We start from the raw sequence: 71,687 nt of genomic DNA on the forward strand, positions 1-71,687 counted from the left end.
GCTGGGGGTTCTTTTCTTGCGTGTCACTCCGTGGCTCACTTTGCTGGCTCTTTGTCTGGCGTGGGTGGGGGCCCACCCTGCGCTGTGGTCAGCTGTGCAGCCTAGAGCCTACCTGTGACCCTGGGTCTATCCTCAGGGCCCCTTCCAGAGCTGGAGCAACTGGGAGGTAACTGCTGAGCTCAGCTTGTGTGACCTCACTGGGGAGACAGTGCAGTGGCAGCGGGCCCAGAGAGGGCTCTTCAGCTCCCAGTCACACAGCCAGGCCGGGAGAGGTACACACTGGTCCCTGATACCCCCATCGGCACTGGATGGGCTGGGGAGCGGGGTGGGGGAGGAAGGAACTGGATACAGGGGAGAGTCAGGGACCATAGGGCATCATGGAGATGAAGGGGCAGGTGAGCCCAGGAGGGCACATACCATGGCACAGCAAGTAGACAGACACAGACATACATGCCCATACATCAGCATGCTCACACTCTCACACATGCTCACGTGGGCAGCACTCTCACAAACAGGCACATATAGGCAGCACTCACACACAGGCACACGTAGGTAGCATGCTCACACACAGGCATACATGGGCAGCATGCTCACGCACACACGAGCAGCATATTCACACGTGCATACCTGGGAAGCATGCTTACACCCATGTGGGCAGCACACACATGCACACCTGGACAGCATACTCACAGCACACACACACGAGGCAGCATGCTCACAGATACATGTACACACACTGACAGAACAAGTCATGGGGCCTGCAGTGGGGGCACCGGGCAGGCAAAGCGGCTGCTGCAGAAATAATTCATCTCTGGTAGACAGACCTAGCTCACCTTCTCCATAGCCAAGGGTGACTGCAAGCCCCCAGCTCAGGGGAAGGGCTCCGAGGCCCCACGCCCACCTTGCAGTGGTTCCTGGGACCTGCAGGGAGCATCCCAAGCATGGGCTGTGGGGTACCGGGCTCTGCCATGTGATCCCTGAGGCAGGGCGTGGCCAGGTGTGCCTAGGCCCTTATAAACCCCGCATGTCCCTAGGTCCCCCAGCACAGCAGCAGTGCGGGGAGTGGAGACATGAAAATGGGGAAGAAGGAGGCTGGAGGTGCAGGGCTGCCGTGTGTTCTTGGTGGAGTGGGGGTAGGAACACTCCAGGTCTGGTTGGGGCCCTGTGAGTGTGTCGGGGACCCCGGGCCAGGCCTGGGTCGGATCCATCACTCCCTGGAGGAGGCATCTGAGTCCAGGAATGCCAGACGGGCTGGTCTCAGGCATATGGGCATCCACAGCTGTCTGGGGCCAGGCCCAGGCTGAGGGGCAGCTAGTAGGGTGCAAGAACTCCTGGACCCTCAGCTTGCAGTGCAGAAAAGAGTAACCGCTCTGCTGTTAAAGCAATTTAGTTGGCTCTTCAGAAAGCTAAGATCTGTGTACAGTCAGTGTGTGGAAGCTGCCCCCCAGGTGATAGATTCTGCCCATCCAGCCCTCCTTTGCCTTCCGGCAAGGAGGGGTCATCCCAGGCTTTGGGTCAGGATGGGCAGAGCAGACCACTGGGGCCAGGCCATGATGTTCCTGGCCACTCCACATCTGCTCGCCTGCTGTCCTGTGTGCTGCCCTGGGACAGTGCAAGGAAGGGTGGCCCCTGAGGCTGATACGAGGGGGCATGGTGATGCGAGGGGGTCAGGAAGGAGGACCACTGTGGGAGGCATGGGTTGCAGTGGGAAGGTCAGGGAGGCCTTCCAAGAAGGTTGGCAGGGAGCGCTGCCCAGGGCCTGGAAAGCATGCATAGCAGGGGACAGGGTGGGGACAGCCAGCAAGGGCAAAGCGCAGTGGGTGTGGCGATGCCCTGGGGGATGGGCCCCAATGCCCCTAAAGTGGTCCAGCTCTCTAGACCAGACTGGTGTGCAATGTGGAGGCTGAGTAACATTCCCCCTCAACTGTATACATATACAGTAGGCACTCAACAGACTCTTGCTGGGTCCGACAATAACCCTGGATGGAGGACCAGGGCCTGGGCTGGGCACACTCTGGGCTCCTGTGAGCCCCTGGCAGCCCTGAGGTGGTTTCTGAGTGCAGAGTGAGGGGCTGTCAAGGGTGGAATCCAGGCATGCAAAGGCCTGGAGACCAGTGCAGGGGCAGGACACCTGCTGCCTCAAGACACCACTGAGGTTCAAAGCCACTTGCTGATTCCCAGCTGCCTGGCATGGGACTCTTTCAGGAGGGGTGGCCAGATGGGACAGCTCCTTGGGTCCCTGGAACGTGTACCCTCAGAGGCCCAGGATCCCTGGGGGAGGTTCCGGGGCTGGGGAGCTGGCCCCTGGGGCAGGGCAGGGACAGATAGGCTGATTCTGTCCAGGATGGGGGGCACACAAAGACTTCCTGAGGGGCGCTTCAAGGCCACAGCAATCTAGGTGGGACAGGGACATCAGTCAGAGGCACCCTGGGGAGATCCCCAGGTCCAGCTTCTCGTACTGTGTCTGAGAAGACAGCTGTTCCCTCACAGGCCGCCAAGGCACCTCACAGTCCTGGCCTGAGTGATTGTGGGGTCTTGCGGGAGGAGGATCCTTTGGGAGGACACTGAGCCTGGACTTTGGGGTGAGAGACCCAGAGCCCTTGGATGCTTGGGCCTCGGATGTTTGGCCCAACTTTCAGCCAAACAAAAGCTGGGAGCACAGGCGGGGATCCCCCTCTGGGGAGGATGCAGAAGCTGAGCCAGGTTTGACCGAAGCTCCTTACCTGATCTGGTATCCTCGAGGCTGTGCAATGGCACGAGAGCCTCACGGCACAGCTGGTCTCTGTGACACCCCCCGAGATACCCGAGGAATGTTTCCTATGACCACTGCTGCGCCACTGCCCGACCACATCATGGATGCCCCTGCCAGGACTCAGGCAAAACCCAGCTGGCCCTGGTGTGGCCACCCAACAGCCCTGCAGGGCCCAGTGCTGGACCAGAGCCTTGTCTGCAGCTTCTCCCCCATGGGGCTTCTGCGCCTTTGGGGACTCTCGGGGGACCTTGCTGCACCTTCCCACCCACTCATCTCTGGACTCGGCCCCAGTGTGAACGCTCAACCCAGGCTGAGCCAGCCTCTTCAGCCACGTTCTGCAGCTCAAGGAAGTAACTGCCTTTTGCAGCTGGGATCTGCCTAAGCTTCAGCAGCAGCCTTCAATTATGATGCTAAGCGGCTGGCGAACACAGCACGCAGCACCCAAGAGCCCGGGTGAGTCCTGAGTGGGGCTGGGCTATGGGATCTCTGGCTTCAGGACCCTTCTCAGAATGGACCCTCCAGGCCACTCTCCCCCACACCCCTGGTTGCCTGGCTGCATGAGTCCACAGCCAGGTCAGCTGCTGCCCAGGGAGAAGGCCAGGACTGCAGACCCTGCCCAAGCCTGGGGGCAGCATTCCTGGGAGCAGCACCATTTGCTGCTCGGGATCAGCCAGGCCAGCTCCCTGCAGATGGGAGGGCTGTGAGGTGAGCACCAGTGAACCCCTGGAGGTTCCAGAAAATGCCATTGTGGGCACCAGGGGGCTTCCTTGGGCTGGCACATCAGGGGGAAGCCCACTGGGTCTGCTTAGTGTCCATGATGGAAGCTCAAGTCCCAGGAGCTGGGGTCTGACCACATGGTGCTGCCCCAGGAGCTATACCCTGGTGAGGGTCACTGGCTGGCCGAGGTGGGGGATCACTGAGGTCAGGAGTTTCAGACCAGCCTGGCTAACATAGTGAAACCCTGTCTCTACTAAAAGTACAAAAATTAGCTGGGTGAGGTGGCAGGTGCCTGTAATCCCAGCTACTCGGGAAGCTGAGGCAGGAGGAGAAGTGCGTGAACCTGGGAGGGGGAGGTTGCAGTGAGCCGAGATCGTGCCATTGCACTTCAGTGTGAGCAAGAGACTCCATTTCAACAATAACAAAAGACTGGGATGATAATCATGTGCCAAAATGTTCACAGTGATCATTCTTTGCTGATGGAATTATGGTGGCTTTGTATCTTCACATGAGTTTGTATTTTCCACATTTTATACAATGACTATGTATGACTTTAATAATTAGAAAAAAACGTAGAGGCTGGGCGTGGTGGCTCACGCCTGTAATCCCAGCACTTTGGGAGGCCGACAGAGGTGGATCACAAGGTCATGAGTTCGAGAACAGCCTGGCTAACATGGTGAAACCTCATCTCTATCAAAAATACAAAAATTAGCCAGGTGTGCTGGCAGGCGCCTGTAGTCCCAGCTACTTGGGAGGCTGAGGCAAGAGAGTTGCTTGAACCCAGGAGGTGAAGGTTGCAGTGAGCTGAGATCACACCACTGTACTCCAGCCTGGGCAACAGAGTGATACTGTCTCAAAACAAAAAAAAAAGAAAAAGAAAAAAATGTTAAGAACTCCAGATAATTCATAGATCAGCTTCATTCTACCCAAAGTGAGCTGGCATTAATGTGCTATAAAGTTCAAAGAAGGCCGGGTGCGGTGGCTCACACCTGAAATCCCAGCACTTCGGGAAGCCAAGGTGGGTGGATCACTTGAAGTCACGAGTTTGAGACCAGCCTGGCCAACATGGGAAAACCCCATCTCTACTAAAAATCCCAAAACTAGCCGGCTGTGGTGGTGGGCACCTGGTCCCAGCTACTTGTGGCTAAGGTGGGAGAATCACTTCAACCCTGGAGGCAGAGGTTGCAGTGAGCCGAGATTGTGCCACTGCACTCTAGCCTGGGCAACAGTGAGACCGTGTTTCAAAATATATGTATACTTACTTTATACAGCCTCATTACAGCCAAACTAATCTAAAAAACATCATATAAAGCAGTAACTTTTTATCTCCATTAAGAATAGCAGGGTGCAACTCTTGCTCCTGCCTCTGATAACTAGGAAGTTGTGTGGATGGCTCAGCCAGAGGCTACTCCATTTCTCTCACTACCCCCTCTCTGTATCCCTGTGTCTCTGTGTCTCTCTCTCTGCCTGTACATGTGTGTGCATATGGGTTTTTCACACACACTCATCTGCTCAAGCTCATCTTCAAATACTCCATCACAAAGGTGGCTCCACCTCTCGGCAAATTGATGACCTTCATGGGCCTCAGCGCCTGCACCAGGCCTGTGCTCCCGAAGGCCTCCAGGCTCACCCCCTCCCCCTCAAACATCTGCCTGGCCTGCATCCAGTACACAGCCGTGAGCCTTGTCAGCCTTATTGACTCAGCCAGGGCCTCTGCCCCCTGAGCCCTCGACGAAAGCCACCACGTGGAAATCACAAGGACCTTCAGTCACTGATAGCCGGCTGGGAGCTGGTGTCCACCCACAGAGGGCAGGGTGCAGAGGGGCCCCTGTCGGAGAGGAGAGGCTGCAAGGCTGAGCCTGAGCCTGGAGTTGAGGGGTGTGGGGTTTGCAGGCTGCTGTGAGACCGGGATGCTCAGGCCATGTGGGAGTGCTGGGGGTGTGGGGAGGTGTGAATGAACCGAAGGTCCGGGCAGCCCCGGGTTACCCACCTTCCTTGCTGCCTCTTACGGTGGGGCAGCCACAGCAGGGGCATTGGTGGAGCTAACTTGGGCACACACTTCAGGCAGGGAAGAAGCAAGCTGGGTCCTTCAGGCCCAGCCTCAGGTCCAGGGCCTGTCCTTGAATACTTACACAGCAGAGACTGGGAAGCTAAAAGGCATCACACACCCGGCCCACCCCCAACACCTCCCATGGGATTCAGGCCTTCCTATTTCTGAAATATTCCCACAAACATCCCAATTTTAAGTTAGGTGAACTCGCACCTCATGTACACTACACGTTGGTGGAAAACACGCATTGATGAACATGGTTTATGAATACCTAGGCCTATAGAATTGCATGTTTGTTTTGTGACAGGGTCTCACTCTGTCATCCAAGCTGGAGTGCAGTGGTGTGATCTCAGCTCACTGCAGTCTCTGCCTTCTGGGTTCAAGCAATTCTCCTGCCTCAGTCCCCAAGTAGCTGGGATTACAGGTGTATGCCACCACACCATGCTGTGTATTTGTTATTTTTACTGGAGACCAGGTTTCACCATGTTGGCAGGCTCATCTAGAACTCCTGGCCTCAAGTGATCTGCCTGCCTCAGCAAAGAACACCCTTTACTTCAAAAGTACCCAGGGAAAGCCCAGGCCCAGCCTGTACCGAGGGTAGGTGTGTGTGTCCACAGGTGGGAGAGCAGCCAGCACACCTCAGCCCTGCTCCCAGGGTGAACCCCACACACACCAGGGAGAGAACTCCTGGGCTTCGGGTTGCTCAGCCCCAGGGGCCCCAGCACCACCTGCTCTCGTGCATGGACTGAGCACCTACTGTGTGCAGGCCCTTCTCAGGGGTGGGAGAGAAGGTGGGGGTCTCACCCTACAGAGCTTTCACGACAGCTGAGGAAGTTTCCCAGGGCCTGTGGGAAGCCTGAACCAAAAACTGCTTCCCAGTGAGTGGGACTCCTCACTTTGAGGGATTTGGGTTCTTAGTTTGCAGAGCAGATGCAGGAGGATGTGATCCCATGCCCAGGCTTCATGGTTCCTCCTGCCAGCAGTCTCCACCAGGACCCCTGCTGCCCCTCAAAGCATCCCCCATCAGAGTATGCAGGGCCTCCTGAGCCCACTTGGGCTGGGAGGGCGCCCAGGCCTGCCTTTCCGCACCTGCCTGCTCTCAAGGCTTAAGGTAACTTTCTCCATTTGTGCTAACGTTTTCCATACATTTTTCTTTTTTCAGGCTGGAGTGCAGTGGCACCATCGATCTTGGCTCACTGCAACCTCTGCCTCCTGGGTTCAAGTGATTCTCCTGCTTAGCATGGACCTGATGCCTGTGCTCAGCCCCTCTCTAGGCCTGGTGCTGTGCTCAGCGCCGTCGTACATGTGCGTGCACCTGAATGTGTGCAGACATTAAGAGGTGTGGTCCCTGCTCTTAGGCAGCTTGCTTTGTGGCTGAAATGAACCATCGCCTAAATCAAAGGATAGAAACCCAAGGCCAGATGCAGTGGCCTTGTCTGGAGTCAGACGGTGGCTCCGTGACCTGGCTTCACTCCAGAACTACCTGGGGTTTCTAGTTGTGCAAATCCCAGGTCCCACCCAGATTATGAGTCCAGTTTTCTACAGGTGGAGCCCAGGAAGGTGTATTTTTAACATGATAGTACTGCTCAGCCCAGCCAGTGGTCTCTGCGTACCCAGGAACCGCTGACACAGAGCTTGTGCTCTCCATGAAACGGGAGACAAAGCCTTCACGGATGGGCGACATGTAGCTTGGTCATGACAGTTTTGTACCAGCAGACTGTGTTCAGGTGACATTAAGGACAAGTTCCTGCAGGCTAGCTGCCTGGACAGGGCTGGGTGGGGGTAGAAGTTAGAGGGGTCACAGAGGGGCTTCCTCCCGGCCGCCTCACCAGCTGCTTGATTTAGGGATTCGCTCTGGGTCCTTCTGGACCTGATTCTGAACCACGGGACTGGCGTGGACTGCAGGCTGCTCCTGCCACAAGTTATTCATGGTGCAGGGCAAGAACAGTGTCCACAGTTCCCCAGGCAGCAGCAGTGGATACCACGCCCCCACTTGTTGTTACTGATGTTACAGTAGACAGCTCGCCGTTCACTGAGCTCCACATAGCACCCGTGGTGATGGGAGCCGGGTGGAGACAGCCTGCCAGCCTGCGCATCAGCTCCCAACTGGGAGGGGCAGAGGGAGGAGGGAGTGGGAGCCCCAGACAGCAAGGCTCTGGGATCAGTGGGACCTTGGGTTCCAGGGGTGTCTGGCAGGCCCCTCCTTACTCTACCTCGCTCAGCCTCTGGATGGAGATGCTAGCCACAGTTGGGCTCTGCCCCTAACGGCTGCAGATGTGGTGGGTATGGGCTGCTGTCCTGTGGGGCCTCTGAACAGAGCCCAGGGCCTCTGCCAATCATGACTCCTTGCTTTCAGCTGGACCTACAAGCCCTGCAGGACAGAGACTGACAGTGTGCTGTCATCGCCATGAATAGGGTATGTGTCTATGGGATTCTCCTGGCACTGCTGTCCCCCAGAATGGTAGGGTGGCCTCTATTCATTACAAATCAGTCAGAGGTAGCGGAGCCTCAGCCAGCATCTGACATGGAGCCTGGCTGGAGAAGGGAGGTTCCCCGAAGAGCAGAATCGCCATGCACGGGAAGTGTCATTCACTGGCTGGGATGCAGTTGCGAGCCAGGCCCTGAGCATCCCTTCTCAAACGAAGGTCTCATGACACCACCAGGACAGATGGTGCCTCCACACGGTGACCTGGGGGCTGCATGTAGAAACGGAGACTTCTGATTTGTGTTTAGGTACCCCAGAAAGGTTTAGACCTTAAAAGCAATGACACACCCAAAAATACCTGGGTATAAACAGTAAAGTATTAGTATTTGATGATTCTTGGGTTTTTCTATTACTCTTTCTTAATTTTTGTTACTAAGAAAAGGAAAGATAGGCACAGTGCACCCATAGTCTCAGCTACTCTGGAGGCTGAGCCAGGAGAATCACTGGAGCCCAAGAGTTTAGGAGTACAGCCTGGGCAACACAGCAAGATCCTGTATCTAAAAAAAGCCCAAGCAAGAAAGAGAAGCAGCGGGGATTTTAGGAGGTGGTTCTGCAGAAGCCAGTCCTTTACACCATCTTCAACAATCCTGTCGCTGAAGTAGACTAGGGGATTCCCTGAGGGGCAGCCCTACCTCATGCTGAGACCTCTGCATGCCTTGGGAGTGGAAATATTTGATGAGACTCCAAGGGGCCCTGGGACCTTGGGCTTTGAGGACCAGAAGGATCAGAGGACTGTGCCCCTTCTCCCCTCTATAGATTGAAGTAAAGCTGTCGGTCAAGTTCAACAACAGGGAGTTCAGCTTGAAGAGGATGCCGTCCTGAAAACAGACGGGTCTTCGGAGTCAAGATTGCTGTGGTCACCGAGTGGGGACGGGCTTGGGCTCATGCACTGACAGTGCCTGTCCCTTCAGCTGTTTCTGCAGAGAAGAGCATGTGTGGGTCTCTCCTCTCTATGCGTGGCCGCCGCGCGGTGAGGTCAGGCCCCAGGGAACACGTGGTGTGTTCAGCTACCTCCTGTGTTTACTCAACACCAGCTCAGGAATGTCCTTGCCGCCTTGCTCGGAAGCCGTAGGCTGGCTCCAGGAACTGCCCGAGTGCAGGGTTTTCTGCCCTCGCTTGGAATTTGTCACGGTCCCAGGTTCCTGTTGAATGGCCGTAACCCCTGCCCCTTTGTCACGAGTCAGTTGCCAAGAGAAACTTGTCTGGTTTGAGAGCAGTTCTTGCAGACACACACCACTTCCTCCGAGAATTCATTTGCTTCCCCAGGATGGAATCCGGCTGGGCCTCTGAACTTCCTGGTCATGTGGGCCGGGGCCTCCATCAATCATACCCTGGACTCCTTTCTGTGTCTAAACAGCACGCCCCACCCCCAACTGCACGGCAGCTCCACCCTCAGCTGCACGGCAGCCACTTGCGTAGCACTCTGGGAGGGCTCTGGGCATGAGCAGCGAGGACTCCAGCAGCAGCTCCCCCAAATAAGCACTGCTCATGAGGGTGGCTTGAGAAGCAGCTTTGATGTGCTCCTAAACCCAGTTGCAAAAGAGAACTAAAGGCCTCAGCACAGCACTCACTTTGAAGTATTCTTACTCTATGTCCTGTGTGGCAGTATTGGAATTGTTCATTGCTAAGACTCAGAGGAGTAAAGCACTTAGCATCACAGGACTTGGAGCACTGGTGCTGAGGCAACCCTTCATTCATTCGTCGGATGTGTGTTAAGGCCCAGGCCCAGGACAGGGGTCAGGGATTCTCCTCTCACACAGCACGTAGCTGGCAGGACCAACACCAGGTCTGATCTCCCAGCTGAGGGCACAGGCTGCTAACCCCAGGCCTCGAATCTGTCAGATGCCCTTCCTGTGCTGACTTTACTTAGAGAAGCCTCCTGATCTTCCCGAAAAGATAATGTGTAGCGACTCAGAGGGGTTCTGGCTTCTTGAAAAGTTCCTGAGAAAGTACATGCAATGAGGACAGAGTTTGCACAGGGAGCACGGGCATGTACAAGGCTCTGTGTGCAGCCCCACACCTGGGTACCTTCATCACCATCCTCACCTCACCTCCGGGTATGCAGAGAGGGGGCAGGTCTCCTGTGCTGTGGCCCAAGCAGGGCTGTCAGGACACTGAGAACATTTCCTCCTCCCGCAGGAGAGAGAGGTCCAAGGTGCCCTACATCGTATGCCAGTGCGTGGAGATCGAGCGCTGAGGCATGGAGGAGGTGGGCATCTACCGCGTGTCCGGAGTGGTCACAGACATCCAGGCACTGAAGGCAGCCTTCGACGTCAGTGAGTGTCGGCCTGCGCAGGGCGGGATGGAGGTGTGGGCGGTGGTGTCCGTGATGTTATCTCAGAGCACTCCATGGCCCGGGCATGTCATATCCTTCTTTTCGTCTTTTCTTCATTTACTGTTTTATTATTTTTTAAAAAAATAAGAAGACAAGAGTTGTAGAAAAAGCTTCTATAGAAGCCAATTTTTACACCATCGTACCCACTCATGCCACTTGCTGGGGTGAACCAGGGGCTTCTGCAGGGCCTTGGCCTTCCTGCCTTGGTGGGGGGCGGGGGGGCGGGCAGGAGGTGGAAGCCCAGGACTCCGTGTGGTCTGTCCACTGCCCTGTGTGAGGATGCGGTGGGCAGAAGGCACTGATGAAATCCAGCTCAGGCTGGTACTGCAGCATTTCTGCCTCCTTCTCACCAGCCCTCAAGGACCCGGACCTGCCTCAAATTGTCCGGAGCCATGAGGCCCTGAATTAGCCGACCTCTGTTGCTTGATCTCCGCAAAGCGGAGACAAGATGGCACATTTCCGGGTTCTTTATTACAAACCTTTCCCGCGCGCACCTAAACACTTCCCGCGCGCGCCTAAACCTTTTCTGCGCGCGCGCAAACATCTTTCCTGCCCAGGAAGATATGCAGCCTACGGCGCAGGCGCGATCCCGCGCCGGGAACATTACAAACCCACGGCGCATGCGCAATTGTAATTTGAGTAAGCCCAGCCTCCTGTCACCGCCCTGACCCAACTTCTTCCTCTGCCAGCCTATATAAGGCATTGCACCGCCACCATTAAACGAGACTTGATCAGGCTATTTGTCTTGTCTCCATTTCTCGTGTTTTCTTGTCTCCTCCATTCCCACTCCCCCTTCCAGGGTCCGTTCGACTGTCCTGCAGGTCAGGACATCAAATGCCAGAGGAGGACACAGAGGCCCTAGAGGGCCCTTCCCAGCATCTTCAAAGCAACAGGATTTCGTGCCTGCAGACCCTTTTTTGGGGCACACACCACTGACCCTGACCAGGACCCCTAGAATGCCCAGCACCCCTGGGAGGGCCTGTGGTAGTTTCAGCTCTCTCGGGGGGCCTAGAATAGAGCTGGCCTGTGGTGAGGACATAAGCACCAGTGGCCCATTGGGTCTAAAGGAAGACACCAGTTCAAACACTGAAATCAATCAGATTCTCCCACAGCCTTCCTGCTATCAGAAGACACTGGTGCAGGGGTGGTTGCTATGTACAGGGCAAAGCCACCCAATTCCCATGCAGGTGCTGTGTCTTGCTGTGCTGGCCTCCTCCTGGCCATCACATCGGGCCAAGGAAGGGAGAGGAATGGGAATGCCCATGCACCCCCATCAACTGTGCAGACACAGAACCACACACAGCTCTTGGGAGGGGTCAGATGAGCTGCTCAAAGCCCAGGAGGGACCCGGACAGCGGTCAGCGTGGCAGGGACGGTGCTTTAGCCAAGACAGAGATGGTGGGAGACTCACTTGGGATCCTGAAGGAGGCCACTGCATTTCCGTGCTCTTTCCAGATAACAAGGACGTGTCGGTGATGATGAACGAGATGGACGTGAATGCCATCGCAGGCACGCTGAAGCTGTACTTCCGTGAGCTGCCCGAGCCCCTCCTTCACTGACGAGTTCTACCCCAACTTCGCCGAGGGCATTGGTGAGCACTGGAGCAGCGGCCATAACTCCACGGAGTGGGGCAGTCTGGTTGGGGCAGGGACCCCTGTTGCTTTGGCAGAGAGAGATGATGCCCACTGAGGAGAGGCTGTTCTGACTCTGCAGGTGGGACAGGGACAGATGGCTGCCAGGGTGACCTGGCTGGTATTCCTTTGCTGTGCTGAGCCCTGGGACAGGGAGGACTCCCACCACACACAGCCTGGGCCCGGGTTCTTACCTGTGGCCACCGCTCTGGCATGAGCCCCTCAGTCTTGGGTGGTTTCTGCTTGGTCCGGGATTTGGTATTACTGCTGAGTCCAGCCTTTCCACCACCTCTGCATGGGCCATGGGTGTTGTCAGCAGCCTCCCTCCTTGGCTTCAGTAGTTCGCCCAGCTTACAGAGGAGCTGCCCTGGGCTGGAGATGGGCGTGCAGCCTGGGTCCTACTTGGGTACTGAGTGCAGGTTGAGTAGACCTGCCCACATCCACTGGGTCACAGGTTACTCTCAGCAATGCCCACATCAGCCGTCAGCCTCCCCAGGAGAGCAAGGCTCACAAAACAAAGGCTGCCTGTGGCCAGTGAGGAGGCTGAGCCCAGGCAGAATCTTTCTCTTACTCCTGGCATGTGGCTCTGCTCGTGAACTGCCTGGTCAGCTCTCTCATGGTGAGAGGGGCTTGTCACACGGGCCCCTGCCTGCAGTGTGACCCTTCTCAGCTTCTCTCAACAGTCCTGCCTGCAGACTGTCACCACCACCATGGCCATTTCCCTGACACTGCGAGGGTGTGGGGACGTCCTGGGTAGAGACAGGGCCTGTGGCAGCAGCAGGCTCAGGGGCGCCCTGCACTGGTGGGCTGGGGACCTGGCAGAAGCCACACCAAGGGCTGGACAAGGGGACGAGCCTCCACCCTGGCCTCTCCGCAGGCCTCAGCAGCCCCCACAACAGGCAGAAGGGTCCACACTGGGTTCTGCCCTCCTCGTGAGTGCCGTGTGCTGTTCTGCCCAATCTGGTGTCTGCAGGCGAGGCGAGGGCTGCCGCTGGCCCATTTCTATTTTTAGTAGAGATGGGGTTTCTATTAAATAAAGCCACCACATTATTTAAATATAGCAAGAGGCTGGGTGCGGTGGCTCACACCTATAATCTTTGAGAGGATGAGGCAGGCAGATCACCTGAGGTCAACAGTTGGAGACCAGCCTGGCCAATATGGTAAAACCCTGTCTCTACAAATTGAAAAAATTATCCCTGCGTGGTGGCACGTGCCTGTAGTCCAAGTTACTTGGGAGGCTGAGACATGAGAACCCCTTAAATCCCAGAGGCAGAGGCTGCTGGGGTGAGTGAGCTGAGATGGCGCCACTGCACGCTAGCCTGGGCGACAGAGAGAGACTCTGTCTCTAAATAATACACGTGGCCGGGCGTAGTGGCTCACGCCTGTAACCCCAGCACTCTGGGAGGCCAAGGTGGGTAGATCACGAGGTCAGGAGTTCGAGACCAGCCTGGCCAACATGGTAAAACTCTGTCTCTACAAAAAAAAAAAAAAAAAGAAAAAATTATACCTGTGTGGTGGCAGGAGCCTGTAGTCCCAGCTACTTGGGAGACTGAGGTATGAGAAGTGCTTGAACCGCGGCAGCAGAGGATGCAGTGAGCTGAGAGGGTGCCACTGCACTCCAGCCTGGGCGACAGAGTGAGACCGTCTCTAAATAAATAAAAAGATAAATGTGGCCAGGTACGGTGCCTTATGCCTGTAATTTGGGAGGCCGAGGTGGCTGGATTATGAGGTCAGGAGTTTGAGATCAGCCTGGTCAGGACAGAGAAACCCCATTTCTGCTAAAAATATAAATTACGTGCGGTGGCCGGCATTTGTAATCCCAGCTACTCAGAACACTGACGCAGGAGAATTGCTTGGACCTGAGAGGTGGAGGTTGCAGTGAGCGGAGATCACGCCACTGCACTCTAGCCTGGGTGATGGAGCAAGACTCTGTCTCAAATAAATAAATAAAATATGGAGCAAGACTCCATCTCAAATAAATAAATGGACACCTGTAATCTTAGCACTTTGGGAGACTAAGACGGGTCAATCACCTGAGGTCAGAAGTTTGAAACCAGCACCAGCAACATGACAAAACCCCATCTCTACTAAAAATACAAAAATTAGCCAGGTATTGTGATGTGCACCCGTAATCCCAGCTACTTGGGAGGCTGAGGCAGGAGAATTACTTGAACCCAGGTGGTGGAGGTTGCAGTGAACCCAGATTGCACCACTGAACTTCAGCCTGGGAGACATAGCAAGACTCTGTCTCAAAAGAAATCAAGAAATAAAGTACAAAAAAAAAAAAAAAAAAACGTAGTAAGATGGCAGATTCATGCCGCAGAAGTATGCTGGTGCTATCCATGTAGTGAAGGCTGATTTCATAAACAAATGTCACAAGAACTTTTATACGCACCCCTGAAAGAAAGCCCCGATTGCCTTCCAAAGAAGCAGTACATGGACTAATGCATGGGCTGTCCGAAACAGCTCTGGAAAGATAAACAGAAAACAGAAAATGACACGCTAAGCCCTTGAGGCCAAAATGCCCTTCCCAAGAGCAGCTGCTAGAAGACAGGGAGCAGGATCAGGCTGGGGGTCATTTCTGGGTGAGGGGGAGAAGAGTCAGACCCGGGGCAGGGGTGTTGGAGCCTGGTCGGCCTCACTGGAACAGAAGAGAGCTGCTTCATGATGCTCAGCTGACTGGCAGAGCCTTGCATAACCCAAGTTCTCAGGGTACAGAGAGGCCAGGCAGTGCGGGGATAAAGACAAGCACACACTGAAATGTTTTCTTGCAAGACAGGGGCCAGTTGCATCTCTCAAATGGGACCAGATTGGAAGGGAGACAAGCTGTTTTGGGCAACCGAGGCCACTCCTGGGTGAGCTCACAAACTAGATGGTGCCGAAGGCCCTGGACCTGGCAGCTGGGCTGGACATCACACAGCCCTGTATTCCAGGAAACGGCATCTCAGCCCTTGTCTGGCCAGTTCTCCAAAAGAACCATCCACAGGCCATTTTTCCATTCCCCTCTATGCACAGACTGGGCCGGGCCTGACCAGAAACTCCCCCTTAGGGTTTTCAGTCACTCCCAAATCTTGAGCCCAGCAGTGAGGATGTGATGTTAAAATGTGACTCTGGGCCAGGCGGTGGCTCATCCTTGTCAATTCAGCCAGTGCTTTTGGGAGGCTGAGCTGGGAGGATCAGTTGAGGTCAGCAGTTCAAGGCCAACCTGAGAAACAGAGAGCTCTACAAAGAAATAAAAACAAAAACTAGCCCGCTCTGGTGACGTGCACCCGTAGTCTCAGCTACTCGGAAGGCTGAGGTTGTTTGAGCCCAAGAGTTCAAAGCTGCAGCTTTTATGGTGCCACTGTATTCCAACATGAAAGACAGAGTGAGAACATGTCTTGAAAAAAGGAACAAACAAACTTGGCCTAAAAGAAACATACCTGAAAATGGCCGGGCTGGCCCAGTGCCTCACGCCTGTAATCCCAACACTTTGGGAGGCTGAGGTGGGTCGATTACCTGAGGTCAGGAATTCGAGACCAGTCTGGCCAACATGGTGAAACCCCATCTCTACTAGAAGTACAAAAATTAGCCAGGTGTGGTGGTGGGCGCCTGTAATCCCAGCTATTTGGGAGGCTGAGGCAGGAGAATCACTTGAACTCAAGAGAGGGAGGTAGCAGTGAGCCAAGATCATGCCATTGCACTCCAGCCTTGGTGGCAAGAGCCAGACTCCATCTCAAAAAACAAAAATAAAGAAATAACAGCAAAAAACCCCAACATACCTGAAAATAATAAAAGCTGTATATGACAAAGCGATAGCTAACCTACTACAGAATGGAGAAAAGTTGAAAGCATTTTCCTCTGTAAACAGGAACAAGATGAGAATGCCCATTCTCATCACTCCTATTCGACATCACACAATCGGGCAAGAGAGCACAATAAAAGGCATCCACATTGGAAAAGAGGACATCAAATTATCCTTGTCTGATGAAGATGTGATCTTGGATTTAGAAACATACAAAGGCTCCACCAGAAAACTCCTAGACTTGATAAATAAATTAATATAGTCATTTGTGGCCGGGCGCGGTGACTCAAGCCTGTAATCCCAGCACTTTGGGAGGCTGAGACGGGCGGATCACGAGGTCAGGAGATCAAGACCATCCTGGCTAACACGGTGAAACCCCGTCTCTACTAAAAAAAAAAAAAAAAACTAGCCGGGCGAGGTGGCGGGCGCCTGTAGTCCCAGCTACTCGGGAGGCTGAGGCAGGAGAATGGCGTAAACCCGGGAGGCGGAGCTTGCAGTGAGCTGAGATCTGGCCACTGCACTCCAGCCTGGGCGACAGAGCGAGACCCCGTCTCAACAACAACAACAAAATATATAGTCATTTGCAGGATACAGAATCCACGACGACGACGACAAAAATCAGCAGCACTTCTATACACCAATAATGGTCTGGTTGGGAAAGAATTAAGAAGGCAATCCCATTTACAATAGCAACAAAATGGAAAAATGTATGCCACAGAAGAAATTTTACCAAGGAGATGAAAGATTTCTACAAGGAAAACTACAAAACACTGATGAAAATGTTTAAGAGGAGAGAAAGAACTGGACAATCATTTCATGCTCATGGTAAGAATTCATAGCATTAAAATGACCACACTGCCCAAAGCAGTCTAGAGATTCAATACAACCCCTACCAAAATACCAATGTCACCACTCACAGAATTGGAAAGTCCTAAAATTCATAAAAAAGAACCAAAAAAGATCTCAAAGACCCAAAGTCATCCTCAACAAAAACAGCAAAACTAGAGGCATTCCATTTCACTGCAAATTACAACTACAAAATGTTTGGCAAGTGCGTAGTTACCAAAATAGTATAATCCTAGCATAAAACTAGACACTTAGATCAATGGGACAGATCAGAGAACCCAGAAACACAGCCACATATTCACAGCCAATTGATCTTTGACAGAACCGACACAAAAAAAACACTGGGGAAAGGACCCCCTCTTCATTGAATAGTACTAGGAGGCTTGGATAGCCACGTGCAGAAGAAAGAAACTGGACTCTCCTCTCTCAACATACACAAAAATCACCAATCTTACGTTCAAGGTACAAGACTTGAACGTAAGATACGAAACTACAAGAATATTAGAAAGAAACCTAGAGAAAACTCTTCTGGACCCCACTCTAGGCAAGGAATTTATGACGGGCTCGAAAGCCCAACATGGAGAAGGATGAGCTGGACGATGGCCCATTGGACCTGTGTCCAGCAGAACCAGACAGCATACAAGAGAGCCTTAGAGGCCAGGTTCCTCCTTGCTGTGCCCACGCGGGAACAGGGGTTGCTAGAGTCAGAGGCCGGCCCAGACTTGCATGTGCAGCCTACCTTATTTGCAGTGGCACTGGGTCCCCGACTTGCAACTGGGGGTGTCTGCTTAAATGGTCCCCCAAGGATGTGATGGAAAGTAAAGACAAAAGTGCCACCCAACAGAGTTGCTCCCTGTGCCAGGTCCCGCAATCACCATGGATGTGCTCAGCCTGGGGGCCCCCTGGTGTTCAGGCCCCCTCATGCCCCATTGCCATGTGTGGTGCTCGGGGCCTTTCTCTTTGCCTGTTTTCTCCTGAGGGAACAGAGCTGCGGCTGCCTCTTTACTTCCAACGCCCGTGGGTGTGGCTGCAGGGGTGGAACTGGCTCCAGAAGTGCCAGGCCTTGGGCTTCTCATGCTGCCCTCCGTGCTTGCAGCTGGAAAGGGGGCAGGAATCAGCGAGGTGACCTGGGCTGAGTCCTGGGAGTGGGAAGAGGTGGCAGGAAGGGGATCTGAGGAGAACAGGGGGCCTGGTGGTCTGTGCATCTTCCCAGACACAGGAGCTGTAGAGGGAGCCTCTGCAGCAGATGCTAGGGGCCATTGGGCCCCGGGAGTCTTGGGACTTGTCTCTCTCCTGCTGTGCATCCATGCTCAGTGCTTCAGAAACAGCAGGCAGACCAGAAGTCCCAGTTTCAAGTGAAGACAAAGTGTGGGAAGGCCGGGAGGGTCTGCAGTCCCAGATGGCCTTGGCCTCAGCCCGCAGTACACTGTTGATACACTGGAATGCCGCCTCCTTCTCCAGGTCCAGGTCTTCAGCAGTGACCCGGAACCCCAGCTCTAAGGGAGGTGGCAGCATCAGAGGCTGCCCTCGCCTGCGTGGCAGCAGGGGAAACTTGCGTCTACAGGGCCTAGAGGCCTGGGATCTGGGGGAGCCATTCCTGGGGGTGAGTGTCTGCCCTGGTGCTGTATCTGCCACCTTTTCACACCGGGTGTGACCTGAAGGGACAACCTGAGGCCTGTCGTCACTATCTTTGAGGAACTGAAGGTCAGCTAACAGTGGGATGAGGCTGGCCCCTCCTCCGCTTTAGCCACGGGAAGTCTCCCGTGGGGCTGTAGGAGCTCGAGATGGCATTTCGTTTGGTGCACGAGCTCGTCCAGGAGGTCTGGGATCTCTGCTTATATCTGACTTCTGACCTCTGGGCATGGAAGTCTCTCTGCAGTGGCCCAGGCCTGGGCACAGAAAGAGCAGGGCCTCCATTGTCCCGCAGGGGCCTAAATGCAGACTCTGCATCCCTGGTGACCACGGGGACCCTTCTCTGAGCATCAGGATTCTCTTGGACTCTGGGGTCCTTGTCCTGCTCAGGCATCCCTGCCCCGCTCTCCTTAAGGGCCTTCAACACGATCTTCCCTGGATATGAGTCTGGGGATAGCCGGGTGTTGTGGGTCCCAAAGGGGTGACTCCCTGCTCCTGGGCCCCACAAAGATTACTTGTGCTCAGTGCAGTGGCTGAACTGGAGGACGCCCTGGAATTTGGAGCACACAGCACTGGCTTGCTGTGGTACCTGTGCAATCATATTGAAGGCAGGATCACCAGGAAGGAACATACCGGCTTGCAGGATCACAGAAAACCTTCTTGGCGCTGTCTTGACACCACTGATGCCAAGTGTCCAGGTGCTTGTAGGATGGCCTGCCATTCCGTCCAGGGGCAGGAGCAACGGGGAGATCCCACATGCAAAGTCAACCGTGGGATGGGCTGAACAGGCTCCAGGCAACTGAGCCCTACCAGCAGGTCCCCCGCCCCAGGCCGGGACAGGAATAAGGGGCGCAGAGTGCCCAGGTAACCGCTTCTGGGAGCAGTGGGGTATGGCTGGATGCTCAAATTCTCCAGAGCTGAGCTCTGAGAGTCCTCATCAAGCTGCCAACTCGGCCAAAGCCTAAGCAAGCAATTTCTTCTGTTGCCGGGCAATGCACCTTTAAAATCTGAGGGAGTGGGTGCATGTGCAAAGAACAGGTGCGAGTGACAGAGTGACCTTAACGGATTAGCGCAGCAAGGTACTTGTGCAAGGCACCTGCTGGCAATGGCAAGAGGCGGGACGGTTGTGTGTGTGTGTTGGGGGGGGGTAGGGGGCGGCACAATAGGTACTGGAAGGAGAGACGAGCGCACAACGGTCACAGGAAAAACAGGTGCCCACAATGACTGCAGATTCCCCCGTGGATCACTGAAGGTGTTATACCCAATTCTCCCAGATCTCCAGATCTAACAGGCAGGATGTAAGCCAAGAGCTGTCAACCTCAGCACTACTGAGATTTGGGGATGGCTAATTCTTTAGGGGAAGAGAGTTGTACATGGTAGGATGTTTAACACTGTCCCTAACCTATACACACCAGATGTCCAAGTCCGTATTATGCAAAATACGCTTTAGTCCCTGTGCGAGCTCTCCTTCAATTATTCCTTGGAGTCAGGCCTGGCTTGCTAGATTCATTCCTTTGGTGACTCCTTCCACAACAGTCCTCAGAGACCTCATGGATGGAGGTTGTGCTGAGAGCTAGGGCCTCAGAGATCAATCAATCTTCATTCCTTCCCCCCATGCCCAGCAGTTGCACTCAGGCTCAGGGGCAAGGGGACAAACACATACAGACCTTTGTGCTTTAGGGGGCATGAGCTCCCACGGAGGACTGCTAGCTACTGTGATGCCCTTTGGCTTCAATTACGCTCTGGTGCAGAACTTTCTTCCTGCTCTGATTTAAGCAAAGTCAATCCCCTCGGGCAGGGCCAGGGACCTATCAGTCTTTTCGGACTGTCACACCCCTTCCTGGGGCAGAAACTCTGTGCTATGGCCTGGGAGCTGTGTGGGTTTGGGTTGCTCTGTCCTTCAGCAAGTGACTTCCGTGAATGTTTTGTGTACAGTGAGAGCTGTCCTCTAATCAAAAGAGCCAGGTCTCACTGAAGAATGACTTGATTTCAAAGCTGAGGGAAAAAAAATACAAGATGAACGCAAAATACCTTGTTATACAGAGGAAAAGAGGTGCTCACTAAAAGATGGAGCAAGCTGGAAGGACACAGGAGCCCATCTGAAGGAGTTCCCAATGACCAGAACTGAAAGCATCCTAGCTAGAAAGTGAGTATTGATAGTATTAAATTAGAAGCCATATAATAAAGTAGTATCATCAAGTCTATATAGATATAAATAACTGAATGAATAAACAAGTGTAAAAGAAGGGACCAGTCATCCTTACAGAAGATTTCCAATGGATAAATGTAGAAAGAATGAGGGAAATAGAGAATCACATTGAAGCAAGAAATACAGGAATCACTGTTGTAGACAAGAATCTTCCGAGAAGGCTAAAATCTCTATGCAGAATTCTAAGATGCAGGACATTGACATAACCTCAACATACTGTCTCCGGAGTATGCCTTACCTATTGAAGTTAACACCAGCCGGGCATGGTGGCTCACACCTGTAATCCTAGCACTTTGGGAGGCCAAAGTGGGTGGTTCACCTAAGGTCAGGAGTTTGAGACCAGCCTGGCCAACATGGTGAAACCCCATCTCCTCTAAAAATGCAAAAACAATTAGTTGTACATGGTGGTGCATGCCTGTAATCCCAGCTACTTGGTAGGCTGAGGCAGGAGAATCTGGGAGGCAGAGGTTGCAGTGTGCAGAGATCACACCACTGCCCTCTGGCCTGGGTGACAGAGCCAAACTCCATCTCAAAGAAAAAAAAAAAAGAAAGATTAAGTTAACACCACCAAAAAATAACAATAACCTTCCCAGAAGAAAACATGGCAGACACGGCATGAACTTTGTGATCAAGTATCACCCTGCACACAAGACACAGCAACATCAGGTACCCTCTGATGTGACACGTTGAAGGAAAGACAGCATCACCTGTGTGGTATCCTCTCCATTAAAAGCAAATTGTCAATTTGATCATGAGAAGATGGACATCAGAGAAACACTAATTCAGAGACACTCAACAAAATACCTGACCAGTACTCTTCAGAACTGCCAGGGCATGAAAGACAAGAAAACAGTGAGGAACTGGCACAGACTGAGGCATCCAAGGGACACCTGCCAATTAAATGCAGTGTGGAATCCTAGATTGGATCTTGCAACAGAAAAAGGAAAGCGATGGAAAAATTGGTGGAATTCAAGTAAGGTCTGCAGTTGATTTGCTAATCATACATCCGTGCGAATGTCCTGATTTCCACACTTGTAACTAAGGTGATGCAGGATGTTGACGTTAGAAGCTGGCAGAAGGACCGCTAGGACTTTTGTGCTTACTTTTTGCAGCTTTTCTAAATTTCTTTCAAAACAAAAAGTTAAATATGAAATGAAAGATGGGCAATTGAGAACCACTGATTGAAAAATAACACACATGAAAATGCAAATATCATTTTATGAAAAATATAGTATCTGCTTCAGGATAGCAGTATGGGAAAAAAGAAATAATTATAATCTCCAAAACAAATAAGGGACTGAGTGGCCTTGTTATACATTTTTGCAAAATGAAGGACAACTGGATTCTCCTGTCTCCTCCTGCAATCTGTCTCAATATCTTGTTTGATTGAAATATAGAAAGACAACCCAGCCTCACTCAAATATGTCTGTGGAAAAGGAAGTTTGGTTTTGATTTCTCTTGGTCAGCTGCACAGGAAGGGGAGTGCTGGGTCCTATGGAAAGTACGTTCCTCCAAACTTGCCCTGGCCACCACCACAGCTGCCACCTTAGCAGGATCTGGGTGGCCTGTGCAATGCTGTTCTAAGTGACTCTCCCCTCCACAGCTTCCAGTTTGCAGGTTAATACGTACAGAGCTTTGAGGTCATCACTCCTGTCCTCACAACAACAAAGCTTAACAAACTGGAAATCCACAACTCTTCTTAGATCCATCAGAGAAGTGAGATCACAACTGAACCACTGCTCTGTAAATTGAAAGGACAGCAGATGCAGAGAATCACAGCTCGGATGAGCAGAGGCCTGTGTTGGAGCCAGTAGTTGGGCAGGCAAATTTCAGACGGTAACTGGTGGATTGCGGGAGGCTCCATGAGGACCAGCTTGAGAGGTGAACTCTCTGGAGGGAGGGGCTGTGTTATGGGGGTCCTCACATTTTCATACATTTAATCTCCAGGAACACCCCCGCTCTCATGTTCTCAGGGTGAAGATAAGAGAAAAATACCTTTGTGCCTCCAGCAGGGGGAGAAAAACAGCAACAGTCTTGAAGTATGCCCAGAGTATTCCAGTCTCCTTACTCACTCATAAAAGAGAGCTAAGCTGTAAGGATGCAAAAGCATAAGAACTATAAATTGGGTTCAGTGTATACTGCTCAGGAGATGGGTGCACTAAAATCTCACAAATCATGAAAGAATTTACTCATGTAACCAAATAGCACCTGCTTCCCCAAAACCCCTGAAAATAAAAAATGTTTTCAAAAAAGTGAAAATTTGCCCTGAAGGACAACTATTTTTGCAGAACATTGCCTCTATCCTTTCAATCTCCCCAAAGAGGGGAAAACTGAGAGGCACTTCTGGAGGTCACAGCTCAGGGCCTTGGACTCCGTAGCAGACTTATCACAGGACTAGAGAACACGTTCGCCCCTGCACACCACACCACTCTGTCCTCAGGACCCCTGTATATTACACGGAGTGCAACAGAAGGAACTGCCGGTCTCAGACCTTGTGGCGAAGAAGTCTCTAGTGAACCCCCAAAACCAGGGAAGACGAAAACATGCCCGGGTGCGGTGGCTCACGCTTGTAATCCCAGCACTTTGGGAGGCTGAGGTGGGTGGATCACCTGAGGTCGGGAGTTTAAGACCAGCCTCGCCAACATGGTGAAACCCTGTCTCTACTAAAAGTACAAAAAATCAGCTGGGTGTAGTGGTGCGTGCCTGTAATCGCAGCTAGTAGCGAGGCAATCGCCTGAACCTAGGAGGCAGAAGTTGCAGTGAGCTGAGATCATGCCACTGTACTCCAGCCTGGGCGACAGAGACTCCATCTCCAAAAAAAAAAAAAAAAAAAGACACCAAAATTCATTTTAGCTTCTGACACCTACAGTGACAATATGAACACAGCCTAACTCCTCCAGATCCCCATAAAACCTCACACTAAGAGTCTATTTGGTGAGTTCTTTTATCTAACACCTCATGTCCATAAAATTACAAAGAATACTAAAAGGCATGTCTCTGCTGTTTTTAGCCACCCAGATTTTTGTGATCAGTTTTGGCAACTCTAGGAAACTAGTAGAAATTCCCGCAATAAATTTTTTTAGTTGCTGTTTTACTTTCAATTCAAGAAATTTTGTTTGGTTCTCTTTTATAATTTACATCTTTATTGTTATTTTTATTCAGTTAAGCATAATTGTACTACTTGCCTTGTAGTTCTTTAAACATAGTGTCCTCATGTGCAAAAAAAGCTCATTATCACTGATTGTTAGATAAATGCAAATCAAAACCACAATGAGATACCATCTCACACCAGTCAGAGCGAGTAGTATTAAGAAGTCAGGAAACAAAACAAGGTTGTGGAGAAAAAACGCTTTTACACTGTTGGTGGGAATGTAAATTTACACTGTTGGTGGGAATGTAAATTTAGTTCAACCATTATGGAAGACTGTGGTGATTCCTCAAAGATCTAGAAGCACAAATATAATTTGAACCAGCAATCCCATTACTAGGTATATACCCAAAGAAAGAAAAAAATCAAAACAAAACATAGTTTCCTTTAACTCTTTGAAAATATTTAAAGCAGGTCATATAGTCTTTTCTAGCATATGCAGTGTCTGGACTTCCTCAAGGACCGTGTCTATTGATTGCTTTTTTTCTTGTGTAGCCACCTGTGTTGGGAAGCCAAGAACACTCCCAGGTTCAGTGGTTCTCTAGGAGGACCCGCTGGACTCGGTGTGTTGTCATACACATTGCTATGATTTATCACAGCACAATAATAGTAAGCAAAATAAACAACAGGAAAAGGTATGTGTAGCAAAGTCCACTTGAAACTAAGCACAAGCTTTTAAGAATCCTGCCCAAACAAATCACAGAGACACATATTTCTCCAACAATGACTGTGACAACTATGTATGAAATACTGTCTGCCAGAGAAGCTCATAGAGACTGAATGTCCAGGGTTTTGAGTGGGGACTGGTGGCTTGGTGTCCTCTTCCTAGCTCACATCTGAATTCCATTATCCCAGAAAGGAAAATCTGTTTGGCATAAGCTACAGTGTTTATTATTTATTTATTTATTTAGATGAAGTCTTGCTCTGTCACCTAGGCTGGAGTGCAGTGGCCCAATCTCAGCTTACTGCAACCTCCACCTCCTGGTTTGAAGCAATTCTCCTGTCTTAGTCTCCTGCGTAACTGGGATTACAGGCATGTGCCTCCACACCCAGCTAATTTTTTTGTATTTTTAACAGAGACAGGGTTTTGCCATGTTGGCCAGGCTGGTCTCGAACTCCTGACCTCAGGTGATCTGCCCACCTCAGCCTCCCAAAGTGCTGGGATTACAGATGTGAGCCACCACGCCCAGCCTACAGTGTTTTATAAAAGCAGTTTAGGCACACTCAGTCCCTCTTCTCACAGCGTGGTGCACCTTTGCATTTCATAGATACCCAGGAATGTGTCAGAGCATTTCAAACCCCTATGGGCATCTCATTACCCTGCTTTCCTTTTTAGCTTTTATTGTTTGTCCCAGCTGTTATCCACCAGGTCAAGCAGCCACAAAGTTAAACATTTGCCTGTCATTGTATTTTGTTTTCTTAAAACAAGGTCTTTCTTTCTCTGTCGTCCAGGTTGAGTGCACCCAGCATGATCACAGCTCACTGCAGCCTCAAATTCCTGGACTCATCCTGCCTCAGCCTCCTGATTCACTGGAACTGCAGGTGCGTGTCCCCACTCTGGCTAATCTTTTCTTTTTCTTTTTTCTTTTTTTTTTTTTTGAGACAGGGCTTCTCTCCTGGCACCCAGGCTGCAATGCAACGGCATGATCTCACTGCAACTTCCGCCTCCCAGGTTGAAGTAATTCTCCTGCCTCAGCCTCCCAAGTAGCTAGAACTACAGTGCACGCCACAGCACCCGGCTAATTTTATTTTTTGTAGAGATTGCGTTTCACATTGTTGCCCAGGTTGATCTCAAACTCCTGACCTCAAGTAATCCACCTGCCTTGGCCTCCCAAAGTGCTGGGATTACTGGCGTGAGCCACTGCACCCAGCACCTGTCATTGTTTTTCACAACTGTGCCAGACTGAAAGGCTTTTTGCCTTGGACAAGCTCCAAGGCAGGTCAAATGCAGTCTAGCAAGTCAGGTGTTACAGAGAACCATCAAACACTTCAATTGTGATAATTCCTGGAAATAAAGCTTTGAGGGAGATCCAGCTCTTCTGCTTCCTCCAGTAGCTGTCGGGTTGCTGGTGTTCACTGTGAATGTGAACTTTAATTTTCTGGGTTACTGTGGAACTGCAGAGCAGGAGACAGGACAAAGTTTTTAACTGCCACAAAACTCTCTGTTCTGAGATTACATATATATTTTTTATTTTTCTACAATGAACATCCTCTGGATTATTACAGGCTTTTAGCTAATTTCCTGAAGTCTAAAAATGTTCATGGGTCAGGCGCACTGGCTTTTGCCTGTAATCTGACCACTTTGGGAGGCCAAGGTGGTAGGATTGCTTGAGTCCAAGAGTTCAAAACCAGCTTGGGCAACATAGCAAGACCTCCTCTCTACAAAAAATGAGAACTGTAGCCAAGCACGGTGGTGCACACCTGTAGTCCCAGCTATTTAGAAGGCTGAGGTGGGAGGATCACTTAAGTCCAGAAGTTTGAGGTTGCTGTGAGCTATGATTGCATCACAGAACTCCAGCCTGGGCAACAGAGCAAGACACTTTCTCTTAAAAAAATGATAATAGTAAAAAAGTGGTAATGGTGACAACTTTTTGCCAGTTTTCTGATTTTTTTGTGGAAAGAATTTTTGGCAGTCTTTCATCTGCCATTTTCTCCAAAGCCATTCGCCAAATCACGTTTTTTAAAAAAACCTAGGGCCATAATGCATGACTAGTTATCCCTGGGTTAATAGTCACAATTCAGCAAAAATTATATCTCAGATGAGAACTTCTTAGAGTGGTATTCACAGCATTCAGTCAAATATATGAAATTAAACCTAAGAACAGGCCAGACGCAGTGGCCCAGGACTGTAATCCCAGCACTTTGGGATGCTGAAGTGGTAGGATCATTTGAGACCATTAGTTTGAGGCCACCCCTTGCAACATAGCGAGACCTCATCTCTACAATTTTTGAAAATATGCCAGGTGTGGTGGTGCATGCCTGTAGTCCCAGCTATTTGGGAGGCTGAGATGGGAGGATCACCTGTGTCCAAAAGTTCAAGGCTGCAATGAGCTATGATCACACCACAGTGCTCCAGCCTGGGCAACAAAGCAAGACTCCATCTCTAAAAATAAAGTTTTTAAAAAAATTGTGATCTCTGCTGTAAAAGAAGTATGCTTAAATGCAGTAAAAGCATACAAGAAGGCTGGGTGTGGCGGCTCATGCCTGTAATCCCAGTACTTTGGGAGGCCAAGGCAAGTGGATCACAAGGTCAAGAGATCGAGACCATCCTGGCCAACATAGTGAAACCCCATCTCCAGTGAAAAACAAAAATAAAAAAAAAATTAGCTGGGCCTGGTGGCACACGCCTGTTGTCTCAGCTATTCCGGAGGCTGAGGCAGGAGAATTGCTTGAACCCAGGAGGCGGAGGTTGCAGTGAGCCAAGATTGCGCCACTGCACTCCAGCCTGGTGACAGAGTGAGACTCCATCAAAAAAAAAAAAAAAAAATACAGTGAGCCCCTAGGAATCTGGGTGCCTCAGTAAAGGCTTTACAGGGTAAGAAAAGACCATGAGCATGAAAACATGAATTGGGATTTGGCCTAGATGGTAAACGAGGAGACGACAATACAGCCAGGAAGTGCATGTGCACAGGAGAGGGGAGATGGAGGGCACGGATGTTTGAGCTACCTGTACTTTAATATTCCTGGAGTGTGACGTGTGAGGCAAGTATGGGGTGGTGGGGTGAGTGTTGCAGATGAGGCGGACAGTAAGCCATCAGCATGTGAGTAACGGGAATCCACAGGCGTTTCACGCAGCTCCAAGGACCCTATGTGAGCTCATCACGCTCCCATTACCCAAATAACGTTTCTTACCAGTGGTAGTTACAATTTCTGTAGGTACACTGGATGTCTTCCCAGGACACCTGGAAGCCAGAAACAAATGGGGTCAAGCAGCCAGTTGACAACTTACAAGCACCCACAGAGGACAGGGTGCTATAATGTTCCCCTCGTCCTCCAGACAAGCCCACCCCTAGTAACTCCCAAGAGCCTAGAGCATCAGCAGCAGGACATCATATGCAATGAAGTCTTTTTAGTGCCTTCATCCCTGTGTTTAAACTTGGTCATGCTTATCCCAGAGGCCTTACATATTTCTAACTCTCCTTGCTCTCTAGACATTTCCCACAAAGCACGAAGCCGCAGGGCATGAGGCTAGAGCACCAAAAACTTAAAAGTGGAGGGAAGTGAACCCTTACAGAGGTGCAAACTACATGCGGACTTCAGGCCGAAAAAGGCTTGAACCCTCATCAAAGGCCCACACCCAGACAGCGGGACCACAGTGTGTCTTGATCTCAGAGACGCACGCAGTCCTGGGTCCAGCATTTGCTAGAGGTGGCCAATCCAGGGCAGTAGGCAATTGTGGATGATGTTTCTCACCAAGCAAATACTGGAGTCACTGAAGTAGAACCATTTTCCATCCACAGCATTCCGGATGTAGGCACAGTAATGACCGGAGTCTGCCACTCCCACGTGCGCAATCACACCAAAAAGCTCATACTGCGCTCCAGGCTGGAAAGAGACAGGCACGAGACAGTTCACCCACCACCACAAACATGACTGCCTCACACATTTATACCTGCCCACCCTAAGCCCGATTCTGGGACTTCAGAATATTAGACAACAGTCCTGACCCATGGCCGGTGGGCACCCTCCAGGAGGGGCTTTCCTGAGTGTGGATCCTGAACTGCGAAGGCTCAGCAGCTTTGACACAGCAGAGCACACAGGAGATGGAAGGCAGGAGGTCACGAGAGAGGCCCCCAAAGCCAAGGCAAGGTTAGAACTTTCCCCTGGGAGGAGTGGGGGTCATCAGAACACAGCTCTGTTTCTCCCCAAGCCCAGGAATGGCCCTAACCTGAGCCACCGCACCCAGCCAAAAGTCTTTTGTAGGGGGAGGGGAGACAAACGGCAAGGGCAGCACACACAAAGTGGGGTCACCCACAGTGGAGGCTGGAATTATCCCTGTTTCCATTTGCAGACTTTGTGCAGGACTTTACAAAATGCAGGGCAATATCTGAATGTAAATATTAGTTTACAAGAAATACAAAGGTTAGAGGAACACGTTAAATGAAACCAACTAGCCAGTTCTGGCTTATTTAAAAAATCTTCAACCAAATCAACTGCAAGGAAAAGAAAAGGAGCGGAAATCTAAAAGGAACTTAGGAAACAAACGTAACCAAATGCAAGTTACGAGTCCAGCTGGACAACAAACCAAGACTCCATCTGTGTTGTTTGTGCAGACGTTGTTTGGATCTAGATTCAAGCAAACCACACAGATTATACAACAGTCAGGAAGCCTGAACATTGACCAGATATTTGATGCTATTAAGGAATTACAAGATGGAGATGATTATCTTTTGAGTGCTTATTCTTTAGGGACACATAATGAAGTGTTTACAAATAAAATAGTATGAAGTCTGGTCTGGGATTTGCTTCAGAAAAACCCTGTACAGAGTTGGGTGAAACAAGAGGGTGGGTTATAGGAAAAGCAAGACCTGCCATGAGTTTTGGTAACTGTTAGAGCCAAGGATTCACTGGCTAATTCCTCACTACACGCTTTGGTATCTATTTGTAATGTTCCGTAACAAAGTCTTGTTCATTGTTCTTGTTCATTGAACATTGCTCCTGAACTCAAGCAATCCTCTTGGACTCCCAAAGAGCTGGGATTACAGGCGTGACCCACTGCACCCAGCCAATAAAAGTCTTTTTTGAGAGAAAAACAATTTTAAATATATTTCATCAGGTAAAATGTGTAGGTAGAAATATAAAGAACTAGAAGAAAAAGAGAATCCTACGAAATGTATACTGCCTAAGCAGGTAAAGAAACCATGTTATAATAGGAGCTATTTTAACATATTATCAGGCCTTAATTTTCTAAATGCCATGGTTCTAGAGCACAAATAGTCAAACAGACCAATAAAACAAAAGAGACACTCCAAAAATAGACCCGTACATACGGGAATACAAAATTTGCTATGTAGCATTTCAAATCTATGAAGAAAAGATATTGGTGTCTTTTTTTTCTTAGTATTTCTTGTTTTGTTTTTAGAGAGAGGGTCTTGTGTTGTCACCCAGGCTGGACTACAGTGATAGATCACAGCTCACTGCAGCCTCAAACTCCTGGGCTCAAGTGATCCTCCCACCTCATCCTCCCAAGTAGCTATGACTACAGGTGTGTGCTACCACACCCAGTTAATTGTTTTATTTTTAGAGATGGGGCCTCACTATGTTGCCCAGGCTGGTCTCAAACTCCTGGGCTCAAGCAATCCTCCCACCCCAGCCTTTCAAGGTGTGGGATCATAGGCATGAGACACACTGCCTAGCCTTCTATCATTTTTTTTTTTCTCAGAATCTCTCAATAAGTTATTATCTCAGGACAAGCAAATTAAACTTTACTCTGATTAAATGTGGTCCAGTCAACTGGCTACTTTATGATTATCCTCAAAGTGGGCACAGGCCATTTTGGGAAGAAAGTTTTGTTGGTACTAAGAACCCACAATGATATGTTTGCCTTTGCATTTCTATGTATTCCACATGTTATTTCCAAAGAAGCCTACTGAATTCTGGATTCCTTCCCTCAGTGCTGTGAGGCATGTAAACACAAATCCAATATTTAGAAAGAAGAAAATCTTTTGAGGCTGGGGACAATCTCTGAGGAATGGGTGGCTTCTAGCAGACTCGGGGTGAGAGAAGGGAAAACGGAAAGGATGAGGCATCCGGGGAGAGGCAGGATGGCAAAGAGGTCATCAGCAACCCACCTGCTCCTCCTGAGTATCACAGGGCACTCACTCCATCGGAAAGACCTGACTGAAATCCAAGCTCTGAGGGAAGTCCAGGGCGTGACAGATCTTTCTTGTCTATGAATTCCTGATGGAGAACCACATGATTGGAACGGGAGAGTTAGAGAAATGTCAGGGCTAGTGACACGTTCTTCCCAAAAAGAGGGGAGCAGGGTGACATCACGGAGTTTAAGGCTCCTGTTTGCTGGATCTGCTGAGCTCCTCTGAGAATAATGCAAAACTTGGCTGTTCTACCACCATGCGGCCCCCACAAGAGGCACCAGGGCACAGGGCTCTACACAGGCACCAGGACCCAGGGAGCCACGGCACCTGCTCCAGGGAGCTAATCTCACCTTGAGGGAAATGCCCTGCTGGCTGCTCTCAGGCCCTCTCCTCTGGTCCCTCTCAGTGATGCCACTTGAGAAGCCACATCCATGGTTCTAGAAATTAGAACCCCAGTGTCCCAGATACTACTGGCCAGATCCAGATTCCCTTTCTCACCCAAAATGGGGTGCCCTCAGGGCCTCTGATGATTCTATCAGGAAATTCACAGGAGGCAACCCCAGGCTAGTGAAGGACAGTTGACCCCTTAACAGCACAGGTTTGGACTGTGTGGGTCCACTTATACACACATTGTTTTAAATAAATACAGTCTGCCCTCCCCGCTAGAGGCACAAGTTCCAAACGCTCATCAAAATATATAGTATCCCAGATGCACAACGACATAGATGAGGGACAAACTTTTCCTATACGTGGGTTCTGTAGGACCAACTGGGGGACTTGAATGTGTGTGGATTTTGGTACACACAGGGGTTCTGGAACCAATCCCCCATGTGCACCGAGGGACAGCTGAGTCTGATCTAGGGAAGGCGTACCTGTTTCCCACGGGTCTTCTTCCCACAGTTCTCACAGAAGCACTTACTGATAACTCCCTGGGCTGGAAGAAGCAGTGCAGGGCATCCTCCTGTCCCACCCAAGAGAACAGGGAAAAGGAAGTGTCGGTATTTCCCACCTAGAGTACTGTATTCATCTATTCTCACACTGCTGTGAGATAATAGCTGAGACTGGGTAATTTATAAGAAAAGAAGTTTGATTGGCTCATGGTTCTGTAGGCTGATAGGAAGCACAGCAGCATCTGCTTCTGGGGAGGCTGCAGGAAACTCCCAATCATGGCAGAAGGCCAAGCAGGACCAGGCATCTTACATGGGAGGAGCAGGTGCACAAAAGCAAATGAGCTGGAGTGCAGGGGCACGCCTCCCAGGTTCAAGTGATTCTCCTGCCTTAGCCTCCTGAGTAGCTGGGACTACAGGCCTTGCCACCACACCTGGCTAATTTTTTGTATTTTTAGTAGAGACAGGGTTTTACCATGTTGAATAGGCTGGTCTTGAATTCCTGACCTCAGGTGATTCACCCGCCTCGGTCTCCCAAAGTGCTGGGATTACAGGCGTGAGCCACCACACCCAACCTGGCTCCACACTTTTAAACAACCAGATCTCATGAGAACTCACTCACTGTCACAAAGACAGTACCATGGGGGATGGTGCCAAACCATTCATGGGAAACCCTCCCCCAGGATCCAATCTCCTTCCCCTGGTCCTACCTCCAACACGGGGGATTATAATTGAACATGAATTTTTGGGTGGCGACACAGCCCCAACCTGTAGCAGGTACAGCCTCCCCACACTTTGCAGCTGAGGGTTTCAGCTTTTCTTCTGGTTTTCCTCATATCCCCCTTAATGCCTGGCCTGGTGTGGTCCATTTGGCAGGATCTCAAAGGGCACCTGCTGACTGGAGGAACAAAACAGGAGGGAGCTCCTGTTAAGGGAGCAGTATGAGGGAGGTGGAGGTAGGAGGGAAAAGCATTTTTGCCAAAACAAAGGAGAAATTGGCCAGAGCCATGAACATGAAATAAGCGACTTTTCAGAAGCCAGAGATAGATCAGAGATGCAAGGGGGAGTTGGTCACACTGTGTTGTGTGGTTCGATGGTTTCCCCAAAACCCAGGTCGAAACTGAATCCCCAATGTAGCTAGATGGAAAGGTGAAGCCTTTGAGAAATATTTAGGGAGGACGAGGTTGCTCACGCCTGTAATCCCAGCACTTTGGGCGACTGAGGCGGGTGGATCATCTGAGGCCAGGAGTTCGAGACCAGCCTGGCCAATGTGGTGAAACCCCGACTCTACCTAAAATACAAAAATTATCTGGGCGTGGTGGTAGGCAGCTACTCGGGAGGCTGAGGCAGGAGACTCGCTTGAACATGGGAGGCAGAGATTGCAGTGAGCTGAGATTATACCACTGCACTCCAGCCTGAGTGACAGGAAGTCTCCAAAAAAAAAAGAGGGGGTCACTGGGTCATGAGGGCACAGACCTCATGAATGAATTAATCCACTCATGGATTAATGGGTTATCCTGGGATTGGGACTGGTGGTTTCATATGAAGAGGAAGAGAGACTTGAGCTGGCACATTAGCATGCTCAGCCCCCTCAATATGTGATGCCCTGCACTGCCTCGCCTCAGGACTCTCAGAGTCCCCACCAGCAGGCAGGACCTCACCAGGTGCAACCCCTCAACCAAGACTTCCCAGCCTCCAGAACTGTCAGAAATAAATTACCTAGTCTCAGATACTGAGTCATAACAACACAAAGTGGACTAACACATACGGAAGCAGCAAATACCAAGAGAATCCCCTTACCAGTGTCTTCAGGGGCTTTGAAACGAGAAAGTGGGAGGGTGAGCATGATGCTCTTTCTGCTCCTCTCCGTGGCACAGTCGAGGCAAATCAAGGACTCCTTCACCCGGATCATATACAGGGCCTGCAGCCTCTCCACCTGCAAGAGGGAGAGCAGAGAGGTGAGATGGGAACACCACAATAAGCCAGGTCAGGCCAACTGCCAGAAGGTGGAGCCAAGAGACCGAAGCTCTAGAAATGGTAGCCACTAATGGTCTTCGTCCTACTCACAAAGGTGCAAAATATTACCAGTAACAATATTATGAAACTGTGGTAAATGTTTTATGTGGATTAACTCTTATTCTTCTACACACTACAGGAACAACAGCTGAATGAGTCAAATGAGCAGCATCTTAAGCTTCTGAGTGCTCTGGTTCTAGGTTCTTACCAAGTGCACATCAGTGATCTGGTCCTTAATCAGGTTCCAGAGTTTGAGGTAGAGTTGGGCGGCATCATGCTGGACAAACACTAGCCACAGAGAAAAGGAACAGCCAATTAGTGAGGTCTTCAGAGTCGCTTCTCATGCCCTGGTATCTAGACATACATGAATACTCATCATTTTGTCTCTTCCTAGCCCTCCACCCCACTGCAAGGCTAAGTTGGCACTACATAACAGGTGATCAATAAATGAACAGTAAGTTTGGTATTGATTTTTGAGAACGCCTCTTAAAACTTAAGCTCCAGTGCCAGGTGTAGTGACTCATGCCTATAATCTTAACACTTCAGGAGGCCAAGGTGGGAGGATCGCTTGAACTCAGGAGTTTGAGATCAGCCTGGGCAACAAAGCAAGACTCCGTCTCTATAAAAAATTTTAAAAATTAGTTGAGCATAGTGGTGCACACCTATAGTCAGAGCTACTTGGGAGGCTGAAGCAGGAGGATCACTTGAGCCCAGGATGTTGAGGCTACAGTGAGCTGTGATGTCACCACTGCACTCAGCCTGGGGAATGAGATGTCCACAGGGACTTTGAAAAGCACTGATACATTCCTGAGGAGCTAGAAGGCCAGGCGCATGCCCAAGTAAGACCTGAGAGGGCTCCAATCTCTCCCCTCTGACTGACCACAAGGCCATATGCAAGAAAGCAATGAAGGCAAATACAGAATCACAAACTGCCTGCGCTTTGCAGGTGTGCCCTAACAGACACACACAGCCCCGCAGCAAATACTGGAAGACTCACTGGCTCGGGCATTTAAGGAAATCTCTGACCACTTACTATCTGACCACTAAAGTAACCAAATGGAGAGGTCAGTGGTCAGTGGCCACACACTACAGGGAAGATAGATGTCACAGAATTAGTTCAGGAAAGTTTTTTTTTGGGGGGGAGGTGTAGGGGGACGGAGTCTTGCTCTGTCGCCCAGGCTGGAGTGCAGTGGCGTGATCTTGGCTCACTGCAAGCTCCGCCTCCTGGGTTCACGCCATTCTCCTGCCTCAGCCTCCTGAGTAGCTGGGACTACAGGTGCCCACCACCACGCCCGGCTAATTTTTTGTATTTTTAGTAAAGACGGGGTTTCACCGTGTTAGCCAGGGTGGTCTCGATCTCCTGACCTCGTGATCCGCCCGCCTCGGCCTCCTAAAGTGGCCTCCCACGCTATAGGTGTGAGCCACTGCATCCGGCCTTAGTTCAGGAAAGTTGTCACTGAACAATGATCAACAACAAGGACAATAATAAAACAGCAACAACAACAAACGCTGATATGGGGGTCTCTGATGTCGTTCCACATTACATTATCTAAAATGTTCTCTCTCCAACAAAAAGTACAAGACATAATGAAATAGAAAAGTATGGCCACACACAGGAAAACAGCAATCAGAAGAACTTTTCACTGAGAAGCCCTAGATGTTGGCCTTACTAAACAAAGACTTTAACTGTTATAATATGTTCAAAGAACTAAGAAAGCCATCCATGTCAAAAGAAGTAAAAGGAAGTATGAAAATGCTGTCTCACTAAAGAAAGAGTACCAATAAAGCAGAAACTATAAAAAAAGAACCAAGCAGAAATTCTTGAGTTGAGGAGAACAGTAACTGAAACGAATTTATTTATTTATTTATTTATCTGATGGAGTCTGCTCTGTCGCCCAGGCTGGAGTGCACTGCAGTGGCACAATCTTGGCTCACTGCAATCTCCACCTCCCAGGTTCAAGCATTTCTCTGCCTCAGCCTCCCGAGTAGCTGGGATTACCGGCACCTGCCACCAGGTCCAGCTAATTTTTTGTATTTTTAGTAGACATGGGGTTTTATCATGTTGGCCAGGCTGGTCTTGACTTCCTGACCTCATGCTCTACCCACCTTGACCTCCCAGAGTGCTGAGATTACAGGCGTAAGCCACCGCGCCTAGCCTGAAATGAAGAATTTACTAGCGGAGGTCAATAGCAGATTAGAGCTGGCAAAAGAAAAATCCATAAACTTAGAGACAGGTTGATTGAGGTTCTCCAGACTGAGGACGGAAGGAAGGCAGAACATAGCGCATGCAGCTGAAAAGCTGGTTAGCTGCTCACTGCATACAGAGTTCTACTAACTCTGATACCAAAGAAATCTGATACAAAAGAAAGTTTTATACAAAAACATGAATTTATTCTGAAGCCAGCTTGGGGGAAGGAGCACGAGACATCCTGCCTTTTAATGTGCCATTTCTCCTTTGCAAGAGAAAGGGACATTTTCATAAGGTGTGTTGTGGGGGTGGGGGGAAGTGAGCAATGGCGGTTATCTACCGGGCAGCTGTACCAAGTTATGCACTGGGCAGCTGAGTTGGCACCTGCCTGGGCAGAAGTAAGTTGTAAAGGTGGCCAAGGGGATGTGCCTTCTCCATGCCTTCCTAGTGGGTGAAAGGCAAACCCCTGGAGTGTGGAAGTTTTGAGGCCACCCGCTAGCAGGGAGAGTTCCCTAGTGGGTACACTTTGGGCTACAAATCTACTGCTAAGTCTCAGAAAAGATCAGCTGGAAGAACTTGCCCTGTTCTCAACCAAACCTCCTTCAACAACCTATCTCCAAGTTTACAGATTCTTTCTTTACCCCTGCAGGGAATGTCTGGTGAGGGGGAGGTGAGAGGTGGTATTTGCTTTTTTCTAAAGGGCCAAAAGCAGAGGAGGGTAGAGGGGAAGTGAAAAGAAAATAACGGTAAGAAAAGTAATGAAACTATCTCTTAGAGAATGGGAGTACTCAGTTACACCCAGATGGGTTTACTAGTGAACGATGGGTTCTACCAAACATTTATGGGAAAAATTATACCATTTCCCTACAATCTCTTCCAAAAGACAAAAGCAGAGAGAACACTTCCTAACTCATTCTCTGAGGCCAGCATTATCCTAATACCAAAACCAGACAGACGTAAGAAAAAAAACCTAGAAACCAGTATCTCTCATGAACATAAATGCAACATTCCTCAACAAAATAGTAGTGAATCAAATTCAACTATGTATAAAAAGAATGAGAGAGTGACATAAGCGAGATGGTAGAGAAGGAGGCTCCTGGTGCTCCCTTTTCCTGTGGACACACAGAAAAACTCCCATCTACACACATATCAACTCCCTCGGAAAGAAACCCAGAAACTAGCTGAGAGAGGCCTGCACATGGGGCAACGGGGAAAACATCCACATCGAAATGGGTTGGAAAAGCTGAGACACACTCGCACCACAAGCCCCACTGTAAGCACAATACCTTACTGTGGGGAAGGAATCCCTGTGCCCAGCTTTCTCCTGGAGAGGTGAGGGTTTGGACCACACATAGGCCGCCCCAGCTTTTGCAGTTCCCACTCAAGGGCTTGGCTGTTAGCTCACCTAGCTCTGGCAGCAGTCATGGGTCAGCAGCTCTGAATCCCCTGCGACCACAGAGGGCAAAGAGGCAGTTTTAAATGGGCACGTAAGCACTTCCAGCAGCTGTGCTCCTGCGCTCAGCACAAACAGGCAGAAATGCCAGACTCCCAGTTTCTCCCTGGAAGGGTATGTCTGCGGGTTGTCCGAGGTATTGCCTGAGGGATGGGCTTCTAGTAATAACTAGCCTGCACCTGGAGCCAATGGGCAGGTAAACAATAGATTTCCAGGAGTCTGGACAGGTGTGTGGGCAAGTCCCATGCCTTCTCCCACCCCCTGCTCCATGATAAAATCAGGTCTCTAACTTCACACGTTGAATACACAGAGTACACAACATTTACCCCTCTCCAATGAAGGACTAGCTCCTCAATCACCAAGCTTTGGGAGTTGAAGAGGCTCTGTATTTGTGAGTCCCACGGGGCACACAGACCAAAAAACACCCCCCCAGGCCCAGTGCAGGGTGAAAAGGCAAAAAGGCCTGGCTCCCACTTTCTCCCTAGAAGGAGTCTGTCTGCACATGTGCAGCTGCTGCCCTGGGGTTTCCATGCATCTGGGAGCTGACAGAGCAGGAAACCAGTGCTCCTCTGAGACCCTGAACAGGCAGGTGAGCACTTCCACAGCAGCTCCCGCGGGTTTGCTCGACAGATAGTGCCAAGCTTCCAACCTGTCCATCTCTAAGCAGAGAGGAGTCAGCATTCGCTAGGCCCCTGGGGGTGACAAAGAGCAAAACAATGCATTCAAGGAGTGTGCAGTTTAAACATGAGTGCAGGCACTTGCCACAGATCCTCTGTCCAGCTTTTTGCAGAGCAAGTGGGGATAAACTCATATGCTCCCAGCTTTTCCTTGAAGATAGAATAAACTGAAACACACACAATGCCCCAAAGTCTCCAGCTGCACCTGAAGGGGCTGGCTTCTAGCTCCCCTGTCTGGGGCACTGACAGGACTTGACACATTCTAATCTCCTGAGGACCGCTAAGAACACAGATGAATTTGAACAAGTACAAAGGGTCAAGAGGCGCTCTGAGTCTTTGGCAGGGCTAATTGGTACATTCGTCTCCTCTACAATGTCAGCAGGACAAGACTGACCTCAGGTGATCCGCCCATCTCGGCCTCCCAAAGTGCTGGGATTACAGATGTCAGCCACCGCGCCCCGCCTGACTCTGTCTCTTAAAAAAAATAAATTCAGAAGACCAACAAAATTGAACAATCTTTAGCTAAACTAAGAGGAAAAAAGACTCAAATAAGTAAAATCAGAGGAAAAAAAGAGACATTACAAATGATACCACCTGAGTTCGGGAGTTCGAGACCAGCCTGACCAACATGGAGAAACCTCCATCTCTACTAAAAATACAAAATTAGTCTGGTGTGGTGGCCCATGCCTGTAATCCCAGCTGCCTGGGAGGCTGAGGCAGGAGAACTGCTTGAACCCAGGAGGCAGAGGTTGTGGTGAGCCGAGATAGTGCCATTGCACTCCAGCCTGGGCAACGAAAGTGAAACTCCATAAAAAATATATATATATATATAAATAAAAATAAAAGAAGATGCAAATCAATTAAAAAGTTATCCTATGCTCATGGATTAGAAGAATTAATATTGTTATAATGACCATACAGCCAAAGCAGTTATAGATTCAATGCAATTTCTATATATATATATAAAACCAATGACATTATTCACAGAAATAGAAAAACAAAAATCCTAAAACTCATATGGCACCACAAAAGACCCTGAGTAAACAAAGCAATCCTAGACAGATAGAACAAGCTGGAGGCATCACACCACCAGATTTCAAAATGTATTGCAAAGCCACAGTAACCAAAACAGCATGGTAATGGCATAAAGACAGACACACAAAGAAATGGAACAGAATAGAGAACCCAGAAGTGAATTCACACACTTACAGTCAACTCATTTTCAACATCATGCTAAGAACACACACTGAGGAAAGACCAGCCTCTTCAATAAATGATGCTGGGAAAACTGGTTTATATGCAGAAAAATAAAACTAGACCCCCTCTCTCACCATATACAAAAAGCAAATCACAATGGATCAAACAGTTACATCTAAGACCTAAAACTATGAAAACACTATAAGAAAATAGGAAATGCTTCAAGACATTGGTCTGGGCAAAGATTTTTTGTGTAAAACCACAAAAACAGACAAATGGGATGATATCAATATAAAAACCTTTTGCACAGCAAAGGAAACAATAAGGTGAAGAGACAACCCACAGAATGGGAAAAAATATTTGCAAACTATGCCTCTGACGGGTTCATAATCAAAATACGTAAGGAACTCAACAGCCAAAAAACAAATAATCTAATTTTAAAATGGGCAAAATGTGAATAGACATTTTTCTCTCCCTTTCTTTCTCTTTCTCTCTGTCTCTTTCCTTTCTTTCTTTCTTTGTCTTGCTCTGTCACCCAGGCTGGAGTACAGTGGTACAATCTCAGCTCAACCCCAACCTCCGCTTCCTGGGTTGAAGTGATTTTCCTGCCTCGGCCTCCTGAGGAGCTGGGATAACAGGCACGTGCCACCACATCCAGCTAATTTTTTGTATTTTAGTAGAGATGGGGTTTTACCATGTTGCACAGGATGGTTTCAAATTCCTGAGCTCAGGCAATCTGCCCTCCTCGGCCTCCCAAAGTGCTGGGATTGTACAGGCTTGAGCTACCACGTCCGGCCCAGCCTGAACAGACATTTTTCAAAAGACATACTAATGGGCAACAGGTATATGAAAAACTACTCAACATCAGTAGTCACCAGGGAAATACCTATCAAAGCCACTATGAGATACCACCTCATCCCAATTAGAATGGCTACTATTAAAAACACAAAAAATGGCTGGGTGCCTGTAATCCCAGGGAGGCCAAGGCAGACAGATCATGATGTCAAGAGATCGAGACCACCCTGGCCAATATGGTGAAATTCCATCTCTACTAAAAATACATAAGGCCGGGCGCGGTGGCTCAAGCCTGTAATCCCAGCACTTTGGGAGGCCGAGACGGGCGGATCACGAGGTCAGGAGATCGAGACCATCCTGGCTAACACGGTGAAACCCCGTCTCTACTAAAAAAAATACAAAAAGCTAGCCGGGCGAGGTGGCGGGCGTCTGTAGTCCCAGCTACTCGGGAGGCTGAGGCAGGAGAATGGCGTAAACCCGGAAGGCGGAGCATGCAGTGAGCTGAGATCCGGCCACAGCACTCCAGCCCGGGCGACAGAGCGAGACTCCGTCTCAAAAAAAATAAAATAAAATAAAATTAAAATACAAAAATTAGCTGGGCGTGATGACACATGCCTGTAGTCCCAGCTACTCGGGGGGTTGAGGCAGAACAATCACTTGAAACCGGGAGACAGAGGCTGCAGTGAGCTGAGATCACGCCACTGTACTCCAGCCTTGCAAAAAAGCGAGACTCCGTCTAAAACACACACACACACACACACACAACACACACACACACCCCACACAAATAACCAATGTTGGCGTGGATGTGGAGACAGGAGAGGACTTAATATATTGTTGTTAGGAGTGTAAATTAGCTTACCTGTTAGAGAAGGTAGATAGCCAGAAATGAGCAGGCAAGGGAACCCCAGGGAAAAAAGTACTGGAGACGCTGCCCCCTGACAGCAAAAAAGACAACGCCCATACTGGCTGCTTGGGGCCTCATGGTTGGGCTCCTTCTGCCCTGAAGGGCGGATGTATCAGGCCCCAGCTGGAGATAAGTGTGGTAGGCCATTTTTCTTGCTGATGAGCATGTGCATGCTTCCAAAAACTTGCCCTAGAGTAGCCTTTTGCTCATTGTAATAAAAAAAAGCACACCCCTGGGTGGAGATTTGAAATGCTAGTGAGACATGGGACATGTGTACTAGCCATATACAATCACAAGCATGCACACCAAAGGAGACTGCCTAAAACACGATTGCAGCTGACACTCCCTCAAGCCCCTCCGAGAATAATCACGTAAGAGCCTCATAGAGTCCCAGCACGGCCACTGTGGGGGCTCATTCGCTCTCTCAGCAGCTGCTCTGCCTGTCATCTAGAGGGTGCTGTCTCTAAATAAACCTTGCTGCTGCTGTCGCTTTCCATCCGAGCCAGCTGTTCCTTCTTGGAATGTAGTTTTTCTTCTTTCAAATAAACTGCTACTTAATCTTTGTGTCTCTTGGCTGCATTTTCTTCCAAGAAAACAAGAACTGAGGACCCTGCCCCTCTCCCGGTAACACCACCACTATAGAAAACAGCATGGAGGTCCCTTGAGAAACTAAAAGTAGATATAACATTATGACCCAGCAATCCCACTGCTGGACATCCACCCAAAAGGAAGGAAATCAATGTATCCAACGGATATCTGCACTTCTGGGTTTACTCTAGCACTGTTCACAATAGCCAAGATATGGAATCAACCTAAGTGTCCATCAACAGGTGAATGGACAAAGAAACTGGTATAGGCTGGGTGCAGTAGCTCACACCTATAATCCCACCGCTTTGGGAGGCCAAGGCTGGTGGATCACCTGAGGTCAGGTGTTCGAAACCAGCCTGACCAACATGGCAAAACTCAGTTTCTACCAAACATACAAAAATTAGCTGGGCGTGGTGATGCACACCTGTAATCCCAGCTACTTGGGAGGCTGAGGCAGGGGAATCGCTTGAACCTGAAAGGCAGAGGTTACAGTGAGCCAAGATCCCACCAATGCCCTCCAGCCTGGGCAACAAAAGGGAAATCTCATCTCAAAAAACAAAAAAGAAACTGTGGTATATACACACAGTGGAGTATTATTCAGCCACAAAAAAATAGCAACATTCTGCCATTTGTAGCAACATGGATGGAACTGGGGGACAGGATGTTAAATGAAATCAACCAGGCACCACATGTTCCCACTCATACCTGGGAGCTAAATCATTGATTTCATAAAGGAAGAGAGTAGAATAGTGCTTAGCAGAAGCTGGGGAGGGCTGGAGAAGGGATGTGTACATTGAAAAAAGAGAATAAACTTTCCAAATAGTCTAGGAAGAATATTCTGTTCTTTTTGAGTTAACAGCTATCAATTAAATTAAATTAACTACTATTAATTAAATTACAAAATAATTCAGTTAAGATTCTATCAATTCTATGTTTTGTAAAATTCTTTGGTACATTCGTATTTGTCGTATTAAAGTAAATAATCTTTTCAGAATTGTATTTGAGTTTTAATTATTCAATTACAACTAAGCCATGAGTCTTCCAAGAAGTTGGTTGGGGTTATTGCTTTTTTCTGGGGAACACCCTCTGGTTTCCCATGTGGAAGTACATGACGTGGAGAGTAAAATCCTAGGAACTGGCCTTAACTTCTAAGCAGTTGGGTAGGGCTTGGAAGAGTGGGCATGTCTGGGGGCTTCAAATGAACTCCCCCACACCTCTCCACCTCCATCAATTTACTCAGCAGATATATGGAAAGCACATATTAAAAGCAGGCATTGGGTCACAGCAAGCCCATGTCCTACTAGGCCCCTCACTCAGCTTGGTCTGTGAACCATGGGATTGATCAGGTGTAGATTTTGTGGTATAGAACGCTGAACTGGGAGACAGAAGTCTGAGAATCCAGTGGGTGACATTTGGGGATTCCTTGTGGAAAGATAGGGGGTGGCTCTGGGGGAGGGGCTCTCTCACGCACCCTTCACTGTGGCTCCGCACTCTGTGAATTCAGGATTCTATAACATTCTCCACTGCAGCCTAGGCATATGCAGTGTTTCTGGAACCTCGGTTATTCTCATACTAATATCAATTTTTTTTTGGCCTTATCAGCATATCATCTGTACTTCTATGAGCAATTTTCTTTAAATGAAGTAACTCTTTTTACTTCAGCATGCTCACTCAAAAAGGAGACTTAATACCATCTCCATAAGTGCAAGACCTGTATAACCTGCAATAATTAGAAGTATGCAAGGAAAACATATGAGTGCAGTTTTTTACATTAAAATGAAGGTAAAAATAAAAAGTACATAAAGAAATTACAGTAAAAACACTTCTAGTTCACAAAATTGTATCACTGAAGAAACTCACTTAATGGGAAAAGTGAACCACTGAAGACAAGTTAGTTACATGAAAGCAGGGACAGGCGTGATCACCATCATGACCACCAGGTGGGTGACAAGCCATTGGCTCTGGCAAGGGTCACTGTCACCAAAGTCATTTCCTTGAGCTTCAGGGAACATCTTCCTGTTAACATTCAGTACATCTGGCAGGAGTTGTATTATGTTTATACCTTCCCAGACCCATGATGCTGTGTTATACCTAGGGGGTCAGACTCCCTGGGGTCAATCAGGTCCTGGGACTGACTGGTCAGAGCATCTGGTGGAAGTTTTGGCCTGGCGATGGGTCATAGAGAAGAAAGTTGTACTCCCATGGGCATAACTAGTCAGCCTCACTGGCTCAAACAACTGGAAATCGGGCCATGTACATTCATCAGGCAATCACCCTGAGACTGCTGAGCAAGACTTATTAGTGAGAGTAGGGTAAACTATGGTAGCAAATAGGCCTTGAATTTCAATGGCTTATTTTTTGCTTAGGTAAAGGACTAGAGTGTTGTTCAGGTCAATAAGGTGACTGTCCTCCATATGGTGATTCAGAGATCTAAATTAGGGTGTCGGCAAACTTTCCCTATAAAGGGTCAGATAGTACATACTTTGGGCTTTGCAGTCCATGGGCTATCTGTGGCAACTGCTGTGGTAGTGAAGGTAGCCCTTCAACAATACCTATGCAAATAGGCATGGCTGTGCTTCAATAAAACTTTATAGTTAAAAAGACAATGGGCCAGATCTGGCCCTTAGGCTGTAGTTTACTCACTCCTCAGCTAGACTATGGTGGCTTTGCCATCCTTAACTCATGGTTTCTGAAGTTGCCATAGGTGTCAATCCCCCGTCACCTGGAAGAGGCAGGAGCAGAAGTGTGACCATGGAGCATTTGTATGGGCCAGGCCTGGCTGTGGCACTCTCCACTCCCACTCAGAGGACATTGGTGAGAACTTATTCACATGCTCAATCTAACTGCAACCAAGGCTGAAAAATGTAATCTGCCTGTGTACAAAGGAAGGTGGGACAGATGTTTTTTGTCTTCAAAATTCCTTTTTTTTATATTTTATACTTTAAGTTCTAGGGCACATGTGCACAATGTGCAGGTCTGTTACATATGTATCCATGTGCCATGTTGGTGTGCTGCACCTATTAACTCGTCATTTACATTAGGTGTATCTCCTAATGCTATTCCTCCCCCTTTCCCCCACCCCACAACAGGCCCTGGTATGTGATGTTCCCCTTCCTGTGTACAAGTGTTCTCATTGTTCAATTTCCACCTATGAGTGAGAACATGTGGTGTTTGGTTTTTTTGTCCCTGAGATAGTTTGCTGAGAATGATGGTTTCTGGCTTCATCCATGTCCCTACAAAGGACATGAACTCATCCGTTTTTATGGCTGCATAGTATTCCATGGTGTATATGTGCCACATTTTCTTAATCCAGTCTATCATTGATGGACATCTGGGTTGGTTCCAAGTCTTTGCTATTGTGAATAGTGCCGCAGTAAATATACGTGTGCATGTGTCCTTATAGCAGCATGATTTATAATCCTTTGGGTGTATACCTAGTAATAGGATGGCTTGGTCAAATGGTATTTCTAGTTCTAGATCCTTGAGGAATCGCCACACTGTCTTCCACAATGGTTGAACTAGTTTACAATCAGGTGGGACAGATTTTAACAGACTGCCAGCAATCCTTGCCACAGGTAATATGCATTAAACCCTGGACTCGATAGTTAAGTTTTTTTCCCTAATACACAGCAAAATAAATACACATCCATTATATAACTGCTTTATAGTCTGTATGCTATCTAAAATTATCTTGCATAACTCCAGGAATAAGTGCACTACACTCTGATAAACACTAAGTTTTTGTATTTCTTTGATTCAAATCACAAAAGCTTGATTATAAATCCAGATCCTATTCATTAGCACTACTCTATTAAGCCTTCCTTTAGCCTGTTAAGAGTAAAATGGGAAAAAAGGTGATTCAGAAAGCAATGTAAAAATTCAGACTCAGAGAAGCTAAGATTGAATTATACTCTGGAAAGAGCTTTGTAAATTCAAACTGTAGATTACATTGTCAACATCCAGGTGAATAGAGTGGCCTCCATTGAGAGGCAAGTTCTGTGTGTTTTCTTGCCCTGAGAACTGTCAGTGTTCATATATGTTAATACCCAAAACTGTGATGTCTCTTGATGGTACTGGGTATTGAGAGATGGGCAAAATTTGGAGAGGCAGAGAAGAAATTAGCATCGGTACAAGGCAGATTCAGGGGCTTCTTGGGGAGGCCAGTTGGACTGGAAGGGTGAATGGAGGACAGAGAGCTTCAATGCCAAGCTAAGGAGAACAGACTTCATCCCTGGACAATGGAGAGATGCTGAAAGGCTTTAATTCTGAGAATGACACGATGAAGGGTGTTTCCAAAAGACAGCCTGGCAAAAGCAGCCAAGCCATCTGGAGGGACTGGTTATTTTCAAGGGGAACCTCCTACTCACTCATCAGGAGGGTAGAAGGTAAACTTCTCCTTTTCAAAGGTGCTTAAGTCTTATGCTTGTGAAAGCTTGGCTTTGGGGCTTACACAGGATGCAGCAAGCACAAATGACGTAAGCTTCTCCAAAAAGCTGGACTGCACAAAGGTCTGCCCAAATCCCAGGAGCTACTGATACTGGCCCTGTGTTCTCACTTCAGAAGGTCATGCAAGGGATGAAATCTCTAGAATCCTTCATGGGCTGGGTCGCAGCTAGGGTGGGGAAGTTGTAGCCCTTCTGAAACTTCCCATATAGCTGTCCTTCTATGGAGGCCAGGAGCACATCAGGGTGAGTACAGTCCACAGTCCTCTCCATCCCACCAAGCAGGCTCCAAGGGGTCTTCACATCCACAAAATACCATTTTCACAGATCAACCAGGCACGCAAATTCAAACCAGATACCCAAATGGCACCTATTGAATTTGCAAGGATTTTTACCACTACTCTTTTGGTGGTAGTGCCTAGTGGCGAGAATAGGGAAAAACAGGAACTTTCACCATTGATGTGACAGATCAGTTAGTTCAAGCTTTCTTGGGGGCAATTTGGCAAAATCTATCCTAACATTTCAAAGGAGCATCCCTTTTGCCCTAGCTATTTTTTATTAACCATGTTCTTTACGATCTCCATTCTGATACTTTGACATCCAGGGCTTTACTGCTCCTGGAGGGACTGCTCCTCCCAGGTTTAGCCAATTCCTAGAGATATAAGCCACTTGTCTCTTAGTGTGCCTTTCATATACAAACTCACCAATCCAGAGCCCACATCCCCAACCACCTCCTTTATGGGGCTCTCCCACTCTGGACTAATAGCCTCACACCCTAATCACCCCAGGGGCTAGGTACCAGATGGAACAGCCCCGATGCCACAGAGCCCACTGAAATTGTTCGAACTAACCAATCCTAAACTTGCTCACCCTGCCTCACCTCTTCCTTCCCATGGAAACCACAGCAACACCTCTTGCAACATCCCCCATCCCCACCACCTTCTGACAGACTCCAGCGTTCTCTGTGCAGCCTCCTGCTCCCATGGCATGGAGTGCACCCTTGTCTTAGGATATGTGAGAAACAAACTACTCTCTTTCTTTCTTTTCTCTCTCTCTTTCTTTCTCTTTCTTTTCTTTTCTTTTTTTTTTAGATGGAGTTTCACTCTTGTCTCCCAGGCTGGAGTGCAATAGCATGATCTTGGCTCACTGCAACCTCCATCTCTCTGGTTCAAGTGATTCTCCTTCCTCAGCCTCCCAAGTAGCTGGGATTACAGGCACCCACCACCATGCCCAGCTAATTTTTTTTGTATTTTTAGTAGAGACGGGGTTTCACCATGTTGGTCAGGCTGGTCTCGAACTCCTGACCTCAGGTAATCCATCCACCTCGGCCTCCCAAAGTGCTGGGATTACAGGCATGAGCCACCACACCTGTCCCAAATTGCTTTTTCAATGGCTGACATCTGATCTGTGGGCCCTGACATACCTAAATAATAATAAAACCTTTATTTTAAAGCAGTATTCTCTAGAAATAATTCTGAATGAGCCCAAAAATATATGTATCAGATGGTCACCTCAGTGAAGTTGACAATAGTATAAAATAAGAAATGATTCGAATGGCTAACGATAGTAGATGGTTAAATAATTTATGAGTATTATACTATGAGCTGCAATGTGGCTGTCAAAAAGGTAGAAAAATTGTTTTTAAATGTTTGTGTAAATGAAAAATAGTTCACCACTTCCTATGAAAGAAGAGGGATCCAAAAATTTTTGTTTCCCCCACCAATTATCCTTAAAAAAAAAAAACAGTGAAATAAAGTTTTTAAAGCTACAAACCCACACAGACAAACTGTGGAAGAAGAGATGACAGCATTTTGGACACCAGAAGGCCAACTTTTTTGAGACGGAGTTTCGCTCTGTCTCCAGGCTGGAGTACAATGACGCAGCCTTGGCTCACTGCAACCTCTGCCTCCTAGGTTCAATCAGTTCTCCTGCCTCAGCCTCCCAAGTAGCTGGGACTACAGGCACCCACCAGCATGCCCAGTTAATTTTTTGTATTTTTAGTAGAGGCAGAGTTTCACCATGTTGGCCAGGATGGTCTCCATCTCTTGACCTCGTGATCCGCCCGCCTCGACCTCCCAAAGTATTGGGATTACAGGCCTGAGCCGCCATGCCCGGCCAAGAACTACTTTTTGAATAGAGAAAGTAAATGTTAACTCATGGAGAGAAAGACACCATCATTCACCTATGCAATCAGAATAGACGGAAGAGACTCCCTGGGTTTAGAGGTTCTAAATACCTGTGAAAGTTTGAGTGTAGGTATCCCCCACTTACGCCCATGGGGAGTGCACCTCTCCCCTTTGGGCTCCACCCCAAGGCCAAAGTTTCCTGCAGGCTTTCTGCCTCTGCCCATGCTAGAACTGGGCTGACTTAAGGAACTCATTGATTTTGGATCAGCAATTCCAAATCTGAGAAGCTATCTGTCACAAGTATGCTTAGTTGCCCATAGTGATATATACTCAGAGGCGTTCATTATAACAGTCTTTATGGCGGGTGAAGATGAGAAAAACCCAGGCTATCTCTTGGTGGTGGTGAATGCTTTAAAATACAAACCAACAGAAAATAGGTCATAGTCACTGTAAGAATGTTCCCTTCAGAACTTGAAAGGGAAAATTCTTACAGTGACTATGACCTAAAACTTGTAACATTCATCACCTCTCAAATATAATTATAAATAGAAAACACATGAAAATAAAAGGAAAGGTTACCATATAAACTAACAAATGTAACTGATATTTAATTCACTGCTCTGATTAGCAGTGCACTTATTTATATCTGTAATTGAGTTTAAGACTATATGCATGCTTTTTTTCTTTGTCTCACATTTTTATTTTAAATTTTTATTTTTAAAATAAAATTGAATATATTTAAGTGGACAGCCTGTTTTGATTCATATATATGAAAATCTACATATGTGTTTGTATATATATACACACATAGTTAAAAATTACTACAGTCAAACGAATGAACTCATCTATCTTCTCATATAGTTAGATGACAGCACTTGAAATACACTCTCTTCACAAATTTCCAGTATACAGTATTATTAACTATAATCACATAACCGCAACTTTGTACTCTTGGACTGACGATCCCCTTTTCTCCCACCTTCCTGTCCCTGGTAACCACCATTCTACCCTACTTCCATGTATTACACTTTTTAAGATTCCGGCCGAGTGTGGTTGCTCACGCCTGTAATCCCAGCACTTTGGGAGGTCAAGGCAGGTGGATCACCTGAGGTCAGGAGTTCCAGACCAGCCTGATCAACATGGAGAAACCCAGTCTCTACTAAAAATACAAAAAATTAGCAGGGCATGGTGGAACATGCCTGTAATCCCGGTTACTCAGGAGGCTGAGGCAGGAGAATCGCTTGAACCCAGGAGGTGCAGGATGCAGTGAGCTGAGATTGTGCCATTGCACTCCAGGCTGGGCATCAAGAGAGAAACTCCATCTCAAAAAAAAAAAAAAAAAAAGCAATTAATAATAATAATAGAGTACCTCAACACTCCACTATAATCAACACACCACTATTGTCAATGGGCAGATCATCCAGACAACAAAATATCATCATTTAAGTTGCACTCGATACCGAATGGACCTAACAGAAATTTACACAGCTTTGTACGACTCCACGACCTCACAACGCACATTCTACTCAGTAGCACGTGGATTATTCTCCAGGATAGGCTGTGTGTTAGGCCAAAAAGCAAGTAATGGCACATGTTTAAAAACTGAAATCATATCAACTATCTTTTCTGATCACAGTGGAATATTACTAGAAATCAGTAACAACAGGAACTTTAAAAATTGTACAAATACATGAAAATTAAAACATGCTCACAAACCACCAATAAATGAAAAAATTCAAAATTCATTGAAACGAATAAGGGAAAGTAAAAATTAATTGAAACAAGAATAGAAACACAACAAAACAAAACCTGTGGGATGTGGCAAAAGCAGTTGTAAGAGGTAAAGTGCATAGCCAACCTGACAGTATACTTCAAGTAATGAGAAAAGCAAGAAAAATCAAATGCTAAAATTCGTAAAAAGAAATACATCATGAAGATTAGAGATTTTAAAAATACAAACAAAAAAAATTACAAAAAGACAAAGGAACAAAGAAGTGGGGGATTTGTTTTTGAAAAAAAAATTGAAAAGCTATAATGAGACTAGGAAAAAGAGAAAGAAAACTGCAGTAAAATCACACATGAAAAAGGAGACATTACAATTGATAACACAGAAACACAAAGGATCATAAGAGATTCCTTAAAAACCTATATATAAACAAATTGAAAAAGTCTAGGAGAAATGGATAAATTTCTGGAAACATAGCAATTTCACAAGCTAGAATAATAAAAAACCCAAACAGACTAATAATGAGTAATGAAATTAAAGCAGTAATAAAAATCTGCCATCAAAGAAAAACGGAAAAATTACGGTTTTACTGCTGAATTCTACCAAACATTTTTAAAAGAGGTAATACCAATTTTATTCAAAATGCTCCCCGAAAAATGAAGAGGAAGGAGTACTTCCAAACTTGTTCTGTGAGGTCAGCAGTACCCTGCTACAAAAAAAAAAAAAAAAAAAAAAAAACAGACCAGGACACAACACAGAAAGAAAATCACAGGTAAATATCCCTGATGAACGCAGAGGTAAAAATCCTCAGGAAAATACTTGGGGATTCATCGGAGGAATATGAGAATGATTCAATAAACACAAAAAATAAATGTCATACATCACATTCAGCGAATCATGAACAAAATCCATATAATCATTTCGGTAGATGCTGAAAAAATACAATTCAACATTCTTTCATGATCAAAACTCAAAATGAGTACAGAAGAAACATAGCACAATAAAGGCCGTATATGACAAACCCACAGCTAACATCGTAATCAGTGGGGAAAAGTTAAAAGCTCTTCCTCTAAGATCTTGTTCAAGTGTGGCTACTTTTACCACTTTTATTCATCATGGTACTGGGAGCCCTAGCTAGAGCAATTAGACAGGAGAATGCAATAAAACCCACCAATTGGGGGAAAAAAGTCAAATTGTTCCTGTTTGCAGGTGACATGATCATATATACATAGAGAACCCTAAAGATTTCACAAAAACACCTACTAGAAACAATGAATTTAGTAAAGTTGCAAAATACAATATCAATATATAAAAATGAGTAGCACACACATGCACCAATAGTGAAACACATAAAACAGAAATCAAGAAAGCTGTTTCATTACAGTAGCTAACCCCCCCAAATAATGATACCTAGGGATAAACATAACCAAGAAAGATCCTACAATGAAAACTATAAAACATAGATCAAAGATATTAAAGCAGACACAAGTAAATGGAAAGATATCTCCTGTCCATGCACTAGAAGAATATTGTTAAAATATCTCTATCACTCAATGTGATCTACAGAATCAATGCAATCCATGTTAAACTACAGACGTTCTTCATAGAAATAGACAAGAAAAGATTCTAAACTTTACATGGAAATGCAAAACACCTCAAAGAGACAAAAGAATCTTGAATAAAAAGAAAAACTGGAGGCATCACACTTATTTCAAAATACACTACAAAATATACTATAAATCCATAGTAACTGCAAATCTATAGTATCATATCAAAACAGCATGGCACTGTCAAAAAAAGGGGCAGGGGGAGAGAGAGAAAGACAAATGACAGACAGACATAAATAAATGAAACAAAACAGAGAACTCAGAAATAAATTCAGGTATTCACAGTCAACTCATTTTTAACCTAGGCACCGAGAGCACACCCTCTGGAATAACAATCTTTTCAATACACTGTGCTAGGAAAATCCAACACCCACATGTAGAAGAATAAATCTACATCGTTATCTTATCATATACAAAATTCAACTCAACATAAAGATTTAAATGTAGGACCTGAAACTATGAAAGTACTAGAGAAGAAAACATAGGATAAATGCTTAATGAAATTGGTTAGGGCAAGGAATTATCAAACAGACATCAAAAGTACAAGCAACAAAAGCAAAAAATAGACAAATGGAATTACATTAAACTTAAAAGCTTCTGCAAAGCAGAGGAAGCAATCAGTGGAATGAAGAAACAATCCAGAGAATGGAAGAAAGTATTAGCAAACTATGCATCAGGCAAGCGGTTAATACACAAAATACAGAAAAAGCAAGACTACTCAAAAGCAAACACAAATCATCGAATTAAAAATCAGAAAAGATCTACCCAAACTATTGTCCCCCACCATTATTTACCCACCTTCTTTTCCCTACTGCTTTCGGCCCCCTCCCTCTCGCCACCCCTTTTTCTTTCGCCGTCCACCCCAAAACTTTTTCCCCACCATTCTTCCCCCACCCACTTTTCGCAAAGCCTCTCCACTCTACCGCTCACCACCCTCTTTTCCCCCCTCCATCTACCCAAAAACCTATTTTCCCACCATCTTCTTCCCCACCCTATGTCTGCAACGCCTACTCCTGCTCGCCATCCTTTTTCCCTTTGACACTCACCACCCTCTTTACCCCTTCATTTACCCCAAAACTATTTTCTCCCCTCCCACCTCTTCAGCTGCGCTGCCGTCTCCGTGGCCGCCGCCAACCGCAGCGAGGCGAGGTGCGATGTCACAGGCCCCAGCCTCCAACGTGGGGCATGTTGCTCTCCCATCTCCTCATCCTCTAGCCGGACAGGAGCAGCTCTCCCTGCCGGCAGCCCTTCTATCGCTCCCAGGACGCTGCAGTCTCGGTAGCTGCCACCTACCACACCGAGGCGAGGCGTGAGCAGAGCCACAGTGCCCGTGGGCTCCAGCCTCCGGCGTCCAGCCTCCAGCGTGTAGTAGGCGGCTTCCTAAGCTAGCATGGAACAGCTTGGCGGGCATAGGCAGGAAAGCATGGAGTGGCCTCACTCCCCACCTCAGCAGGCGTCCTATATTGATGTTAGGCAATGGGGTTCCTGGACTACATGTTCTGATTGCATGAGAGAAAAACCTCTAGGCCTACTCTGATTGGACTTTATTTTCATGCTCTGATTGGTTGTCCTGATGCTTGCTCTCATCCAATCAGAACATGATAGTAAAGTCCAATCCAGCTTGAGTTAATTTTTTATAAGGCGTAAAGAAGACGTCTAGTTTCAGTTTTCCGCATACGACTCGCCAGTTTTCCCAGCACCATTTAATGAATAGAAGATCCTTTCTCCATTGTTTGTTTTTTGTCAGGTTTGTCAAAGATCCGATGGTTGCAGATGTGTCACCGCTGTTATTTCTGAGGTCTCCGTTCTGTTCCATTGGTCTATATATCATCATCACTGATCATCGGAGAAATGTAAATCAAAACCACAATGAGATAACATCTCATGCCAGTAGGAATTGCGATGATTAAAAAGTTGAGAAAGAATAGATGCTGGCAAGGCTGTGGAGAAGCAGGAATGCTTTTACACTGTTGCTGGAAATGTAAATTACTTCAACCATTGTAGAAGACAGTATGGTGATTCCTCAAGGCTTTACAACCAGAAATATCCCAGCAATCCCATTACTGGGTATATACTCAGGGGAATACAAATCGTTCTACTATAAAGACACACGTACACGGTATGTTTACTGCAGCACTGTTTACAATAGCAAAGACATGGAACCAACCCAAATGCCCATCAATGATAGACTGGATGAAGAAAATATGGTACATATACACCATCGAATACTATGCAGCCATAAAAAGGAATGAGATCATGTCCTTTGGAGGAACATGGATGAAGCTGGAAGCCATCATCCTCAGCAAACACAGGAACAGAAAACCAAACACTGCATTTTCTTAGTCATAAGTGGAGTTGAACAATGAGAATACAAGGACACAGAGAAGGGAACACACACACCAGGGCTGTTGAGGAATGGGGAGTGAGGGGAGAGAACTTAGAGGACGGGTCAATAGGTGCAGAAAACCACGATGGCACACGTATACCTATGTAACAAACCTACAAGTTCTGCACATGTATCCTGCTTATTTGTTTTTTTTAAATAAAGAACAAAAAAAACAGGAAGGCCACAAAGGACCATTATATGATTTCATTTATAGAAATTATCTAGCAGAAACAAATCCATAGAGATAAAAAGAATATTAGTGATTGCCAGGGGTTGGGGTAGGGAGTATAGAGGCTGGCTATTAGTGGATACAGGGCTTCTTTTTGGAGTGACGCAAAGTTCTAACATTAGATTACGGTGATAGTTGCACAATCTTGTGAATACATTTAAAACCACTAAGTTTTACACTTTAAATAAGTGAACTGTATGACATATCAATTACATATCAATAAAGCTAAATATTAAAAAAAACAACCTAATGAACAATATTGAACAAGGACTTCTGGAAAAAATATCCCAACACTGTAAAATACCTGATAAGGAGAAAGACTATGAAATTTGCAGAGGTCCAAGGGGGGAAAAGAAACACAGTCAAAGCTTTAAAGATGCTGAGCTGCAGACTGTTCAAGGAGGCTGGCAGCTTGAGATCACTTAGACCACTGGTTCTAGCCACATCAGACCCAAATATCCACTGTGCACATTTTTTTTGAAACAGGGTCTTACTCTGTCACCCATGCTGGAGTGCAGTGGTGCAATCAGGGCTCACTGCAGCCTTGACCTTCCAAGCTCAATGGATCCTCCCACCTCAACCTGCCAAGTAGCTGGGATTACAGGTGTGAACCACCAGGCCTCACCCCCTTTCTTTAAAAACTATTGAAAATATCCTTTAATATCCTGAAATGAAATTCAGAAATCACTTTTTTATTACATATATATTCCAAAAGTATCTACTTAGCACAGTAACTATAATATAAAGTAATTTTTAATAAAAGAAACAAATTTCAATATGTAAATTTTCAGGCAGGACTATATTAGGACTAAAACATCTCTAAGTTGAGTCACTGAATTTCACAGCTACAAATGCTTTTCATTTGGGTATGTCATTTTGGCAACTCAGATACCACACTCTCTATCATGAATGCTATCAAAATGTGATTGATTCTTCATTTACCTAAAAAGATGAATCACTCAGTGTGATGGTTAATTTATGTGTCAATCTGACTGCATCGTGGGGGGCCCAGACGTGGTCAAATATTACTCTGGGTGTCTCTGTGAGGGTGTTTCTGGATGAAATTAACGTTTTTTTTTTTTTTTTTTTTTTTTTTGAGGCGGAGTCTCACTCTGTCGCCCGGACTGGAGTGCAGTGGCCAGATCTCAGCTCACTGCAAGCTCCGCCTCCCGGGTTTACGCCTTTCTCCTGCCTCAGCCTCCCGAGTAGCTGGGACTACAGGCGCCCGCCACCTCGCCTGGCTAGTTTTTTTGTATTTTTAGTAGAGATGGGGTTTCACCGTGTTAGCCAGGATGGTCTCGATCTCCTGACCTCGTGATCCGCCCGTCTCGGCCTCCCAAAGTGCTGGGATTACAGACTTGAGCCACCGCGCCCGGCCGAAATTAACGTTTTACTCAATGGACTGTGTAAAGCAGATTAACATCGCTAATGTGGGTGGGCTTCATCTCATCAACTGTAGACCTGAATAGAACAAAAACGCTAAGTAAGAGGGAACCCCTCCCACCTGACTGCTGAGCTGGGTCATCTCTGCTTGCCGAACGACTCGAAGTGAAACAAACATTGGTTTTCTTTGGGTCTAAAGCCTGCTGGATCTCAGACAGAAACTCACATCGATAGCCCTCCTGCTTTTCAGGCCTTTGAACCAGACCAGAATGGCACCATCAGCTCTCCCGGATGTCTAGCTTGCCAACTGCAGATTTGGGGACTTTCAGCCTCCATAAATTGCATGAGTCAATTCCTTATAATATTAAGTATCTTTTTATATATAGAATGCCTCTGCTTTATCCGAGGGGGTATGTTTCAAGAACCCCTATGGATGCCTAAAAATGCAGACATTGCCCAACTCCATACATACTATGTTTTTTCCTATACATACAGACGCTCCCCAACTTATGATGGAATAAAAACATCGTAAGTTGAAAATATCACGAGTCAAAAATGCATTTAATACATTTTACCTATTGAACATCATAGCTTAGCATAGCCTATCTTAAACATGCTCAGACTACTTACATTAACCTATAGGTGGACAAAAATCATCTAACACAAACCTAATTTGTAATAAAGTATTGAACAGCTCATGTAATTTATTGAATACTATACATTACATCAAAACCGTAACAGTTTCATGCCATCACAAAGTTGAAAAATCTTAGGTTGAACCACAGTAAGTTGGGGACCATGTACACATACCACCTATGATGAAGTTAAATTGATACATTAGGCACAGTAGGAGATTAACAATAACTAATAATGAAATCATAGCCAATAAGCAATTATAACAATATGCTAGCATCACTACTCCTGCACTGTGGGTCCATTATTAAGTGAAGTAAGGGTTACAGGCACTGTCATACCAGACAGTTAATCTGATAACCAAGACTAAGGGAATAATGGGCAGGCAGCACACACAGGATGGATACATTGGACAAAGTGAGGACTCATCTTCCAGGCGTGACACTGAGACAGCATGAGATTTCATCATGTCATTCAGAACAGTCCACAATTTAAAACTTACCAACTGTTTCAGAAATTTTTCCATTTAATATTTCCAGACCGTGGATGACCATGAGGTACTCAAAGCATGGAAAGCAAAACCATAGAAAAAGGGCAACTAGTGAATACTTACATTTTCTCCAGAGAAACAGAACCAATAGGATGTGTATGATACAATCATGTATATTGGTTATATATATATAAAAACATCTCTCTCTCTCTTTCCTACTGGAGACATATATATACATATATCTCCTATTGGTTATGTTTCTTGAGAGAACCAAAACTAGTAATACACTTAGTAAAACTAAGAACAAAATGAGATAATTTCCCTTCAAAGTCTAGACTAATTCCATTTCCTGAAATTTCCATTTATGCTAAAATTACATTAAAAAAATATTTTATGTAAAATGGAATTCAGCTATAGAGTCAGTCTTAAACAGTTTTTTTAATCTACATAAATTATTCAGCAAGATATTCTAGGACAGGTGCAGTGGCTCATGCCTGTAATCTCAACACTTTGGGAGGCCCAGGTGGACAGACCACCTGAGGTCAGGAGTTCGAGAACAGCCTGGCCAACATGGTGAAGCTCTGCCTCTACTAAAAATACAAAAATTAGCCGAGCGTAGTGGCACACCTCTTAATCCCAGTTACTTGGGAGGCTGAGGCAGGAGAATTGCTTCAACTTGGGTTGCCGTGAGCTGCGATTGCACCACCTCACTCCAGCCTGGGCGATAAGATCGAAATTCCGTCTCAAAAAAAAAAAAAAAGGAAAGAAAAAAAAAAAAAGATGAAAATTTTGGAAAAATATGGAAGAAACCGAACGGATTTCTAGTTCAACTAAATCGTGATTATTCAGTATCTATTTTTTGCAACAAACCATGTATTTCATGTCCACAGTCAGGGCCACAGTCCCAGCTCTCAAGTGTGGGTGTTTCCTAAGCAAATTGAAGAACAAAGGCATAAAAGTGCATTAAGTTAATAACCATTTACCTCTTTTTTGTTGTTGTTTTTAAGAGGGAGCCTGCCTCGCTCTGTTGTCCAGGCTGGAGTGCAGTGGCGCGATCTCGGCGCACAACCACCTCTGCCTTGCGGGTTCAAGTGATTCTCCTGCCTCAGCCACCCGAGTAGTTGGGACTACAGGCGCGTGCCACCATGCCTGACTAAATTTGTATTTTTAGTAGAGACTCGGTTTCAGTATGTTGGCCGGGCTGGTCTCCAACACCTGATCTCCTGATCTGTCCGCCCGACCTCCCAAAGTGCTAGGATTACAGGGATAAGCCACCACGCCTGGTCTCTTTTTTTCTTTTTCTTTTTTTTTTTATTTTGAGACAGCGTTTTGCTCTTGTTGCCCAGGCTGGAGTGCAATGGTGTGATCTCAGCTCACTACAATCTCCACTTCAGCGGGAGAGCAGGAATCTTCAGTGATCCACTAGCGGATGTGCAGCCACTGTGGGCGCTTGTTCTTCCTGCAACCTTTGTGCGGGAGTCTCTCCTTCCACTACCTATTGTGTACCCACCCCCACGTCCGCCTCGCGCCATTGCCAGCAGGTATCTTGCACAGGTACCTTCCCGCGCTAATCTGTTAAGGTCGCTCTGTCACTGGCGGCATTCTGTGCATGCCACCCACTCCCTCAGGATTAAAAGATGTGTCGCCTGGCAACCAGCAGGTGCCTTTCCCGCTCTTATCTTGCCAGGCTAATCTGTTAAGGTCCTTCTATGACTCAAGCAGTTCCGTGCACGCGCACCCACTCCCTCAGGTTTCAAAGGCGCGTTGCCCGGCAACAGAATAAACTGCTCGCTTAGCCTTTGGCCCAGTTGGCAGCTCGACGAGGACCTCAGAGCCCAGCTCTTGAGAGTTCAAGCGTTGGACGGTTCCCCACTGCTCCCAGGAGCGGTTACCTGGGCACTCTGTGCCCCTTATTCCTGTCCCAGCCTGGGGCTGAGGACCTGCTGGTAGGACTCAGTTGCTTGGAGCCCGTTCAGCCCATCCCACAGTTCACTTTGTGGGATCTCCCCATTGCTCCTGTCCCTGGATAGAGTGGCAGGCCATCCTACAAGCATCCAGACACTTGCCATCAGTGGTGTCAAGACAACTCCAAGAAGGTTTTCCATGATCCTGCAAGCCCTGTGTTCCTTCCTGGTGATCCTGCCTTCGATTTGATCGAACAGGTACCACAGCAAGCCAGTGCTGTGTGCTCCAAATTCCAGGGCGTCCTGCAGCTCAGCCACCGCACTGAGCACAAGGAATCTCTGTGGGGCCTAGGAGCAGGGAGTCACCCCTTTGGGGCCTGCAACACCTGACTGTCCCCAGACTCGTGTCCAGGGAAGATCTTGTTGAGGGGACCTCAAGGAGAGTGGGTCAGGGATGCCTGAGCAGGACAAGGACCCCAGAGACCAAGAGAATCCTGATGATCAGAGAAAGGTCCCCATGGTCACTGGAGATGCACGGTCTGCATTTCAGCCCCTGCAGGACAATGGAGGCCCCTCTCCTTTTGTGCCCAGTCCTGGGCCACCACAGAGAGACCTCCATTCCCAGAGGTCAGAAGTCAGATATAAGCAGAGATCCCAGACCTCCTGGACGAGCTCGTGCACCAAACAAAATGCCATCTCGAGCTCCTACAGCCCCCCGGAAGGCTTCCCGTGGCTAAAGCGGAGGAGGACGGAGGGGCCAGCCTCATCCCACTGCCAGCTGACCCTTAGTTCCTCAAAGACAGTGAGTGAGGACGGGCTGCGGGCTGCCTCTTCGGGTCACACCCAGTGTGAAAAGGTGGCAGATACAACACCAGGGCAGACACTCGCCCCGACGATTGGTTCCCCCAGATCCCAGGCCTCTAGGCCCCATAGACGCAAGTTTCCCCTGCTGCCACGCAGGCGAGGGCAGCCTCTGATGCTGCCACCTCCCGTAGAGCTGGGGTTCCGGGTCACTGCTGAAGACCTGGACCTGGAGAAGGAGGCGGCGTTCCAGTGTATCAACAGTGTACTGCGGGGTGAGGCCAAGGCCATCTGGGACTGCAGACCCTCCCGGCCTTCCCACACTTTGTCCTCACTTGCAACAGGGACTTGTGGTCTGTCTGCTGTTTCTAAAACACCCAGGATGAATGCACAGCAGGAGAGAGACAAGTCCCAAGACTCCCGGGGCCCAGTGGCTCCCCTAGCATCTGCTGCAGAGGCTCCCTCTACAGCTCCTGTGTCTGGGAAGATGCACAGACCACCAGACCCCCTGTTCTCCTTCTCAGATCCCCTTCCTGCCACCTCTTCCCACCCCCAGGACTCAGCCCAGGTCACCTCGCTGATTCCTGCCCCCTTGCCAGCTGCAAGCATGGATGGGGGCATGACAAGAACAAGGCCTGGCACTTCTGCTCCTGCAGCTGCTGCAGCGGCCCCTCCCCCCTCCACATTGACCCCCACGTTGCGGTCCCCACTGAGTGGAGTGGATGGAGGCCCTTCACATTTCCGGGCCTCAACCACAGCTGCAGCAGGTGCCCAGAGGTCAGAAGTCAGATATAACCAGAGATCCCAGACCTCCTGGACGAGCTCGTGCACCAAACAAAATGCCATCTCGAGCTCCTACAGCCCCCCGGAAGGCTTCCCGTGGATAAAGCGGAGGAGGACGGAGGGGCCAGCCTCATCCCACTGCCAGCTGACCCTTAGTTCCTCAAAGACAGTGAGTGAGGACGGGCTGCGGGCTGCCTCTTCGGGTCACACCCAGTGTGAAAAGGTGGCAGATACAACACCAGGGCAGACACTCGCCCCGACGATTGGTTCCCCCAGATCCCAGGCCTCTAGGCCCCATAGACACAAGTTTCCCCTGCTGCCACGCAGGCGAGGGCAGCCTCTGATGCTGCCACCTCCCGTAGAGCTGGGGTTCCGGGTCGCTGCTGAAGACCTGGACCTGCAGAAGGAGGCGGCGTTCCAGTGTATCAACAGTGTACTGCGGAGTGAGGCCAAGGCCATCTGGGACTGCAGACCCTCCCGGCCTTCCCACACTTTGTCCTCACTTGCAACAGGGACTTGTGGTCTGTCTGCTGTTTCTAAAACACCCAGGATGAATGCACAGCAGGAGAGAGACAAGTCCCAAGACTCCGGGGCCCAGTGGCTCCCCTAGCATCTGCTGCAGAGGCTCCCTCTACAGCTCCTGTGTCTGGGAAGATGCACAGACCACCAGACCCCCTGTTCTCCTTCTCAGATCCCCTTCCTGCCACCTCTTCCACCCCCAGGACTCAGCCCAGGTCACCTCGCTCATTCCTGCCCCCTTGCCAGCTGCAAGCATGGATGGGGGCATGACAAGAACAAGGCCTGGCACTTCTGCTCCTGCAGCTGCTGCAGCGGCCCCTCCCCCCTCCACATTGACCCCCACGTTGCGGTCCCCACTGAGTGGAGTGGATGGAGGCCCTTCACATTTCCGGGCCTCAACCACAGCTGCAGCAGGTGCCCAGAGGTCAGAAGTCAGATATAACCAGAGATCCCAGACCTCCTGGACGAGCTCGTGCACCAAACAAAATGCCATCTCGAGCTCCTACAGCCCCCCGGAAGGCTTCCCGTGGATAAAGCGGAGGAGGACGGAGGGGCCAGCCTCATCCCACTGCCAGCTGACCCTTAGTTCCTCAAAGACAGTGAGTGAGGACGGGCTGCGGGCTGCCTCTTCGGGTCACACCCAGTGTGAAAAGGTGGCAGATACAACACCAGGGCAGACACTCGCCCCGACGATTGGTTCCCCCAGATCCCAGGCCTCTAGGCCCCATAGACACAAGTTTCCCCTGCTGCCACGCAGGCGAGGGCAGCCTCTGATGCTGCCACCTCCCGTAGAGCTGGGGTTCCGGGTCGCTGCTGAAGACCTGGACCTGCAGAAGGAGGCGGCGTTCCAGTGTATCAACAGTGTACTGCGGAGTGAGGCCAAGGCCATCTGGGACTGCAGACCCTCCCGGCCTTCCCACACTTTGTCCTCACTTGCAACAGGGACTTGTGGTCTGTCTGCTGTTTCTAAAACACTCAGGATGAATGCACAGCAGGAGAGAGACAAGTCCCAAGACTCCCGGGGCCCAGTGGCTCCCCTAGCATCTGCTGCAGAGGCTCCCTCTACAGCTCCTGTGTCTGGGAAGATGCACAGACCACCAGACCCCCTGTTCTCCTTCTCAGATCCCCTTCCTGCCACCTCTTCCCACCCCCAGGACTCAGCCCAGGTCACCTCGCTCATTCCTGCCCCCTTGCCAGCTGCAAGCATGGATGGGGGCATGACAAGAACAAGGCCTGGCACTTCTGCTCCTGCAGCTGCTGCAGCGGCCCCTCCCCCCTCCACATTGACCCCCACGTTGCGGTCCCCACTGAGTGGAGTGGATGGAGGCCCTTCACATTCCCGGGCCTCAACCACAGCTGCAGCAGGTGCCCAGAGGTCAGAAGTCAGATATAACCAGAGATCCCAGACCTCCTGGACGAGCTCGTGCACCAAACAAAATGCCATCTCGAGCTCCTACAGCCCCCCGGAAGGCTTCCCGTGGATAAAGCGGAGGAGGACGGAGGGGCCAGCCTCATCCCACTGCCAGCTGACCCTTAGTTCCTCAAAGACAGTGAGTGAGGATGGGCTGCGGGCTGCCTCTTCGGGTCACACCCAGTGTGAAAAGGTGGCAGATACAACACCAGGGCAGACACTCGCCCCGACGATTGGTTCCCCCAGATCCCAGGCCTCTAGGCCCCATAGACACAAGTTTCCCCTGCTGCCACGCAGGCGAGGGCAGCCTCTGATGCTGCCACCTCCCGTAGAGCTGGGGTCCGGGTCGCTGCTGAAGACCTGGACCTGCAGAAGGAGGCGGCGTTCCAGTGTATCAACAGTGTACTGCGGGGTGAGGCCAAGGCCATCTGGGACTGCAGACCCTCCCGGCCTTCCCACACTTTGTCCTCACTTGCAACAGGGACTTGTGGTCTGTCTGCTGTTTCTAAAACACCCAGGATGAATGCACAGCAGGAGAGAGACAAGTCCCAAGACTCCGGGGCCCAGTGGCTCCCCTAGCATCTGCTGCAGAGGCTCCCTCTACAGCTCCTGTGTCTGGGAAGATGCACAGACCACCAGACCCCCTGTTCTCCTTCTCAGATCCCCTTCCTGCCACCTCTTCCCACCCCCAGGACTCAGCCCAGGTCACCTCGCTCATTCCTGCCCCCTTGCCAGCTGCAAGCATGGATGGGGGCATGACAAGAACAAGGCCTGGCACTTCTGCTCCTGCAGCTGCTGCAGCGGCCCCTCCCCCCTCCACATTGACCCCCACGTTGCGGTCCCCACTGAGTGGAGTGGATGGAGGCCCTTCACATTTCCGGGCCTCAACCACAGCTGCAGCAGGTGCCCAGAGGTCAGAAGTCAGATATAACCAGAGATCCCAGACCTCCTGGACGAGCTCGTGCACCAAACAAAATGCCATCTCGAGCTCCTACAGCCCCCCGGAAGGCTTCCCGTGGATAAAGCGGAGGAGGACGGAGGGGCCAGCCTCATCCCACTGCCAGCTGACCCTTAGTTCCTCAAAGACAGTGAGTGAGGACGGGCTGCGCGCTGCCTCTTCGGGTCACACCCAGTGTGAAAAGGTGGCAGATACAACACCAGGGCAGACACTCGCCCCGACGATTGGTTCCCCCAGATCCCAGGCCTCTAGGCCCCATAGACACAAGTTTCCCCTGCTGCCACGCAGGCGAGGGCAGCCTCTGATGCTGCCACCTCCCGTAGAGCTGGGGTTCCGGGTCGCTGCTGAAGACCTGGACCTGCAGAAGGAGGCGGCGTTCCAGTGTATCAACAGTGTACTGCGGGGTGAGGCCAAGGCCATCTGGGACTGCAGACCCTCCCGGCCTTCCCACACTTTGTCCTCACTTGCAACAGGGACTTGTGGTCTGTCTGCTGTTTCTAAAACACCCAGGATGAATGCACAGCAGGAGAGAGACAAGTCCCAAGACTCCCGGGGCCCAGTGGCTCCCCTAGCATCTGCTGCAGAGGCTCCCTCTACAGCTCCTGTGTCTGGGAAGATGCACAGACCACCAGACCCCCTGTTCTCCTTCTCAGATCCCCTTCCTGCCACCTCTTCCCACCCCCAGGACTCAGCCCAGGTCACCTCGCTCATTCCTGCCCCCTTGCCAGCTGCAAGCATGGATGGGGGCATGACAAGAACAAGGCCTGGCACTTCTGCTCCTGCAGCTGCTGCAGCGGCCCCTCCCCCCTCCACATTGACCCCCACGTTGCGGTCCCCACTGAGTGGAGTGGATGGAGGCCCTTCACATTTCCGGGCCTCAACCACAGCTGCAGCAGGTGCCCAGAGGTCAGAAGTCAGATATAACCAGAGATCCCAGACCTCCTGGACGAGCTCGTGCACCAAACGAATGCCATCTCGAGCTCCTACAGCCCCCCGGAAGGCTTCCCGTGGATAAAGCGGAGGAGGACGGAGGGGCCAGCCTCATCCCACTGCCAGCTGACCCTTAGTTCCTCAAAGACAGTGAGTGAGGACGGGCTGCGGGCTGCCTCTTCGGGTCACACCCAGTGTGAAAAGGTGGCAGATACAACACCAGGGCAGACACTCGCCCCGACGATTGGTTCCCCCAGATCCCAGGCCTCTAGGCCCCATAGACGCAAGTTTCCCCTGCTGCCACGCAGGCGAGGGCAGCCTCTGATGCTGCCACCTCCCGTAGAGCTGGGGTTCCGGGTCACTGCTGAAGACCTGGACCTGGAGAAGGAGGCGGCGTTCCAGTGTATCAACAGTGTACTGCGGAGTGAGGCCAAGGCCATCTGGGACTGCAGACCCTCCCGGCCTTCCCACACTTTGTCCTCACTTGCAACAGGGACTTGTGGTCTGTCTGCTGTTTTCTAAAACACCCAGGATGAATGCACAGCAGGAGAGAGACAAGTCCCAAGACTCCCGGGGCCCAGTGGCTCCCCTAGCATCTGCTGCAGAGGCTCCCTCTACAGCTCCTGTGTCTGGGAAGATGCACAGACCACCAGACCCCCTGTTCTCCTTCTCAGATCCCCTTCCTGCCACCTCTTCCCACCCCCAGGACTCAGCCCAGGTCACCTCGCTCATTCCTGCCCCTTTCCCAGCTGCAAGCATGGATGGGGGCATGACAAGAACAAGGCCTGGCACTTCTGCTCCTGCAGCTGCTGCAGCGGCCCCTCCCCCCTCCACATTGACCCCCACGTTGCGGTCCCCACTGAGTGGAGTGGATGGAGGCCCTTCACATTTCCGGGCCTCAACCACAGCTGCAGCAGGTGCCCAGAGGTCAGAAGTCAGATATAACCAGAGATCGCAGACCTCCTGCATGAGCTCATGTCCCAAACGAAATGCCATCTCAAGCTCCTACAGCTCCACGGGAGGCTTCCCGTGGCTAAAGAGGAGGACGACGGAGGGGCCAGCCTCATCCCACTGCCAGCTGACCCTTAGTTCCTCAAAGACAGTGAGTGAGGCCAGGCCTTAGGCTGTCCCTTCGGGTCACACCCAGTGTGAAAAGGCACCAGATACAACACCAGGGCAGACACTCGCCCCGAGGAATGGCTCCCCCAGATCCCAGGCCTCTAGGCCCCATAGACGCAAGTTTCCCCTGCTGCCACGCAGGCGAGGGCAGCCTCTGATGCTGCCACCTCCCTTAGAGCTGGGGTTCCGGGTCACTGCTGAAGACCTGGACCTGGAGAAGGAGGCGGCATTCCCGTGTATCAACAGTGTACTGCGGGGTGAGGCCAAGGCCATCTGGGACTGCAGACCCTCCCGGCCTTCCCACACTTTGTCCTCACTTGCAACAGGGAGTTGTGGTCTGCTGTTTTCTAAAGCACCCAGGATGGATGCACAGCAGGAGAGACGCGGCCCCATTTACAGGGGCGAAGATGTGGAATCTGCCTAAGTGAGTCAGCCTAAGATGAATGCACACAGAACTGGCAGTGCACATGTACAATGACGTACTATTCAGCCTTAAAAAGAACAAAACTTGGCTGGGCGTGGTGGCTCATGCCTGCAATCCCAGCACTTTGGGAGGCCGAGGCAGTCAGATCACCTGAGGTTGACAGTTCGAGACCAGCCTGACTACCATGGTGAAACCCCATCTCAACTAAAAAAAATAAAAATAAAAAAATTAGCTGAGTGTGGTGGCATGTGTCTGTAATCCCAGCTACTCAGGAGACTGAAGCAGGAGAATTGCTTGAAGCCAGGAGGCAGAGGTTGTGGTGAGCTGAGATCATGCCATTGCACTCCAGCCTGGGCAACAAGAGCGAAACTCTATTTAAAAAAAAAAAAAAAAAAACAAAAAAACCCTCTGTCATTGGGAATGACATGCATAAATCTAGAGGACATACTGCTAAGTGAAATACAAATACCACAGAGAGACAAATACCACATAATCTCACATGCATGTGGAATCTTTTAAAAGCTGAATTTGGGCCAGGCGCCCTGGCTCATGCTGGCAATCCCAGCACTTTGAGAAGCCGAGGCAGGTACATCACTTGAGGTCAGGAGTTTGAGACCAGCCTGGCCAACATGGCGAAACTCTGTCTCTACTTAAAATACAAATATTAGCTGGGCATGGTGGCGGGCGCCTGTAATCCCAGCAACTTTAGAGGATGAGGCAGGAGAATTGTTTGAACCCAGGAGACGGAGGTTGCAGTGACCTGAGATCGCGCCACTACACTCCAGCCTGGGCAACAGACACAACATACCAAAAAATAAAAAATTAAAAAAAAAAGAAAAAGGAAGAATGACCGTTACCAGAGCTGGCGAGGTGGCAGAACAAGGGAATGGAGACTTCCTCTTCAAAAGATACAAAGTTTCAGCCAAGCAGGAGAAAAAAGTTTTGAGGTCTACTGCACAGCAAGAGACTACAGTGAATAATAATGATGATTTCAAAATAAGAGGAAACTTCAAGTGTATCACCATAAAACAATGCCAAGTAAGTGAGTTAACAGGTATGTTCATTAGCTTCACTCAATCACCGCATATTGTATTGTTAAGTTAAATTTGGTCTAAAACTGCCTCCACAATTCGTATGAGCATCAAACTGGAAACAGCTCTAAAGTCCAGCCATAGAAGAGTAGATGGGCAAATTACAGTACATTTGTACAAGGGAATACTACTCAGCAATACAAAACACAGCAACACCAAGGAATCTCAAAAACATCATCTACAAGAGTACATACTGCATGACTCCCTCTATATGAGATTCTGGAAGACGCAAAAGTAGCCTATAATGACAGAGGGCAGATCAGGGGTTGCCTGGGGCTGGGTGGGGGAACTTCCAGCAAACGAGTCACAGGGATTTAAGGTTATGGGAATGTTATGCATCACGATTGTGGATGTGGTGCACATGTTTCTGAAAATTTTGCGGACGTGGACACCCCCACCCCCATAGAGAGGTTATTCTCATATACAGATGGTACATATCGGATTATTCATCTCTCTTCCTCAACTTGCAAAACTTCTGGGGTGCAAGAGAGATGGGCAGGTGATTGTGGGTAAGAACAATTCTACAGGAATGGGAGAGACCCAGAAAAGGTATAAACGGTGCCAGCATCCTAATTATTATTATCAGTTTGTTGTTGTTTTTGAGATGGAATCTTGCTCTGTTACCCAGGCTGGAGTTCAGTGATGTGATCTTGGCTCACTGCAACCTCCACCTCCTGGATTCAAGCGATCCTCCTCCCTGAGCCTCCCGAGTAGCTGAGATCACACTCAGCTCATTTGTTTTTTAGTAGAGATGGGGTTTCATCATGTTTGCCAGGCTGGTCTCGAACTCCTGACATCAAGTGATCTGCCTGCCTCTGCCTCCCACACGGCAACACTGAGGTTGCAGAGCTCAGGAGTCAATCCTGCGCCCCCGCCTCCTCCCTCATGAGTCATGAGGTTCCCCTGACCCCCCAGGGCCTCAGCTTCCGTATCTGCACATCTGGGAGAGAAAGACACCATCAGGGATGGCAAATCATACCTGGGAAGGGCCCGACTCCAGCAGTTTCAGCAGTGGCTAAGAGATTATGGTTATTTTTGCCATCATTACAATGGAATGTCCACTCCCCCTAGCCAACTCTACAATACTCTAACACCAGTATCCAGCTGCTCCACGTGGATGCACTGGAAAGAGAGCACAGGCTTCTTGGCTTAGCTCTGGTCACCAGGAGGGGGCAGGGAGGGACACCTGCCAAGAGGATGGCGGAGGGAGCCCACAACTCAGGAATGCAGGGGCAGGACGTGGGACAAAGGGCTGCCTCCACCCACCAGTGGAAGCCTGACCCTGAGCCTAAAGAAACTGGCCACCAATGTGCTGACCCTAGGGCCTGAGGACAGGTCCCCGAGTGGACCTCTCAAAGAGAGAGTCCCACATTCCAGGGCACGGGGGAACTCTGGCCATCTGGCAGCTGGAGAGGAGAGGGGAAGGGCACAGCTGTCTGAGGCTTCCCAAAAAGAGGTGCCAGGCCTGAGAAGCCACCAGTGCTCACAGACACCTGGTTTCCAATCTTGCCAGGGCAAAAAGGCAAGTGAAGGAAATCCTCTCTTCATGGGGCGCTCTGCCTTGCAGTGTTGAGTTGAGATCCCCGTGGGAAAGATGGCTTCCGCTCATCTGGAATGAGCAGGGAGGACTCCATCAGGCCCAGCTCTGGCTCCAAGCTGGGCAGCAGGCCAGCCTCAGGCTCCACCACGCCCCCCTGGCAGAGGAGGGCCCTCAGGAGACAGGAGAACATGATACATGCCCTGCTGGAATTTGTTGAGCCTGCCAAGATTTGCAGCTCCTCCTCTGAGATCAGGTCCTGCCCTGATCAAAAGAAAAGTAGATAGATGAGAATACTATCAATAGGCCAGAGTCACCCAGCTGGCCTCCGATGCAGGTGGTACATGTTCTGGGTTCTCACGAACCTAAGAAACTCCAAATCCAGGTTGACATTGTGGCACACCACCACCTGCTTCAGGGGGATGCAGGGCACAAGGAGGAGCTATTGGCACAGCGTTCAGTTTCAGCAAGTTCTGACTTCTGCTAAAATTGGTTAATTGGTTGCTTTGCATGATTCAGGGCACACAGGCCTTTCTGTCCAGAGTTCACTCACTTGCACACCCAGAGAAATGGACTTGGCTTGCTTTTTCCTAACATTTGCCTCTGCAGAATTAGCAGTGGACGTGTGAACTGGGGCTTCTGGCCCTGTCATGTGAGGAAGACAGGCAGGGAGCACTGGGCAATGAGTCAGGAGGCCTGGTGGGGAGCTTGGGCATATCTGTTTTCCTTTCTAGGCCTCAGTCTTCTCCTCTTTAAAATGGGGTACAATCATCTCCTGTGGTTGATATCATAATATCCCACAAACGTAGTCTTTTTTTGACAGTCTCACTCTGTTACCCAGGCTGTAGTGCAGTGAGGCAATCTTAGCTCACTGCACCCTCTGCCTCCCTGCCTGCCTCAGCCTCCTGAGTAGCTGGGATTACAGGCATCAGCCACTATGCCCAACTCATTTTTGTATTTTTAGTAGAGACGGGGTTTCACCATGTTGGCCAGGCTGGTCTTGAACTCTTGACCTCATGTGATCCACCTGCCTTGGCCTCCCAAAGTGCTAGGATTACAGGCATGAGCCACCATGCCCAGCCACACAAACTTAGTCTTAAACAACAGACGCTGATTATCTGCTGGTTGTGGAGGTCAGAGGTCTGAGATGGCTCTCTCTACATGTGCTAACGTCACGATGTCTGCCATGCTGGGGTCAAGCCAAGTTCTGTTGAAAAGCCAGTGCTCACGGTCTGCCAGAGCCCAGGATGGGGCTGTGTGGTCAGCAGGAGGGTGAGTGATCAATCATCGTCACTCCTGGCCAGGGTGTTCTGGGAGGGAAAGGGGGGCTTTTTTCAAGTGGAAGCCAGAAGTATTCCCAAGGCTGGCCTTTGAGGAGTACCCACTGTGACCCCCAAATCCTCACCGCACTTCAGAGATGCTTCCTGGGGCCAGGACTGGTGGAAGGCTGCTTCACTTCATCTGGGCCATGCACCACTGTTGTGGGCCTGCCCTGTGCCCAGTCCCGTGTTGGACTCAGGGCCTAAGTTTTCAGCGTGTGACCCGCCCTTGGTGTGTCCTGTCTGCTGTGCTAGGGAGACAGACATGCACACATACTCGGTCAAACACTGTGGAGCAAAACCAAGACAGGTCACTCCAAAGACAGAGTGAAGAGGGGGTTTCTGAGAAAGCTGTCCAGGGTAATTGGGTTTTGAAGGTTCACCAGGCAGATGAGAATGTGGAATTCCAGCCCAGGGGAAAAATGTATACAAACACATCAAGGAATCAAACAAAGTGTCCGTGTGGTAGGGGAGTGTTTGGCACTATAAGCAATTTAGTATTACTTGGGGGTGAAATCGCAGGGGTGGACACGGGGGTGGGAGATGAGGCCAGAGGTAGGCAGGGGTGGGTACGGGGTCTGGCCTTCGGACTGCAGGCACTGGGGATTTTCAGCTGTGGAGAGACAAGGTCCGCTGTGCATTTGAGAGCATGAGTGGATGGGGAAGAGCAGGGGTTGGGGAGGAGACCAGCTGAGCACAGAATCAGATGCCCATGCTGAGATGTTGCCAGAGAACACAGAAGAGGCAACTTTCCACCCTGAAAGGATGCCTGCCCAGTACAACACACAGGACACCAGAACCCACACACCACAACTCTGGACAGCTGAGACATGGTGGGTCACTCCAAAGTCCCAGCTGCGAGCTTCTTTGATGGAGGATGGGGCTACTGTCCCCAGGCTGCCAGTCTCGAGAGACAAGAGAGTTCTTGTCTTTCTCATAGTCAGCAATTCCAGCATTTGGGAGTCACTCCTTTGACTATAACCCTGCTCATCCACCCGCAGTGATGAGGGGAGAGCTGGGTTTGGCAGAAGTGACCTGGAACCAAGTTCCAGGCTGGCTGCTGGCTACCATGCACTCAGGAAAGAGCTGAATCTCTTTGTTTCTGCCTCTGTAAACGTGGATCTCTAGCTCCTTTACTGTGGAAATACTGCTGGGCGAGGTCCCTCAACCCATATGGAGAAGGAGCTCAGAGAGGTCCCCACTCCCGCATCCCTTTCAGGTGAATATGACTGTGTCTTCTGCGATCAGCATGGGGACAGCAGCGGGCATTAAAGCACTGAGAGGTGGGTGCCAACACCTACTCCATCAGGCCGGTCTTTTTCCTCATCTCCCACCCTGTTCCCTCCTGCGAGGGGCTCTTCCTGGCCAGTGAGGTGAAGTCCAGAGAGGGGTGGGGAGGCCTACCCTGTCCTACCTGCCTTCACTGTAGAGCAGGGCAGTCAGGGCCAGTCCACGTGACAGGTTCTGGCCCACGGGATGGGCCCAGAGCCAGGCAGCCTTTCTCACCGGGTCCCCCTGGGTAGGCTCCTGGAGGCGGGGATGGCATCTTCAAGGAGAGGACTGGAGGTGAGGCTTGCGGAGGGGAAGGCGGACCTGGGGCAGGAGGGAGGGATTCCAGAAGCTTCTGGGAGGTGGACTGCAGGGAATGTGGGATCTCCCCAGAGAGCTGGCTGCTGCGGGGGAGATTGGTGAATGCCTTGGCCATGATCCAACAGGGCAGAGCTTTGGTTTTAGTGTAAACCTGAATCTCCCTCTGCTTTTGCATGGGGTGTGGAAATGGTAACTGGGGCTCTTCTGGGAAATAAGAGGATAGACCCCACATTTCCAAGGGTCCAAAAAACTCCACCTCCCTCACACGTACAGAGAAGGTACAGCTTCTCTCCTTTGCCTGTAATTCTCTGTCTCCTGAGCCCCTCCCGCTGGGCAATGGGCACAAAACGAGGACAGGCCAGTGACATAAGACTCCAGATGCTAGCCTCCTCCACTGCCATCTCTCCAGTTTCTGGGTGCTTGAAGGGACGACGTGGCTTATGTGGCCGCCTGGTGGCGGGGTTCTCAGGGCCTCCAGCCGGAGTCTCTGCCTCCTTATCCTCCAGCCTGCTGTACCCTGGAGGACCCGTGTCTGGCTGCCCTGGCTCCCACTGGCATCGGCAGGTGGGGGGCTGGCAACAGGTCTCCTGTGGACCCAGCCTGGCCTCAACTTGCCCTAGAACCTGGACCCTCAATCTGCTCCCCCGTTCCCATGCCCCTGCAGGCCCCAACAGTCTCCCAGCCACTTCTGGGTCCCAGGAATGCCAAGCCCCTGGCCTCCGGCTCTCTGACCACATGGACCACGTTCCACACACTGGTGCTGGAGCAGCCTGTGAGGCCATCTCCCTCTGGGAAGCAGAATTCTGACATGGACCCAAAAGCTTTGTGGCTCTCTGTTGAGCTGATGGTCCAGGAAGCATCTCGATTTTAAAACAATAATGGCACCGGATGGGCAGAGCTGAAGAAACGTTACATTACCGGGACATGCAAGGGAGGGCCCAGCAGCTGGAAGACCCCTGGACCCAGGGCAGTCTTCCCGTGGGGCGATGGGCAGCCTTCTCCCTCTCTCCCTCAATATGGTCTCCGTGAGCCCCTGCCTTTCTTCTTCTCTGAGCTGCTCTCTCTGCTTTTCCAGGCACCCTGTCATCGGCCAGAACTCCTGGGCTCAACTCTCCCCTCAGTTCAAATGAACGGCTCCTCGTGAACGAGAATCTTGTTTCTCATTTC

General features: G+C 49.3%; 2 protein-coding genes, 1 long non-coding RNA gene and 3 pseudogenes across 3 annotated transcripts; 3 read left to right on the forward strand and 3 right to left on the reverse strand.

Moving 5' to 3' along the window:
• Positions 1-9,518: 9,518 nt before the first annotated feature.
• On the forward strand, positions 9,519-11,898 carry LOC117096554 (annotated as a pseudogene).
• On the reverse strand, positions 10,268-12,279 carry LOC117096600. Its single transcript, XR_004442544.1, has 3 exons — positions 12,165-12,279; positions 11,751-12,046; positions 10,268-10,399 (listed from the first exon to the last, which is right to left on the reverse strand). It is a non-coding gene; the product is annotated as an uncharacterized LOC117096600 (long non-coding RNA).
• Positions 12,280-14,176: 1,897 nt separating this feature from the next.
• Positions 14,177-18,953, reverse strand: LOC117096497 (annotated as a pseudogene).
• Positions 18,954-27,437: 8,484 nt separating this feature from the next.
• LOC117096593 lies at positions 27,438-33,227 on the reverse strand (annotated as a pseudogene).
• A 25,010-nt stretch (positions 33,228-58,237) lies between these two features.
• On the forward strand, positions 58,238-60,232 carry LOC117096499 (putative POM121-like protein 1). Its single transcript, XM_033233934.1, is given in 5 exon segments — positions 58,238-58,267; positions 58,336-58,470; positions 58,472-59,551; positions 59,553-59,621; positions 59,624-60,232. Coding segments are annotated over 5 exon segments (1,923 nt in total).
• Positions 60,233-60,395: 163 nt separating this feature from the next.
• LOC117096500 (putative POM121-like protein 1-like) lies at positions 60,396-64,811 on the forward strand. The gene is given in 9 exon segments (XM_033233935.1): positions 60,396-61,451; positions 61,453-61,521; positions 61,524-61,964; positions 62,071-62,767; positions 62,894-63,466; positions 63,469-63,956; positions 63,958-64,302; positions 64,304-64,372; positions 64,375-64,811. Coding segments are annotated over 9 exon segments (3,927 nt in total). The 3' UTR covers positions 64,564-64,811.
• The last annotated feature ends 6,876 nt before the right edge of the window (positions 64,812-71,687 follow it).

This window comes from Trachypithecus francoisi, unplaced genomic scaffold (genome assembly GCF_009764315.1).
Source record: "Trachypithecus francoisi isolate TF-2019V2 unplaced genomic scaffold, Tfra_2.0 Lachesis_group14, whole genome shotgun sequence".
Classification (NCBI taxonomy): domain Eukaryota; kingdom Metazoa; phylum Chordata; class Mammalia; order Primates; family Cercopithecidae; genus Trachypithecus; species Trachypithecus francoisi.